Genomic DNA, 72,089 nt, shown 5'->3' on the forward strand with positions numbered 1-72,089 from the left:
TCCAAGCTCGCTACCTAGAGACTGAAAATGGCAACTTTTGACGAACATTTGGATTCTATGGAGATCTGGCAATGACAGACTTGCCTTAAATGAAGAAGAGGAGCAGAGAGGCTCGTAATCTCATATTTTTCTAACGTCACACCCACATTTTTAAACATGTTTCAGCTCCAACCAACAAAAATTCAAGTAGTAATATAGTAGAAACATTTCTCTGCAGCCACTAAAGGCTTTACACAACTTGTTTTCACATATGTTGTCCACCCAGAAACAAACTTGATGTATAAAATCACTTCTCCTTTAAAAAAGCAAAAACTTTAATTAAGACACAGTGATGGATTCTATGTAATTCTTGTTGATGTACATTTTTTAGTTTAGGCCTATAAATAAAAAAGCAGTCATCACTCTTATGCTGTACTGTAGTATAAGGTCACCCAATTAACCTCGATGAGCTGCTTCCTGAACGCCGGCCAGTAGATGTGACAAATAGATATTATGAGTGAATTGAATTGAACAGGTGGAGACTGACTGTGAAGGTTAACACATGATGTAGAACCAAGAGCAGGACATAAACCTGCTGGTCAGGGCAGCTGAGTGAAACATGTCAAGGTCGCGGAGCTGTCGCCGCAGGTTGTCATGAGACTGAGTCAAATAACTCACCACGCTGTGTGGGCTGATGTGTGAGCACATCACAATATCGCTGTGGTTGAAAAAGACTTTAATTCAGTGCCTGGGAGAAACAGTACAGCACATATTGTTATAAAAAAAATGGACATCCACAGGTTGTGTCTCTGGAGTTCAATGCAACGCAACTGCAGAGAAAACACAACTGCCCCTTTAACAAACTGGGTTTTTCCTGTTGGGTTTTCACTCCAGCAAAGATTAGCCTCAAACTAATCATCTCCAGCTTACTCACTGCTTCTCTGGTTTTTTTTAGAAAGTGGGGAAAGAATCATTTTTTTAGTTTATTCATTACAGTAGTGTTTGTGGAACAAGGTCATTTCAATTTGGGGAGCGATGTGAAAGCATCTGAAGATCACAGGGATATATTCGTAGAATAGTGTGTAGAAAGGAAGTGGTCGACGATATGAGTCCAGTCCCGGTTGTGTCTGATCAGAGGCTCTTCTGGAAAAAAGAAAGAGCTGCTCTGTGCTGTGTAGAATATAAATGTGGGTATTTAGCTTATTTTTTATATTTTTCCTAATCTTCTTACATAACTTCATTTAAAAATAAATATCTATTATCTTCTTTCAATTCAAAATAGTCCTTAAATGTTTGCTGTACCCCATCATAACCCACAATTCTAAAATGAAATAGTAAAAAAAAAAAAGTGGAAATGATCCATACCTAAAAAATAAAAACTGAATGGATATAGCATATTTTTTAAAAACAGTTCAAAAGTTAAAAACATTGATAACGTCAAAATAATAACATACAACAAACATGTAATATACAGAATTAAAAAAAAAAATGGATACAATTTGAGAATGTGTTAAGCTTCATCGCTGCTGTTCCACCCCTCAACGAAAAATATTTGCCAGTGCCCTGAAGATAAAAACGGACCAACGCCCCCCCGCCCCCCTCTGTTCGACCCATCTCTTTGGCGTTCATGGAGGGGGAGGAGCAGACAATGCAAAGCGTCTCTGCCAGGCAAAAAGGAGGCAGGGCCAGTTCACTGGACGCTGTGTGATCACAGGGAATGTGATCAGGGAATTAAACACATCGTCTGCTCGGACAGTAAAAACTGGGTTTAACTCGGGCGCGGAAACAAAAAAGAAGAAAAAAATGGACGGGATTTATTTTTTGGAGGGTGATACGAAGGCGTTCTCGATGCAGAGGACGATGTAGGAGCCGGAGCAGCTGCTGGAGGTTTGCTGCAGGAGGTGGCCGCTCTGTAATGATGAAGCCAGACCGGTGACGGCGTGGTCGCCCGCTCGCCATGTTTCACAGTAGTGGTCTGTTTGCCTGTGGCCTTTGTTGCTCGATCCATGCCAGACCATTTTCTCTGGCCTGTAGCAGAAGCAAAAACAAGAACAGCTTTAGAAAACCACACATCCATTATTTGTGTCCTACAAATTCAAAACTGACTGGAAATGAAAAAGAACTGTCCTTGCAGATGAAAAGGAGATTTGGGCTCACACTAGATTAAAAGCTACAGGATGCTGTACTGATCTTTTGACGGACTCACCATGCACTGTCCCTGATGATATCTCTACCGTCGAACGAGTAGATTGGTACATTATCCCTCATTTTGCTCGCGTTGTCTCCAAAGATCGACTCCCAACTGCTGAACAACACTTGGTCCTGAAAGGAGGAGAAGATAATGTTGAAAATGACATTTTCTTCTTTATTACTGTGATCTTCAGGAAGAGGCAAGATACAGAGAACACTGTTTATTTTAGAAAAACTGTGAAAACAGAGCAGTAACAAATAAATGACATGTACGCCAATGCCCTTCAGCCGTATCGCTGCGTCCTCAGCAGCAGTATCTCACCTTCAGGTTCATGATGGGGAGGCTCTCCCTGTCCGACCTGCGGACGATGGTGTGGAGGTCTTGAAGCTTGGAGGACAGGAACGCTCTGTAGGTTCCCTTCAGGCCCACAGCACGGGCCTGCTGGAAGCACAGGAAGTCTGCCCCGCGGATCCCTCGCATGTTACCAGTATGAGGGGCGTTCAAGGCGATGATGTGTAGCTGTTGAAGACGGGAAGAAGGTTTATGTTAGAATGGCAGCCTCTCTTCCACCTGCTCTTCTTACAGATCAATATAAGGCTAATTATTTTAATAAATTAAGTTTATGAAAGTACATCCAGGAGTCAATTTGTAGGGGGGTGAGGGGGATTCAGTCCTCTTTGATCCCTGGGAAATAGATCGACAGACTGATACCAGACAGAAATCACTGAGCCTTAAAGGTCACGTATCTGAGGCTGGGGGGTTTACACCAAACTATCCTGGATCTAAGTAACAAACTCCCTAATGAAGTGATTCATGTATGTACATGGTGAGTTCTCCTGGTCCAGATCTACTCACTCCTGTTCCAGATCCGTCCACATGGCCCCCAGGCTGTGGAAGAGCCGGGCTGGGTCGTCTCTGTGGAGTGACTGGGTATCTGTTGCCAGTGTTCTGGGCTAACCTTCCATCTGTCTGACCCGTTTGTCTGGGGTCTGGGAACCTGGGATCGTAGTGTGGGGGGTACACGGGTTCGACGGCTGGTTGAGGTGGAGGCTCAATGGGACGAATGGCAGAGCCGCCCTGGGAGTAATGGCCAGCTCCGTTGTTGTGGGACCGGTCCTGGGACTGAGGGTAGTGGATTACAGGCGGAGGCTGGACCTCTGCCACCTCGTTCTCCTAGTAATAAAAAAACAGATTCATCAAAAAGATGATCAAACAAACAGTAAGCAAAATCAGCTTTTTCTGTTTTGATCTTTTGTGGAGTTTAACTCACCAGATCTCTGAAGAATGGTCGGTAGTCTCCGAGCTGAGGGGGGGGGGGGGGGAACAAGTTATTAGGCAAGAAAACACTTTGTGACTCTTCTCAACAAATAGAGAAACATAGAATTGAATTGAAGTCAAATAAACACAAACAATCTTGAAAACAAGTTCCTGCTGAAAGTTAAGCTCTTAGTTTTAAAGCCTGTCATGAACAATATGATACGATTCAGAGCATTCATATTTCCAGAGGTGAAAAACAGATGTGGAGCTGTACCATGACTTGGCGCAGTCCATCTCGAACTCTTAGATACAGGTCTGATTTGTCGATGATGTAGATGAGGCTGCCCTCTGCCTGACGTCTGGCTGAAGAAATCATTGTGTCATACGACCTCAAAACTGTGATCTGTGGAAAACAGATAAGGACATAAGATTCAGTGTTTGTCTTTGATCAGATTCTGTATTTTCACTACAAATTAGATAAGAACTGGGCCAGTGGGCGGATCATGATGAAGTTATCTGTTGGCTTGAACGTACTGACAGTGTCTGCTGAGAACTCACAATTAATGACAGAATTATAAAAAATGCACTGATGGTACTTACACCAGAGGAGGAACCAGGATTTCCAGGTGGGCCAGGAGGACCAGGAGGTCCAGGGACACTGACGGCTTCAAATTAAAACAAAAAAGTTTGTGTAAGTTTTGACTTGTGAAAAGCTCCAGCGGTCAACAGAACAGTGCAGCAGCAGGAGGCAGTAGCTCAAGGTCTGACTCTATAGATGCTGTGTTCATCCCTGAAGGCTCTACAATGTCCTCATGAGTTTGAACTGTATAAACATCTTGAATATCTAAACTTACAGTGATTGGGCCTATATGGTCCAGGCTGCGAGCTTGTAGGCCCTGGAGGTCCAGGTGGTCCCGGATGACCTTGACGTCCATCGTAACCAATGCCTGGTGACCCCTGTGGTCCCTGGGGCCCAGAGGGGCCTATTATGGAATCTCCTTTGGGACCCTTAGATACAAAGAGGAAAATCTACATTACTGGAACATGACAGGCACTTTGTTCTTTGCTGCTGGAACACGGCAAATTTCCCAGTTGTGGGACTGATGAAGGATTAGTTGATTTTGGAGTTTATATATTTATAATAAATGTATAACAGGAGGCCTGAATGAATGAGGGTTCATTCCTGACGGACATTTCACTCTCAGAACTCACCGGTAGGCCTGGTTTGCCAGGAGACCCCGGTTGGCCCGGCACGCTTCCAAAACGTTGGTCATAGTAACCACCACCAGCAGGCTCTCCCTTTTCTCCCTTCACACCTGGATCTCCAGACTGTCCCTTCATTTCATTCTGTTGGGAACAGTTTTGACATTAGGATGAGTTCTCTTCCTACAGTACATCCATCATACTAATAAAACTGACTGTAGCAAGAAGGTGGTTTACCTTGAATGTGTAGATATCAAAATTAGACGCTGTTCCTAGAAAAAAAAGACACACAACAGACATTTTAGTACAAACAATTCCCTTTAAATCAATCCTGCAGTAGAGAGGATTTCAGCCATGATACTGTGTTTGTATTTTATACAAAGTTTAGGAGTCACCTGGGATTCCTTGAACTCCTCGGTCACCACGTTCTCCTTTTTCCCCTTTAACTACAACAACAACATGTAACACTGTTAGACGCAGTCTCCAACAGGTGTGTATGACATCGCCACTGCAACACTGTAGTAATCTGATATATCGATAGTGACGTCTTTGTTTTATCAGTTCATTCTCCACATCTGGTAAGACTTGACAGTATAATCTCTTAACAATACAGCATATATCCTCTTCAGGCTGAGGCAGCTGGATCCAACCTAAGTTAAGACAGAACTGTTTATCTCTCACAGACACTTCAAATCTTTTCTAAATCTCTCTTCCTTATGCCTTATTAATTCTCCACTGTGAACCCTCTCTGTCTTACAGCACTATGTGTTCGGTGTGTGTGTGTGTAGATGTGTGTGTTAGAAGGCCATACCTTGGTAATTCCTTGAAGTGTCATCATATCGCTGAGAACAAAAAAGAGAAAATTACTTGATGACACCAGCAGCAACAGAGGAAAAACATCTGTGCAGGTTTTAAGCTAAACTATGCAACAAGGCTTTAACAATAATACAGGCACTCAACCAATCAGGAGTCAGACTCAGCTGTCAGTCATGATGTTTCACCCTGTTTCTATAGCATCAAATAACTAATTCAAACTAATTTTACATCAGTGTGATAAGAAAAAGTGTAAAATGACATGAACCATCTTTGAAAAAACTATATTTAACATGTCCTTCTGACGTTTGGTTCATGTCCCATCTACCAACATGGAGGAGTGGGACCTATACTGCCGCCAGCCACCAGAGGGTGATCCAGATGATTTAAACAAATACTCAAATCCAATCAGGTCTGTAAATACAGGTCCTGTCTAACATCTCAGGAGTTTATTTCCTGTGTATTTCCCTATAAACTTGCTTGGATACAGCTAACATGGCACGTGAGGACTACAGCCATCTGTGTTGTGTGTCCTGAGTGGGAAACTATGATTGGTTGTTGTTGTTATGAGGATTGAGCCAACACCAAGCATCAGACAGTGTCAGAGCCGTGTGTGCATGTGCTGAGTAAGTGATTCAATATGATTTGGTTTAGCTCTGAGCCACCACACGATACACGAGAGACATGAGCTGTTGTTTGAACACTGACTGCTCCACAGAAATGTCTTCATGTATCGTTAATGTGTTTAGGAACGTGTGTACTCACGTTGAAGCGGTCCAGAGGAGTGGGTGGCCCTGGGGGTCCAGGTGGTCCGGGCGGTCCTGGAGGTCCAGAGACTCCCTGATGAAAACAAAGTAAATTCCCCCCTTTGTCACTATTTGATGCGTCGATACAGAGTGACTCTCATCAGAACTCTGCTGCGAGCCCATCAACAGATTTGACAGTATTTTATTATTGTTGGCAGCTGCTGTGACACAGTGATCGGTCACATTGATCTGAAACGTTTAACAGCTTTGACACTGACTCTGGACGAATCCACTCCCTGAGGAACTTCGAGCAGTTGAACACCACTTGAAAAAGAGATGAGGGGATTTCGTAACAACTTTGTCCTCTAGGTCTGGGGCCTGGACAAGATGATCAAGTGAACCTATATGAGGTGTTGTTGATTATATGAATACTCACAGGGTAACTATAGCCGGTACCAACTGTCACGTCTCCTTTCTCTCCCTTGTATCCATTTACACCAGGGCGACCCTGAAGGGAGAAACCAATTCATTAATTTGTTCCTGCACATTAGAAAAAAAACAAACCCATGAGGTTAAAATATAATGATACTGGTGAAACCATAAACACTACGTAATCAGGCTTCAGAAAGTATTCAAACCCCATGTACATTCTGCATTGGCCCAAAAGGTCACATATCTATTTAGAGTAAAATTGACAACAGAAGTGTGTGAAAAGTAAAGAGGTCTGAATAGTTTCTGAAGCCCCTGTTATAGAAACAAAGAGTACTTATTGATATTTATGAGTAAATATAGCAACATAAAACTCTAGGAACGAGCACTTACAGGTCTTCCAGGCATTCCAATTTCACCCTTTATTCCAGGAGGCCCGTACTGGCCCTGCAACAACACATCATGAAATACAAGACAATGAGATGAATGGATAAAAGTTTTTAATTAAAACTCTTTTGGTGCAATAGCTTGAATATCAGATAAACTTACAGGAGGTCCAACGGGACCAGAAGGTCCTCTGTCTCCCTGCAGGGGAAAAGAAGCTGATCAGTTTCAACAGTAAATGTAAGACCGTACTCTTACTTATACTGTAGTATGCTGTAGACTTAAGGTACATGCATGTATTTGCATGTACAGTATGTGTTTTTAATGAGGGAATTATAGCCGACAACACCAGAACAACACAACTCACCTTCAGGCCACTCAACCCGTCCAGATACAGGAGATTTCCATCAGGTCCGATCACCAAGCCGGGCTCACCTTTCTCTCCCTGAGCATAGAACAAGACAACACAGACTCAGTTACAGTTCTGTTGTGAGGAGGAGGAGGAGGAGGAGGAGGAGGAGGAGGAGGAGGAGGAGGAGGTAGAAGATGAGGACTTTACCTTCACCCCAAAGCCAGGAGGTCCTGGGTCACCTATGTCCCCCTTTGGTCCCATAGGACCCTGCAGAATGACAGTGTGACAGTCAGTGTTCATGCATTGCCAATATGGTACAACTGTACAAAGAAGTAGTAAATTCAGTGGATGTCACACTGTACATTTTCTGGAAGCATCATGGGTCATTGAAAGAAAAATGGGCTGATCTGAGTGTAACGATTAAATCAAAAGACCAAAAATACAAATGAATTGATCATTGTAATAAGTATTATCTGTAAAGCTTGAGCCTCATATAGATTTCTACTCTGTCCGAAACTATTTACTCCTTTAAGAGTAGGTCATACTTTATATCTTTGTAAAATTCTTAAATATTTAGGAGTTCAGCAGGGAAATAAAAAGTTAATGTTGAATGCAGCATAATGTTGGTTTGGTCTGTAATTTAATTTGTATCTGCTGAAAATTCCATGAACTTCTCATTTACTTATCTTAAGGATAAACTCACCAAAGATGCATATCAATAAACTTCACATCTGTGGTTATAACAGGGGAAAGGTGCATTGATTATGAAACACAGGGAGACTTACAGGGAATCCAGCGTGACCAGGTAAACCAGGTCCACCCTGCACAGGAAACATTACATGTTACATTTAGCTTCAGTTGAAAAGATGAAGCTTTTGAATGAATACTACATCTCTCTCTCTCTGTGTGTGTGTGTGTGTGTGTGTGTGTGTGTGTGTGTGTGTGTGTGTGTGTGTGTGTGTGTGTGTGTGTGTCCTTATTTATGCAGTCCTGCTTCAATGCAAACATTACACACACATATTGTTAAGCACAGCTACAAAGACTAAGCTGAATTTGCATGAGAAATGTCATGTTTCAGTATCACTGAGCAAATTTACCTTAGGCCCAGCACTGCCGACGCCTCCGTCAGACTGCAGAGACACAGACAGAAGAACACAGTGAATGAGAATCAGCTGCACACTGTCACGATGAAAGCTGCTCATGAAGCACGTCACTGTGTTTGTCCTCCGTCACTTACGTTTCCAGATGTAGAGTAGACGATTTGTCCTGGTGGTCCAGGTGGGCCTGGTGGACCCTGGAGTCCGGTTCCATCTCGACCCGTTTCTCCCTAAAACCACAAGACATCAAATACTCAATTCAACACATGTTACACACGTTAACACACATTTTGTGTTTCAGGATGACAATCAGACATGAATCAGCAACAAAATCTTAAAGTTTCTGCAGTGAGCATATAATAATGTATATTTCCTGTATATTTAAAGACTAAATTAACAGATATTCAGGTTTACAGATGATATTTACCCTGTCGCCTTTGTCACCGGCGTCTCCCTTTGGCCCCTGTAAGATTCAACAAGCATGAAACAGAAGAAAATAAAATTAAAAATTAATACATGACCAATCCCAAAAATTTCAAATCAAATCAAAACAAATAAAATGTTCTGAAAGATCAAGTGACCTTATTAGAACGTGTCATGTCCGTCACACGGGTTTCAAACATTAACATAATACTATGTGAGCTCCGAACAACCATGTGAGCTCTGGTATCACAGTTTGAGTCAGAAGACCAGGTCTAGAGGGAAATCCCGTGTTTACCTGAGGTCCCTGGAAGCCGTCCAGCCCAGATCGCCCCTCTCGTCCTGCAGCACCTTCACTGCCCTTCTGACCCGGCATCCCAGGCAACCCAGGTTTACCCTACATGTTTGAGTTATAGTGGTAAAACAGACAAACACCAATGAAACATGCACAAAGAACGATATTATAAAACCATGTACTGACAGTAAACAGCAGCAATAGAAGAAAAGAAGAAGAACAAGTGATTATTTACTCACAGGAATACCAGGGAAACCAGGAGAACCCTGAAAGCACACAGCAGATATATATTGAAACTTCCTACTCAAGAAATACCTGTTATTTATTACACACATGTAAAATATAGACATGTATTAAATAAATGCTAAGTTGCTTTAATAGAAAGTGACATTTTAACTGACAGACTTTATGAAAGCTTGGCCAAATAGCCTATAGGATTAAATTAGACTCATAACACAGTTTTTCACAATTATACAAGTTATTAAAAAATAATTCCGGCTACACCCATTCCATGTTCACCTGACTTTTTGGTTTTCAGGTAAATTGCATTATTTATGTTGTTGTTAGAATCTGTTGATTTATAAACCCTGTAATTGAATGAAGATATGCCATCAACAGCCAGCAGGATTGAACTAACCTAATAACACAGAAGGATCAGTCTGGTGAAGTTAAGTTACTGATCATTGTCAATGAAAACGACATTTAAATATAAAATGAAAGGTGGGTGCTATTCTTTTTGAATGTGAGGTTGTGGTGATGTCACAGATCACATAGTCCTGTAGTCTTATGTTATTTAATATGCAGCTCTAACCTGTCTTCCTTCAGGTCCTCTGACACCAGGAAGTCCATTGCTGAAACCTCCTCCTGAGCCTTCCATGTCATCCTGCAAACACCGACAGGGATGTTGTGACAAACAGACAAACTCTCTGAGACTAAACTTAATATTCTGAGTAATAATCTTTTATCATGAATTGTATTTGACAGTTGTTTCAAGCAAGATCTTCAGCCTGGAAGTGAACTTACAAATCCAACACGATAACTTGGTCCAGGAGGTCCGGGGGGCCCGGGTTGCCCCACCGGTCCGATGGGTCCAGGTAAACCAGCGAGTCCGGACTCTCCTGCACGTCCCGGTAAACCAGGGCTTCCCTGATCTCCCTGTGGGACGATAAGACAGAGATAAAACCAGTGTTCAGAGTGGATAAATAACTAAAGGCAAACACAAAGGTTTCATCTTTAATGACGTGCGTGTAAATAAGGTAAAGGAAGGATTGTTGTTTCGAATGTGTCGTCACAAAAAAACTACTAATGCCTGTGTCGTGCAGCATTTAGACACAGAACAGAACTAGTGAGTGTTTCAAAGTGCAACTATCACTCCACAAACACCATGCTCATTTCCCCGGGGATCAAAGATGTCACTAGATGTTAAATCAAACCATAGCCAGCACTCAGATTAAACTTGAAGTCAAGTCTGCAGCTGACGATATTTGACAAACATTTGCATATTGTTAGACGACACAAATCCCCTGTGACGTCTGACGTGTACCTGCAGATGGGACGGCTTAGGAGAGGAAGAGGAAGAGGAGGAGGAGGAGGAGGAGGAGGAGGAGGAGGAGGAGGAGGAGGAAGAGGAGGAGGAGGAGGATAAATAGTGAGGCAGCAGATTGGTGAGAAAAGAGAAGTAGGAGATTGGCTGGAGAAAGGAAAGGGACGGTAAAGGTTTAAGAAAGAGTCGACATCTCAATCTCGTTATCAAGTGGACACGGTTTCCTACGGTTCTGCCTCAGAGAAAACTTGAATCTAAGTCTCCTCTCAGGACTATAAAGAAGTCTTCTCTACTGGACTGTGGAACTTATTGCAAAGTGGCAGCAACTTTAGGGTAAAATTTAAAAAAAGCTAATTGAACATATGAAAGTCATGAATCTGCACCTTCTCTCCAGCGACTCCTGGAAGACCCAGCTCGGCTGAATCACCCTAGAGAAGGAAGACAAAGACAAAACATGTTATTTAACTGAACTTTGACTCAAACTGTGACATAAATCACAGCTGGTTAAAGACCTGTTTGTCAATTGGATTTGGTTTTCATCATTTAAGTCTCATGTTGACTGTATGTATAGTATCGAGCAGCTTTGTGGATTGAATTCCAAGGATGCTAAACATTAATTCTGGTTATTGTCTTCAGAGAAGAAAGAATCAGTTTCACAAGGAAAATACCTTTTCTCCCTTGGGACCAAGAGCTCCTGGGAGGCCGTCAGTACCCGGTAAGCCAGACAAACCCTGGAGGCCCAAAAGATTTGGTTCAGGTACACAGATGTTGTTGATTTGGTTAGAATGTGAGTTCTACTGTTGCATTTGGGGAGTTATTTGACCAGTGGTGGTTAGAGACACAAGTATTGACACTTACAGGTTGACCAGGCACGCCATCCTTTCCTGGTGGACCAAAGGCTCCAGAACTCAAGGCTGTGCCGGCTGTGGCAGGACCAGGAGCCCCGGGGGGACCAGGGACACCTGGTGGGCCAGGTAGTCCCTACAACAAAAAAACATGTAATCAATTTACACTGATCTGTGATGAGTCCGCAGGTAAGAAGCTGCTTTACAGAGAAATTAAACTAGAAACAGAAATGACTTTCATCAACAATTAATCTGCTGCATGCTTTGATTTTAACAATCAGGACACAAGCTTGTTACAGTCAAACTAAACTCACCCGAATGGATTCCAGGTCGGGGAAACCTGAACCCTCCATGTCCACAAAGGTCTGAAATACATCAGTTCAAATCAATTGTATTATTCAAAAAATGATTCACAAAGGCCGACAGTTCTCTGCTGATACAAACAGTGTCTGGATGTTGTCAAGTATGTGACTGAGGAGATTCACTCACAGATCTGACTCCTGATCCAGGGGGCCCGGGAAGTCCTGGGACCCCCCTAGGGCCCGGTTGACCCTCTCCACGGCCTCCCTGTATGAACAAGATCATTTAGACTCAGCTATTCATATAACTGGAATTTTAACTTAAGGGATTTCTTCTGTTATTAAATTGTACTTGTGCTCTAAAGATTTTTTGTGAATACACCTGAGGATCGTACCTTCTCTCCTTTGGTTCCAGTGTCACCTGGGGTTCCTGGGAAGCCCGGAGGTCCATCAGCACCCTGTGGTGAAGAAACCATAAAGTCAGGCCACTACTTTGTCTCAAACTAAACAACCAATCATCACACAACCTTTTGATTATTAATAACATGTAAAGCCACTGATCAGTGTTTCTATTTAGACAATAAAAAAACTTACAGTTTTTCCATCCTCACCAGGATCACCCTGCAAGATTGAAATAAAGAATCATTCTTCTACAACACAATTGGGATCTGAGAATATACAATACAGTATAAATAAAATCAACATGGCCTCAACAAGTTCCAGTTGAGTATAAGATTTAAAAGTCTGTGCTTTAAGAAGAAATGTATCTGCGGTCTACTAACAGGCTCTCCATCAGCTCCTGGTGGTCCCCCGGGGCCTGCGACACCTTGTGGTCCGGCTGGTCCTCGGGGTCCAGGCGCTGCCGAAAGAACTGAGCCATCACTGCTAACTGAAACCTCAGTTGGAGTTCCTGGAGGGCCGGGGGGGCCGGGGGGCCCAGCGGGGCCGGAATCCCCCTTCTTTCCTTGGTAGCCAAATCCTGCGCTGCCCTGGAGATGAAGAAACAAATTAAAATAATCTTTTCCATATCTGTCAATTTAATTATTTTTAACAGTTTTCTGAGCCGTGACTTTCAAAGAACTTTTCCAATAACCAACACGCTGACATGAGGAAGCAGATAAAAATGTTAAGTGAAGCCGAGGGAAGTATTAATGTGTGATGAGCTCAGTCTGACTTAAATGTTAAGTATTTAACAGTGAGTCGACATCAAACGTTCTAGTTGTTATTTCTCATCATGTCGTTCTGATCTCTAATGATGATACAACAGTAAAAGCATTAAGGTGTTAAGAATCTTTGTAGAATTCAAATGAAGCTATAATAACATCTGTGATGTGTAAATACATTGTGATTAACTCCTCCTCCGTTTATTTGAGGCTCTGTTTTAAAACCAGAACGGACGAATGAAAAGTCTGACACAGCAAAACGATTCCTCTCATCTACAAGGAAATCTGCTGACATTTATTATCTCTCACTTTGCTGTAAACTCTGCTCTGGAGCAGGTTGGTGTTTCAGCATTAGTTACCATGGTGATTTACCCCGGTAAGAAATGAACCAGCTGTGAAGGACTGAAAACTCTGAGTTAAACCTGAAGTTAGCTTGATAACTGCAAATCCTGCTTCTTAGCACAGGACCCTGTTTTACTCAGGGATGGGGATCAAGACCAACAGAGAAAAAAAGATAATCTGTAACTCACCTTCAATCCCTTTTCTCCAGGTTCTCCCTGACAATTAAAAAGAAAAGTGAATTCAGTGACAACAGTGACGTACAGATCCACAGACACATACACTTCATGGAGAATTTCCCCAATTGGGTGAACACACATATATATACAAAAATCTAGAATCAAATCCTATTTCAAACACCGACCCCTGAAATTATTTCTAACCATATCCTGATTACTCTTATTATCACCATTACATCATCATCATCATCATCATCATCATCATCATCATCATCATCTTCATCATAACTCAGAATGTAACTTTTGTCGATCAGTGGAAATAGTTAAATTTGTGTATTTGTCCTGTGGCATGTTTCAATTGTATCACCTTGATTTGTGTGTGTTTTTATGTCTGTATCCTGTTTGTCCTTGTCTCTGGTTTGTGTCTTTATGTTGTTTTATGTCAGAAGACATTGAATGAGAATGACCTCACTTCAGAGGAATCTCCTCACAAAGACAACAGAGCAATTACACATAAACACACATCTGCACACATCTTACTCCTATCAAACATAACATATGTAAAGAATGAAAATAAAATACATGAAATGCAAAATCTAAAACAAGTCTTAATCCATTGCATATGCTTTCATCAAATCAGGACTAGCAGCGCCCTCTAGTGTTTGTCTTTGAGACTTTTCATTAAAGCTCACATTCTCACAACTGATCACCAAAAAAAATAAATAAAGAAGATCCAAACCTTCTCTCCACGGGCTCCCCCCCGAGAGCTGGAGCCGGAGCCTGATTCTCCCTTCGAGCCGATTGGTCCCCTGTCTCCTTTCTCTCCTCTGTCCCCGCGGTCACCTCTCTCTCCTTTAGTCCCAGCTGCTCCTGGAACACAATGACAAAGGTCAGAGCCTTTAACGCCCTCATGAAAAGACTTCTCACAAATGATAAACGATCGTTTCCCACGAGCCCAACAACAAACAGGACGTTTCCTGCTCCCAAGAGAAGAAGAGGAAGGAAAATGACTATTTGCTCGATGTAGCAGGAATCCCAGTGTGCACGGCTGCGATTTATAGGCCGTGTCAATGTTCGAGGTGGTAATTGAGTACACCTCCCAACCATCGCATGCTCCACCATCCATATATTTATTTTCTGGTGTAAGTCGATTTGACTCTACACTCCTCCAGCTGAACGTGTCGCTTTCCCAGTGTATGAAATGCAGCCCACTCCTGTGCAGAAATCACCAAACTCCATCACTGCTGACATGCACAGCAAAATGATGTCCACTGCGGGGAAGCCTTCCGCAATATTTCACCCCAGCGGTTACAGTTCAGGAGCAGAAACATGGAATGCATGCCTCTGAATGAATAAATAAGCAAAGAACATGAATCCAAAACCATATTTATACAGTTTTTAAACCCGAACATCCAGATTAAGCAACAAAACCATTAGATCCACCAGCAAAACAAAACCTGATACAACTGAAAACTCTTAAAGCCTGAACCTCCCACAGTTAAATTCCTCTGACCGATACACAAACATGTCCACCACCGTATGAAGCAGATTAATTCATGCATCCTCGTGCTTGTGTGCTTTTCAAATCCATGTGAGGTCACGACTTGCACACAGGACAGGAAGGAGTTCTGTTTTCAACTCCCTTCGACCCACCTGCCGACCCCGGGAGTCCTGAAAGGAGCTGGGAGTCACTGGCTGAAGGCAGAAGACAGTGTGATACATTAAGGCTCCAGATTAACAGTATAATACTTTCTTGTATTACAAGACGACCTAAACTTAGAATCATTACCTTCTCTGTTCATGTTTAAATGTATGTTCTGTGATTTTATATCTGTTAGTCGTGTCTAAGTATGTTTATTTCTGTGTTATTTGTCCCTTATTGTATCTATATTTGATGATTTGTTTTCATTTGCTCCCCATCTTGACCAGGACTCCCACAGAAGAGATGTTGTATCTTACTGGGAACTTCCTGATAGAATAAAGGATAAATAAAAGTTCACTAATGTAGCTTAGGGCTCTCACTTTTTATTTAAACTTTGAACCTTCATTCGACTGTGAGGGGAAAGTTCGACCTGTTCGACCTGGAAAGTTCGACCTGTAAGTTCGACACAGTCTACAAGCACATCAGACGTCTGAAGTAGTTTCTCTCCTGATCCAGCAGAGGGCGCTCACTGTCAGCTTGACCTATTGCCTGCCCTCTTGACCTCTCAGGGAAGCAAGTCGGTAAGGTTTTGTAGTTTTGCTATAAATGAAGAGCTATTCCAATATATTGGATGATCTGATTTTTAGAAAAAGTGACAGCCCTACCGCGGATTCTAAAAACATTCAGTATCCACAGAATACTTCTTGATACACTGTCATTTTCTTCCTTATTCATGTAAACATACACTCTTCTACAACCTTGAGAGTTAAATATAAATATATAAATGCAGCACATTCGTGAATATAACTTAATAACAGTTACAAGTAATAATTTATCCAATTTGATATTGATTAGTTATATCTTTAATATCTTGATTTAGTATTATTGTTGATGCTTTATTAAAGGTAGGCTCACAAAACATAACATGTGTATTCTTGTGTACTTTATGTGGGAGACTGTGATCACACCAGGTCCAAACAAATACACAAAGGTACTGAAGGTGAAGAAATGAAACCCATGTCATTTTTTTAACATACATGCCTAATGTGTCATTCCTGTTGCCACCACCAAACGGCGATAGAGATCAATTGCATTCAATGTACACAGTAAGCGATGAGTGTCCACATACTGCGTTAGCCTGGATGTCCACTAGATGGAGACGTGTGGCAGTGAATGTGTTTCTCAGGTGAACTCTACAGCACCATGAGCTGTTAGCCCCCCCCTCCCTCTACCCAGCAGGTAAGTCACATGTCAGCATGTGGACGAACAGCAGCTTCCATACATCTATAGAATATATTCATATTCTCCAGCTGCTGTGTGCACAATGGGCTAACTTGATAAAGATGGTCTATAAATAACAAACAAACGTCTTTTCAGGAGGTGTTGACTGTTTCCAGTTGAACTCACCCGTCTCTCTTGCAACAGACGTCTCCTCTTTCCTGCTGAGCGGCGGCATCGGAATGGGCCCAGAGGACGGGGGAGCGGTCTGCAGGAAAATGAATCATGCAACAGAGACGGACACATGTTTAAAAAGGGCAATCGATGACATTTAGTGAACTGAACACACACACACACACACACACACACACACACACAGACACACACTGCATATCCCTTCATGGGAAAATGTTGTTCTTGTTCATATTAGTCCCAAACAAACGCAACAAAAATGACTCATGCTTCCGCCCTGTGCTACCATTCAACCGCACTGATGTTTATAGCTGGAGCAGCCAAAGCTCTATTTCTAACTGGTGAGAGACAGTTTCCCAGCTCGGCACCGAGACTTTTTTTAAACACGATTGCGTCAACATAACAAAAAAGACTGATTACAACTCGTGTCTCTTTGTGTGAACTTCATTAAGACTGTCAGGAAACGCCGGCCCCGACCGAGTCCACACACTGATCTCTCCTGCAGCTGCAACATGTCCGGACCAAGAGTTACAGCGACACCTGGAGGACAACAACTGACACACCAGCCTCAGTTAGTATTTGAATATAGGGAAGGATAGAGTGTGTGAGGGGCTTGAGTAGAGAATGCAATATAAAAAGTGTCCTCACTAAGATAGAATTACAAAACTTGTGTGCCCCCCCTCTTTCTGCCTAGTCCTTGTCTTCTCCTTGTCTGTGTGTAAGTTCTGTGGACAATAGAAAGACAGGCCTGCTGTGTGCTGTGGACTGAAGAGAAGCAACAGGAGCAATTGAATATTTGCTCAAGTGGGGGGGGGACGGGGGGACGAGAGGGAGGAGACATTTCCCCCCCCCCGTAGCTCATTCTTCACCGGTGACACATCTCGAATTGTCACCTGAGGAATTCAAGAGAGGAGTGGGAAAGAGGAGGTGGGCGGGGGGGTCTTGTTAATCAACCATTAACCAGTTTCCTCCCTTGGAAACTCTCCCCCCCACCCCCCCGGTGAGTTTCACAGCACTGACTATGCTAAGAATTCAGACCAGACCGTTCCTGACAGTTCTAAGTTGATGTATGTATTAATGTGATGAAGAATACTGGGCTTGTTCGGGGATGATCGGTGGGAGGCCCCCCCCCCCCCTTTAGGACATAGTGTTGACAGACCTGACCCACACAAACCCGCTGACTTTAAGAGCAGGTATGCAGCTCCGTTGGAAATCATATTCCACCTCTGCAGGAGGGGAGCTTTCTTTTCCCAGTGCAGGTCTGATGAGGCGCACAGAGGAAACGTATTAGTGTTTTTCGCCGGAGGATAAAGAAATAACAGTCCAGCTGTTTATGAAATGAAGCAGCTCTGACTCTTATCTGACTCTTGTGCAACACAGAGAAAGAAGAAATGTAGAGAAAACAAATGATGTGAGGAGAAACTTGACCCCACACACACAAACACACAAGAGAAATATTACTACGCATCAACATTAACTCGTTTAATAACCTTGACCAAGGCTGGAAGATATGACTTCAAATCAATGTCACGGTTAATGGGTTGTACTCTGCTTTCATTATGGTCACAACTACACACCTAGTTGTGTGACTGTATCTTGTATATTTGGTATAAAAACATCCCAAAGTACTCACAACTTGCTCTTTGGTAGTTCTCACTACAGGTTTTTTCTCCAGGGCCACACACACATACACACACAGGGTTAAACAACACCAGCTCTGCTGTCAAAGCTGGGAACACAGTTTTCCTGTCAGATGAAACTTTGCTTCTTGGTATTTTAATTTAAAGAAGTAAAAAGCAAGGCTCTTGAGGATGTTTGCCTTTCCTATCGTATAACATCTCAGTAAACAGAGCATGATGTAGCTGCAACAGCATTTTCCACAAGCTGTTATTATAAAGATGAAGAAGAAGATTAGATTTGATCCTTTCCATTTTATCTAAAAAGTACTTAGTAAATCAATTTTAAATCTATGTTTTATTCTTTACTGAGCATCTGTTGATTTAAACAGTTTTGGGTATATTTTTTTATTTGAGATATGTGTCATATGTTACTGTATTAGCAAAAGCTGTGATTCGTGACTGAATTCAATTGAGCTGCTTCACGGTCTAGTATTTTGAATGCTGGCTCACTGTCACACGGTCACGTCTTACTGGGAAACTCCACTGGGACCTGAACAGAACCATTGTTAATGTCATCAATCAGACGTGTGACCTGTGCAGACACTCGGACAGTCAACATGTCTGCAGTGAAAAAGGACTTCAAATGCAAACTTCGAACAATCTGTAAATATGTTCACATTTATAAATCTGAGAAGATTCCATGTGGTTGAATGTCATTCGTGAACATTATGGATATTAGACTAGGAACTAACTAACTGTATCAGAAACAATAAAACACACAGCGTTAAGTTACTGTTGTTCTACAGACAAGTTTCCTCTTTAGGTTCCACGCTGACTTTAGAGCAGTGACACTTTTCAGGATGACTGACGAGCTCTGCCATCCATCACCATCAACTCCAGGATGACAAAATGGAAAGTTTCCCTTATACAACTCTTCCTGTCTCACTTGTCTCTGCCCAGACTTGCCATAATTGCAGCGGTTGGACCATTGTGCAGAGTGCGGGTTATACTTTCTGTGAACACACATCAAGTGGAAAGCAAAATAAAAACCTCAGCAGGTAGGAATTAGACGGCAGCTGTTGTCTTCTGCATTACACTGCGTATTACACCATGCAGAACAGATGGAAAAGCCCCTTGTAAAACCTACAGAGCATCGAGATGAAGAGGCTTCCGACTCCGAGTACCTGACCCTGCCCCCCCCCCCCCCCCTGTCTGCTTCTCTAACTCTGTTTCCATCTCTGTCACTTCCTGTGTGCAGCTGATTGAGAAACCAGTCAGAATAACAAAACCTTGAAGCGGGATTCAGAGGGGGTGGTGGGGGTTCTTCCTTGGATCAGATCGAGTCCAAATTAACATCTGGTTTTTCCTCCTCTCCACTATAATTGTGAGTGGGAGTGCACGCACGCACGGCGGCGGTGGTGGCGGCGGTGGCGGCAGCGGTGGCGGCGGCGGGGGGGAGCTCGTGCTGCGGTGTGTTTCAACTTGCGTGGCTATCTCTGAGGGTGGGAAGACGTGAGTGGGTGTCTGTGGAATTCGATCGTGTGTGTGTGTGTGAGAGACAGAAAGCAGACAGAGGAAGAATGGAGGAGCAGAGAGATAGACAGAGTGACAGATGGAGCGATGAAGGAAGAGACACAAAGACACAAATAGACGCAGTGATTCAGAGTCACCCGTGTCAGTGTCTGCAGAAGGAAGCGTTATCTGCTGCTCTCTGTTCGTTCCAGGTCTTCATACAGGTGAGAAGTCTCCAGCTACTTGAACCCGGAGCAAACACGCCTCACACAACACCAGGAAAATCTCTTTTATTCTGAATCGCTGTCCTCAAACTTGCAATAAAAACGTCTCCAGCTGACCTGACTTGCTGTGGTTTGCTATCAGCAAATGAAATGTGATTTAAATTCAAAAGGATTCATTCTGTGTGGGCAACTTTCAAACACACCAGTGTTTTTTTTTGTATACTCAACAGGCAACTCTCTATGTAAAAAGGTCTTTGTCTCTAAATGTATAAGACAGAGGCAGCTCCGTTTCCAGGCGTCCACTCAGCAGTTTTTAATCTCTCTTGAGGGACCAGCGTTCGCTCGCTTACACTCGCGCAGTAACTCGAGACGTGAGTGGTACGTCCAGCACTGGGATGAGAGAGGCACAGTCTGCTGTTTGGGATCTTTGATCATCTTTAGGGAGAAAAGCATTTCTCATCCATTCGTTCTCATTTTTACTCTCTGGTGCACTCTTGATTTTACAGTTTAAGTTCCTGAGCAATATCCTGGAAGGAAATCAATCAACAACGTTTCAATGTAAAAACATTATAACTGTTTTCAGACATGAACTCTGACATTTCTGGAAAATTATGTTTGACATATTGTGGAATTTCCCTTTCCCATATGAAAATGCAACAGGATATTGTCAGTTCAGACACGTTTTTACAGCAACAGGAACATTTGTGGAAAGTTCAGGTGAGGGCCGGCACATGGGGAGAGCGTGCACATGGGCCGGACCCGACGTTTAGATAATAACAGAATTCTGTTTCCTGCACGTCGTCACCTGCGTCAGTCCTTATCGCCAAAAGCTCTCGTATCTCGAGTGTCCTATGGCTCCTCTTTCCCATCCTCAGATATTTGTATCCCTCCAGTTTCGTGTCTGGTGCATGTTAGAAACGTCATCAACACACCCGCTCGTTCGCTGGGAACCTTCTGGATGTTCTCCTGGTATCACTCAGACATTTTTGGGACATTTTACCAGGGGGCTGGCCGGAACATTTGCATTCTCACATACAGACCTTCAGGAAAATCCCACGTCTTTCTCAATATATTGTGTGTTTCTGTCTCTGCGGCTTAATGAAGTTCATCCAGTTCTATTCTATACAGAACCATTTAGTCGAATTTAAATAACGAGGAAGGTAAGTAGTAGTAACCAAGTAGAAGTAAAGCGAGAAGAGGTTGTTCCATACCGTCCATCTGCGATTCTCCACAGCCGGTCTGGTGGGTCTCGGTGCCTCGTCGCCACTTCCGTCACCTGAAGCCTGAGGAGACCAAACATACGGTGAACATTTAATATTAAAAAGTTAGCTTTGAGCTTTTTAACCTACTACATTTTACAGTGCCCCTTGTCTTTCTACCATAAGTATTGTTTCAATGTTGTTCTTGAATATCTGGACAAATATCTTTTCTGATGTGGATGAGTCGTCTTTACCGGCAGACACCTGCGTCTTTCTAGATAAAAGACACATCCACTGGGAATGCAATCCCCCCCCATTTAATCCAAACAACATTTTACGATTTGATGACAACAAGCAGTGGAGTCTTGAACTTTATTCTCTCGGTTGGTTTGTGGTGGTCTCGGCGAGGGGGAACAGCTGTGACGGCAACGTTTGACTAAATAACAGTTAAGGCTGCTGGTGGGCTGCAGAGAGGCACCTGTGTCTGTGTGTGGGTGGTCAGGGTCAGCGGCTCCTCGCTGACTCTTATCTGCTGCAGATTTACTGTTGGTTATAAGTGAGGCAACACACTGGAATACATCGGTATCATTTCATCAGTCGTGTTACTTCAGGACAATATTCTTTAACGTTTGAAAGAAGCAACGGGACGCTGCTTTCAAACAGGGTAAACAAAAGCAGACTTGTCATTTGAGATTTTGATGTTATTACCGGTGCAGAGAATATTTGACGAGTAGAAAACCTTTATCTTTTGCCAATGAGATCACAATATAGTAGTCGTCTACATAGAAGTAATTTTATAGTGAAGTAAGGGTTCATTAAAAGAACAGAATCCTTTTAAAATAAAAGGTTAGTCATGTTAGGTTAACACAACGGTTTTGGGTAACTGTCATGTGATATTGTTGCCGTGGGACAGAACAGAGACGCTAATAAAAGCCTAAACTCTATTAGTATCCACTGTCTTCCTAGCTAGTTGGAAGAAGAAAAAAAAATGAGTCATAATGATTACAAAATATAAAAACAGCAGTTTTCATCTGCCTTTCGATTTTCTTTGTCCTCACATGATTCCTGAGGTGATAAAAACAGACAGACCACAGGGGACATGAGCACTTAAGTGATTTATTAATTTTTATTTATAAAACTAGCTTGAATCAAGATCCTTTGTGTGCTTCAACCACCTCCAGGTATGACGCCCGTTTCAATTCCGTGCCACCATTGCTTTGACGACCAGGGGCTGAAAAGTTTGGGAACTTCCGCAGAACTTCAGTCACATGGAGTCAGAAGGTTCTGTTTTTCAACATTTGAAATGATATGAACCAAATGACCCTTTGCATCATCTAAGTATCTACATTTCTTGAAGAACAAAATGTACGTTGTGCTGAACAACCCCTGCACTCTCTGTTAATAGAGGGGGGGGGGGGGGGGGGCAGGTTGACATTTTGGTAATTTGGATAACGGGTGGGACATACCCCTCATATCCCCTCAAATCAACTACTGCATGTAGGCTATTATCTTCTAAATGTGATGAGCTCACCATGTCGGAGTCGTCCCCGCCCTCGTCCTCGTCACAGTATCTCTCAGCAGCTCGGGGGTCTCCCACCAGCCTCAGCTCCTCGATCTCCCCCTGTTGGAAGACAAGGACGTGGCGTTTTGATGTTTGATGATAACGTCAGAGCAGCACACACACACACACACACACACACACACACACACACACACACACACACACACACACACACACACACATCACATGTCTCACTTTCAACTTATAACTATGGATATTCATCTGTGCAGTTCCTGCTCAGGGTTTTGGCAGCAGCTCTCAGGGAATTCCCCGTTTCCACAAAATCAGAGGAGCTCTTGATGTCTACAGTTTTGGCCTCGACCTGTGAAGGGCCTCTATCTCTGCCCCACACACACACACACACACACACACACACACAGTCATAATCTGATGTTCCCACACCGGATGCTCACAGATAGTATGAATACTATCTTCCTATCAAAGGGCCACTAGCTCTGTATGTGTCGGTGGTTTCTCCGCTGATGAGTTACTTGATGTTGAGTCTTTATGTCCTGAGAAAAGAAGTCTAATGCATTTTTCTAAAGAACTTTGATGTCAAATAGCTAAAGCTCTTTGACATTGTACTTCAAACTGTCCTTTAATGATCGTACTGATGTAGCTGACATGTTATGGTCTTTTTCAAACAAACGGCTTCAGATCTTTACATTTAATTACATCCTCTTCACTGAACTGTCCCTGCAGCAGGATTTTGCCGGCGATGCATGATAAGAAATAAGGACAAATCATATTTCGGAGTGGAATGTACATTTTATAAATCCAATATGTAAATATTTAGAAGCGTAAGAAGCCAAGTCTTAATGTGATTAGGTTAATTAAATCCACAAGACCTCAGGGGCCGACAGTGCTAAGGTCAACTAACAGCACATGGTCAGCGGGACCCGAGAGAAGATGTTTTTAAGTAAGAACTTTATAAAACAGCTTTTTGAAAACACACCCATTCCAAAGGAAAAAACGTAGATGAACTCTTCAAACGCAGCTATTAAAAAGATCAAAACATTACATCTGAGAGAGGAAGTAAGAAATGATCTAGACAAATACTATAAACTTTAATTCAATTTTTTTATAGCCAGAAGGAAAGTATTCATTTGGAATTTGAAAGTTAAAGTGTTTATAGTGTTTTCCTTTATGTCATATTCCTTTAATGTGACACAAGATACTTTTCAAATAAGAAACGCCCTTTATCTGCTCTTAATGGTTTCAGTTGTGTCCTGTTAACATAAGAAGCTCATTTACGTCCATGTAACCAGCAGGACTCTATATTTAGAAATGCTGAGACGTATAGGCTGCAAGTTAGAGGACGACCATCACGTTAAAGTTTAACTCAATGTGAGAAGGACACCGAGGCCAGAAGGTCATGTTAGCACCTAATTTCAAATCTGACTTCAAAAGCAAGGAGGTGATGAGCTATCTTTTGTATCGGGGATTAAACTTGTGAAACTCTTTCTAAAGAGTCCAAGTGTCTTTTCCCCAAAGTAAGAGAAGTTTCCCTCAACACCAAGGAGTACACAGAGTTCTGTGGTTTTCCCTTTTGTGCCCATGGTTTATTAGCCGCCTGAACAGAAACAGAATGAACAGCCATCACAAGTTACATATTTCTGCTGGCACGCCTGGTCTGAGCAGGGAGCCACGGCTGAACTACTCTCACCCTTTTACAGCTGAGGTCAACATTTGCTGCAGTCAACTGCCGAGCTTTACTGCAGTCAAACGACTCCGGCTAATTACGTCCCAGCTGTGAGCTTTTCCAATTATGTGCAGACAGCTCTGAGCAGGACGGAGCCGTGGACATTTATGTTATGCTTTTGGAGTCGGCCAATTTGGGCAATCAAGTCATATGAGGGTTATTCAGGCAAGAGGTTTCACATGCCTGACTATGGGAAATCAAAACATGACACGGCACCTTTCCAGAGATTCCTGCAGCAGGACTCACCATCACGTTGCTGTCAGTGTCATAGTTACTCAGAGCCAAGTATTTATTTATCTGAATTAAGGCTTTTAAAATACATTAGTTATAACTTATTGGGTTATATATCCCTCAAATGAAAAACAGACAAAGCATTTGTATATACGCACCAGGAACTTGTCGGGATCCGCCCCCCCAGCTTGCCCGACGAACACCCCAGCACCGGTGTCCAGCTCCATGTCGTCCGGGGACCTCTCAATGCGCTTCACCAAAGGCTCCGTGGCACAGTTGTGGTACAGCATCACCTTGTCGTCCCTCACAGCGATAGCGAACCGGGTCCAGATGTTCCTCATGGAGGGCACGGGGAACAAGGCTGCTTCATACGACCGCTGCGAGCCAGGTTCTGTGTAGTACAGGCTGATGGTCTGGTCTCTGCCCTGTACGGGCGACAGTTTAACACCCACGTACATGATCTTCTGCGAGGCATCTGTGACGGAGAAGACGACCCCCCCCTTGTCAGAGGTGGGCTTCAGGTTGAAGATGAGGGAGAAGTCTCTGTGGAACGGGCTCGGCAGGTGGGCGCGTGCCAGCTGGCCGGTGTTGGCTTCGGGGCCAAAGACATATCTGGAGCTGTTGTCGGGCCCAAAGACTCGGGTGATCTCTTCGGGAGGAGGATCCCCGATCAGCTGCATCAGGGAGACTCCAGTGTCTTCTAGAGGGGGGGGGGGAGAAAATAGATGTTAGGCCCCAATAGGCATAAAATACAGTGTGGGTTAGAAGGGAGGGCAGCAGGACAGGGTGTAAAGTTAGACAAGGCTCTGTTGGTGGTTGATTTAAGGTGAATGTGTGATCAATGTCACTATGACAGATGTCTTTGTTCTACTAAAACAAAATTTAAATCAACATCTTAACTGGTGATAAAGTTCTGACAGTTCTTCTCAGGGGAGGAAAAACAAGCAAACACAACATGGAAGGGTTGACGCTCCTCAAATAGGGCCAAAGGATGCAAGGGTTATAAGAGACCCTTAAAAAAAAGGTAAATCACTTCAGGAGACATTTTAAGTTCTCTAATCCAAATACAAAACCAGCTGAACCCTAAACTCCTACTTCCTAAACTGTAGGATGATCCACACAGGCAGCGACCTGGTGATACTGTGCGTGACTTGAGAGTTGATTGATTTAGCTCTCACAGTAAATCTGCCACAGGCGCTAAAGCCAAGACGAAAATGTGCAGAGTTGTTAGGATCTAAATTCATATCTCTTCAAATGTCTATAGCAGAAAATCACATATTTTGAACCTTCATCAATCTCCTGTTATATTTAGATGGATATCTATGCATCAATTTCCTAAAGGTACAACAACAAAAAAAAGAAAACTCTTCCGACTTGTGTGACATCTGCTGAATGTCAGGGCCCCGGGGCGCAGGGCCCAACAGCTGGGGCCTCCCGCATATCCGTGCTCAGTCTTCCATCACCCTGGGTGACTCGGGCGAGGTCAGCACATAATTATCGGAGGCGTTTAGGAAATGCAAGGAAACACAAAGAGCGGTGTGTGTTCGTTCACACCCACGTCAGAGGCGGTATTACGTCAACCTTTTGTCTAGATCTCTCTGCTTTTCCCAAAACAATATTACCTCATGTTAAAAGGCAAATGACCAAAAACCACTGTTTTGGGAAAACCACTTGATGCAGTTTGTGGAGCTTTGAAGAAACGCTTTGGTTCACCACCTGGTGACTAACGTGCTCGGTTCAAAGGCTCCCCTCTGCCCGACTGCTACAGATCAGTGGGGTCTGCAGTCGGCTTTGTTGAGAGCATAAACATGCAAAGTGTTCCGCCGGACCCGAGGCGCTGCTTTCTGCCTTATAACCACGAACAGCAGTCTGAATATTCTGAATTCTGTCTAAAGAATATGATGCTTTCATTTGGGTCTAAGCTATAACAGACAACCCAGTCAGGCTGTAACAGGACAGCAATAAAAATACCTTACAGTATTACCTCGGAAGTTCACCTGGTGCCAATCTGACATATATTTAAAAGTGACGCTCATCACTGGCTGTAAATTTCAATATGTACAAATGTCAAAATATGGATGAAAATAAAGCATGAAGATGTGTCCAAAGTAACAAAAAAATGGAACAGCCCATTTTATAATAGCTACAAATGTCTTTTTTGCATCATTCTCTATATAAATTAACTGTAAAACAATCCTCCTCAGTTCAGATTTAAATAGGATCTTGGTAGAAATTCCAATAACATAAGAAAAATAGCATTGTTTAGGATATTCGGCGCCTCATTCAAAGAGGATCTTTCCCATATCCATCTAAAGTGCCATTGGGTAAAAACCTAATAAATCTGTCTGTGGATAAAACAGATGTTCTCAGTGGAACTCCGGTTGAGAACAGCAGGTAGACCGAGGGTCCTCGACTCCTGCATGGATGGCAGTAAACAAATTAACTGTCATTTGCACCGGGGCCGACCAGATGTTTACTCTGATAGAGTCAGAATGAGAAAGCTCGAGGGTCTCTGCAAGTGGGCCTGTGCTCACATGTCTGAACCTGGCACCCTCCTAGACACCGTCTCTGCCAGGGTGGGACTGAAGAAGGCAAAACCACTGTGTAGTAAATCAGTGGTGAAATCCATCACGATGGAAAGCACACCACTTTAATTTGTGAGATCCTCCTGCTACAGGTGCTGCAGCCGACATGTGAGCTACCTCTGATACAGAAACACTTCATCACTGAGCTTGCATGATAACTCTTCTTCCACTTGAGAAGAAAAAGCTCTGAATGATGTTGATTGTGTATAAAAATACTTCACTTCCTTGTTTATGTGCAAGAAAAATGTGTTTTGTCAATATGCAGGTAGTCGTAAAAATAAAAAAAAAACGATGTGATTTGTGTGTAGATTAAACTTCAAGGTCTGTAATAAATTGGAATGTGAGGCACATCTCTAAAACAGAGCCCGGTTGCAGCATGCAGCATTCCTCTAGAGTTCAAACTGAGGCTTCACAGTCACGGTAATATCATCATCATCTTTCTCAAAACATCTGATTCTCTAATGCGTTTGCCAAAAGAACCAGCAAACATCCTTTTGAAACGCGCGTGCACGAGCTTTCCAAAACTCCCATCAGGGAAACATCTACCCGTTGGTCAAGATATGCACCAGCCAGATTTGGAATATGTTCAGAATTTACCAAAAAGAAAGAAACATCCGCGTGAACCAGATTATCATTGAACAGTGAATGTAAAAAAGTAACTCAGATCTTAAAAAGGTGACTTTAATGTTATTAGGCCCGATGTCAAAAGCTTGGGGACTGTGAATTTCATTACCGGATGTAAAAGCGGATGAAAAGGTTTGATCTGCCTTCAGACTTCCGTAGGAATGCGTTTCCAATGTGCCTGCAGTGTCAGCAAAGGGCCAGCGGGTCACTCCTTCTCACAGATCAAAAAAATCCACTGGGTGTACAAAGGCCGCCACCATTAGCATTTTAAGTGCAATCTCAATTCAGGTCTCCAAACAGCTTTTGTTGTCCGGTGACAGCTTCAAGGCCAATTGGCTGCAGAAAGGAGCTGTTGATGAATGGCGCGCTGCTGGATTTACGGTGCTAGTTTGTCTTGTCAGGACGACCACTCACTGACCAGGACCCAGCGGCTCTCCTTCGTTTCCTCACATTCCAGGAACCCAGTTTGTGATACCCTGTTGATAAAGCTGTATATATACACAGCGTGAAACTGTATATACAGCTTTGGGGAAGTACGGGATCCTGTGTGATCCACGGGAAAACATTCGAACATCTGGACAGTGCCAGAAAACTTTACTGTTTCACTGACTTCACTCCATCACTGTTTAAAACCTCCACTCGAGTCCTGCTGACAGGGGCAGGGATCTCTGCCTCGCTCCGCACAGAGCTGGTCAGTGCTCTCACCCTGTGTTTGGAGTGTCAGGGCACATCGTAGCCCCGTGATTGGAAAAACAAATACCTACAATCGTGATGCATTCGCAGCATAATCCGTGTTATGGCTTCTCAGCCAATTGATTTTAAAGGGAAATTAAATTTTGGCCACATGATACAGTGGTTGTCTTGTTCTCTGCTTCTTTAATCCCTGTTTGATCTTTTAGTTTCAAAGTACTGCAACATTAAATCACTGTGAAGTACTTGCTGAATACTGATTCGTCATGGGTTTAATATGACAAATGCATTCACCTTTAAAAGCCTGTTTTGTTTCTTAAGGCTTTTTTCTCTAGAGATATAATAATGTGATGGAGTTATGGAACCTGACATGAACTTTTGTAACATTAAACCTAAAGCAGCATGTGGAAATATCCTCTAATCGCTCCAAAACCAAGCTCCAGGATAAGGTGTCTAATCTAATTTGTCAATAAACTGACGGTAATAAGAAGACAGCGTGTTTTAAATATAAGTTATCCACAACATGAATATTATATCTTTCTCTCTGGAAAGTTTATTCCCTGAAGTATCATTAACCCGATGAAGCAGAATGCTCGGAAAAAGATTTGAAACCCAAACAAACCACATCACAGGCCAGGAAGGAGAACTTTATGTTGGCTCCCACTAAGCTGTAATCCTGAAACCACTAAAGAGAAGACAGGTCGACCACAACCTGTGCACTTTGCTCTTTGCGGAAGGAGTAATGTGAGACTCTTCATGTTTTCTACCTGTACGTATAGAGCTTTGAAGAAACACACGAGGTGTAAACAAACCCCCGTCTGCACATACCACAAATATGTCCTCTGAGATTTCGGGAGGAAAAATATCACTTTATGAATATTCTCACATGGAATGGAAATACGTTTGAATAGGTTCACATCCAAGACGGCCCTGCTCTCCTTCAGAAACACATGTCAGAAACTCTTACTCTGAGAGTGTCACAAAGGGGCAATTATCCATCTCATCCCTGCGCTTCTGAGCCGTGTTTAGCAACACTGCCTCATCAGTGCTGGTTTTTCTACTGATGCAACACAAACCAGAGGGGGCAACGAGTTTCTGGCAGCAGAGAAGTCGGACGAGACTGTGCCCATAATTGGAACCCTCCTGAGCGCAGAGTCAAAAATGATTCCCTGGCAGGAGCCGGAGCCAGCGTCAGGCCCCTCCTGTCATGAGATGCAATATCAATCTCGGCTCAATGGAACCATGGTGCTACAAAATCAGCGTCAGACCACCAGAAAGGTGAACAAGCCCCAAAACACAGTGTACACGGACACGGAGACACCATTAAAAAGAGCAGTTTGTATCTTCACAGAAGATGAAACACCAGTGAGGTGGCCAGGCACAGGATTCTGTCAGTTTCAATCAAACAGTATATTTCTGACACATCCTAATGGAGTTTCTCTCATAGGATGTAGCTTTACCATCGAGAACCGGCCCGAAATAAATTGCTGTTGACCTTTTAGACCCTGATATGAATGACTGCTCATCTTTCAGGCAGGGGGCCGGTAACCATGGAAAAACATCATTAAAAGACCTATTGTGCGCCGACAATCCCGTCTCTCCCACCCGGGTAGTGAGGGACCACATCTGACAGATTTTTCTAAAAGTTTTCATGCACTGAAATCTCTGCAAATTTCCCCTCAGTAATCACCCACATATATATGCACAACTATAGGGTACGATATTTCAGTGAATGCAGTGCTCTCTCTGTGTCGGTGGCCCCGTCTTTAAAAAGAATATACCAACTTAAAAAGCTGTAAATATATCATGAGGCATTCTTTCATGACAGGTCATCGTTCAAGCGATGCGGGAGTTGGGCTGGTATTAAGGCCCGGAGCGATGAAGAGCGTACGAGTGCCCTCCTCCCACACACATCCAGCCCCGGAGCTGCAAAGTGTCTGAACCTTCCCAGACGCTGCCCAGTGTGGGTTCTGATTAGTGAGTCCTAGAGGTCAAAGCAACCAACAGAGCTTTGTGACACATTATCAGCGACGTCAGTCAGCCAATTCTTTTATGGATTTATCGGATCACACACCGGCACATAAGCAGGAGGAGATCGTAAAGTCATAGTTTGACTGAATCTGAAGTTTACAAGTAATCCTCAGGATCTGGCAGCAGAGAAACCTCACAGGAACAGTACTAAGATATACATCAAGTTTAATGAAAGTCAAAAATAGTGAGCACTGTCCATTGCAATGCATTTGAATGATTGATAATAGATGTTATTGATTACGGTGTTTTTTTGTCTATCTCTCCAGTTTCAGGCTTCTTTTACATGCAATACACAACATCACTGCCTTGGCTGTGAACTAAGGCTGAACGATTGACTGCAAATGATTGAATTCATAATATTCAGAATATGCCTGTTTGGTACAGACTGCAGCAAAGATCACAACAATCCATTTTCTATATTCTTTTTCATTGAAAATGAATTCCCACTAAAATCGTGACTCAAAATAATCGCAATATGATTTTATTTTGAATTTCGTTCAGCCCTGTCATGAGCCTACACTGATCAACCCCAACATTTAATCATGTTACCTGATCTATGCTGTGTCAATGCTGCTGGGTCCAGCCCCTATAATATCTCAATCTATTTTTTAGCTTTATGGGCCAGAAAATTAAACCATTATCCCCGTTACTAACCTTCCTCCTGTAGAGAAACCACACCAGCAAACACAAAGTTAAAACAATTCACATATACAAATCAGTTTGGACCCAGATGTGTCTCTTGAGCCAGAAACTCATGTCCACTCATGTCTGTCCACGGAGCCGGCTGTCGGATAGATAGCAAAGCTGTAAAAGGACACAGTTTTGAACTCAGTGATATGAAGAGGAGGGCAGCAGAGTGACAAGGGGTTTGGTTTGTTTGAGACAGGACTGAGGACACAGGATGTTCTCACATGAATCAGATGCAGCAGTAAATACAGAGTCATGTTCTCCATCAATTTAAGTCACCAGGGGCAGGGGCTGTGTTTATTACTTTAAATCCTACAGAGGATGCTAAAACACACATGTCCTGTTAAATGTATCCATAAACTACCACATTACTATTAGTTCACTGCAACAAATGAACTACTCTGGTATTTGATTTGCCATGTTCATTGGATCTGAATGTATTTTTGGCACTTACAAGCACATGAGATCAAAACTGCAGCAATCTAGAACATACACATCACTCAAGATCAGACAGAAACACATGCTTTGAATGCTGATTCATTTCTTTTACGTTAAAACATTCACCGATTAAAAATGTGTTACCTGTGTGCAGTCACCCTCCAGCTGTCAGAGGTGTTTTTGACATCCCACTGAAAACCACTGATGCAAACATGACTGTTTCCCATGCACGACAACCTACAGTAATCTGTCCGTTTAGACAAATGCAAATCAAGCCGCCTGCAAGTCACTCACTGTCAAAAGAGACATGCGATTCTACATGCCAAAGTATCTACAGTACTTCATGCACAACTTGTTCACAGAAGAAGGCTTCTGTCTTGCGATTGAGAGAGAAAAGCCAACAGATCCATTTTACCTAGTAACCCTGAAAATGTGACGATGGCAAAATGGTATTTTACTTTGTTTCTAAATAAGAAAGACAAGAATTGCCTTGGAAAGAAAAGATTTTGAATTTTCAGTTATTTAAAACCAGCATTTAGAAACTGCAGTTTAACTGGAAGATAGAAGATCTTTCAATTCACATTTAATGAGTCATGTCAGCTTGACACTATTTAACACTATGGACTGTCTGTCTGTCGATGTTATGGCTGAACTGCAGGACAGGAAACAAAATGTATACAAAACCAGGCGCTGTCCCTCTGAGCAAACATGACCCGTTAAATCAATAAGCTGCAGAGGGCACGTACATCATCTGGTTTGCTAATGAACCACAACCCCACTGAAGTGTGTGTGTGTGTGTGTGCGTGTGTGTGCGTGTGTGTGAGTGAGGAGTAAGTTTCATGCAATCCAAAGGACAAGGGAAACACATACAACAGGTTAAACACTGCAAAGCATTCTGGCATCATGCTTGTTAGACTGTGACCAGATTAATGTGCCGGATCTTTCACCAAGGAAGTTTTTTAACAGGGATACATGTCAATTAATTGGGTGGGTTCTGGGTATTGGGTGGAAACACCAGACAAACTGGGGCAGTGGGGATTTTGAAAACTGGTTCAAAATGAATCGATTCATTTTGAACCAGTGATTACCTTTCTGGTTACTAACTGATAAGCACTGATACCCATCCTCCTCCTCATCTGGTAGAGTGTGGCACTCCACAGGGAGGTGTCCCTCATCCAGGAGCGTCCAGCAACTGTCCCGCAAGACCTCGCAGAAGCTGCGGCAAGGCAACACCGGCGGCGCACCCAGGGAGCCACACTTTGGTACCAGGAGAAGGCAGAAAAACCACTCCACACTATGGTGGCAACGTGAACTCAACAGCCATGCCCACTTGTTCAGGAGTGCCTGGACTTCCTCCACACTGCTCTGGTTAAGGTAATTGGGCACAAGAAATCGTTTCCCAAGCATGAAGGAGCAGAACGGAAGTGGTCTATCCAGCAACAAGCATCGTGGGGATTCTACTAACAGCGCTGATGTTGCTACTTCTGTGTGGCTTTCAGCTGTCTGGCTGAATAAAGTTGCTTTGCTCGGCTCTTGTTCACTCACTGAAGTTTGTGAAGCACCTGAAATGAGATTGATTTGACTGGTTGTCACAGTTTGACTAGTTGCTACTGCAGCAGTAAGTTCTTGATGTTGGGCGGCTATGGCAGCAATGTAAGTAGTATCTGGTCTCTTGCTCTGTGTTTGTTGTTGGTAAATTAACCTGTTTGGTGTATTAGTTGGTGTTGGACTTGTAGAAAATGTCTGGCTAACAAATGAAGCTTGGCTAGTCTGTAAAACTTGGTCGGCAAAAACTTCCTGAGCAGCTGTTGACTCACCAGCCGGTAAATGAGTAACTTCCACCATTTGGTTGCCCTTAGATACTGTGGTAATCTCCACGGAGCTGTTGTCTTCAACTGGAGTTTGTAGATCCCCTGGGGTGAAGTTTGCATGAGAGGGCTTAGTCAAACTAAAGCTACTACTGTTAAGACTTCTAATTCTGCTCGTGTTATTGGGAATTTCAACAAACAAATCAAGACTTTGCTCTGACTTCCTGACACCAGGATAAAGGGCCTCGTCTGTTCTGTTCTGAATGATTAAGGTCAGATTTAGATCATTTTCCTGGGATGCCACACTGCCATCTATCCTCTTGTGATCTGTAGGTACGACTGCTTCTTTTTCAGTTTCCTTAAAAATCCTGTGAGTTTCAAATTCAGATCCCCTGCTAGTTTGAGCCACTGTTGCAAACCCAGATTCAAACCTGTCTCCAGAGCCAGACCAAAGACCTGACCCTGGGTCTGCTGCCAATTCAGACTCCAGACCAGATTCGAGTCCTGATACCTTTCCTGTAAGACTTTCACGATCAAATCCTTCAGACCCCATACCCTTTAATGAAGATGTGCCATTACCAGGTTTGAGTACGGGTGACGAAATCCCCATTGGGCCCTTTTCTGTTGACTGCTCATTCTCCAGTGGTGTAGTAGGTATTAAAGTGGTCAGTGCTGCAGAGTCAGTGGTGTCAACCCACGGCTGCCCAGTCACTTGGATTCCATGTGCCTCATCAATGATCTGTGTTCCACCCCGGGCCTCTGTTGGTTGTTCTCCACTACCTGCCGGACTGCCAGAGCCCTCATCCATTGTTGGGGCCAGAGTTGTGGTACCAGTCCAGGACCAGAACCAAGCATCAGAGCAGACCACCCAGTGGGCCAACAAAAACAAAACTCCAGCCTGGGTCCTCATCTTGGGCACAATGTCAAGTCTTGTCCAGCTGCTTGATTAGGGTCCCAGAGATGACTGTGACATGTCCACAGAGCCACTACCCTCCTTGCAGACACTTTCCTCCAGCTCTGTCCCCCCGCACACTCCACTAAGCAGAGAGGAAAAGTGAGGGGGAGTGCCCCATTCAAAAGAGTGAAGGGGGGGAGCAGAAGGAGATGTTCTCTGCATTGGCTGCTCTGCCAATATTTCCTCTCCCAACTCCTCCTTCCTTCTCCTCCTCCCTTTGTCACAGCAGTGAAAAGCGATCTCTCCTGCTGACTGATACCTTAGAATTACAGCTGCCTTGCCTTTCAGTGTACAATACTGATGCTTCCAGTGTTTCAGTGCGGAGAGGGGCAATTTGTTCCCCATGACTTCTTCTCTTTGTTCAAACACGATAATAAGAACCACTACAGATATCGCCTCGAGGAAATAGCAAATTGGATGAAAATGCAGCGGCAGCCAAAGTTATGTTTAATTTTCACAATTAGATTCAAATTAGTCCCATTCAACTGCAAAAGTGCAACAAATTACTGAGCAAAGTTTTTCTGTGATATAAAGAAATGGTATTATGAGTTTTTTACCATTTTAAATCCACATTTAGATGAAACCAGTGGAATTTTATCCATTCCACTGCAAAAACTCAAGACTTATATCCCTGCTTACATCGTCTCGACTCTATAAAATGCAGTTTACTACCCAGTCCAGTTTAGACCAGTCTCCCCCGGTGGTTACACAGTAATCCAGGCCTCACTTTCTTGTCCAGACGGGTTTTCTCATACTGCCGACGGGATCAGTTGACAGAGACCCTCCACATCTGCTAATCGCAGATTAGTGATTAAAGGAACAGGAGGTTTGTGCAAGTGTCTCTCTAATAGTGCCGGGGTTTTAAAATGAAGACAGATATTTTGCACATATAACCTGGGCTGCTGATAGAATAGGAACTCAGGTAATTTGTGCACCATCCACATGTTCATCCTTTAGGTCACTGAGGATCCAACTGACCCCCGTCTGCAAGTCTGTCTGCTAAAAGACAGACGGTGAACAACAGAAGAACTAAAGAAATGTGAAGCCTTCAATATTTGTACGTATACAGCTAATAAAAACAAAGATCTTGACTAAACTAGGACATCTTAAAGAAAATAAGGGAGCTCAGTTATTTATCACAAGACTAGATTATTTCTGGACTTTCTGCCCCAATGAAAGGAAAATGCTGTGTTTGTGTTGTGTCATATGAAAAGCAGCTTCCTTTTGGGCAAACATGAGTATAGGGGACTCGTGATTGTCTTTGGCTGGAGCCCATCTCAGCTTATTTGTTTTTATTAATAAGAACATTTATTCTTCAAGGAACAGAAGAGAAAAGAATAACTTGGGTGAAGCCAGTTTGAGGAGGGTGTGTGTAACATGATTTCAGTGTTTGGGTTAAACCTCTGGGAGAGAAGGAGTTAACATTCTTGACTGTTCCCATGTAATCGCTCACTCTAAAAGCCGTCAAAAGATAGACAATTTAATTATGGCCATGAGAAAAACATGACGAATGAAAACTTTCTGTGGGGAAAATAAGTTATTTTCAAGGTGACTTCCAAGACAGTGCGATGCAGCAAAGGGACGATCACCAAATGTTTGAGGAAACCAGCATTTCTGTGGTCAGACGAGCTCAGTGATCAAAGCAATTGTCAGTTTCAATTTGTCAGTGTGTAAAAACCAAAATAAACACTGTTTATAGTGGGAACTCTGTTAAACAAACCCTGAGGTAATAAAGTCCTTCTTGTGACAGGTAATGATTAGCCTCAAACATCAAAACCCCCTCTCATGGAGTCTAGTGGCTCATTGTATTGTTGTGCAGGTTCGGATTATAGAACATCATTAAAGCATTGAGCCTTTTTTTTTTAGATAATGTCTAAATATTTATACCAGGGCTGTTCAGAACCAGATCAATGTGGCAGAGGTTACAATACTGAAATGCAAAAATCCAGACAAAGAGAAACTGTCAGAAGCAGAACGCCTCATCTGGAGATTCCAGTTAGAGCGGGGTTCTTCCAAAGATGACACCCAAAGAGCCGCAGGTTGTTTTTATACCATTTGATTCAAAGTTGAAAAGTGGAAAACTTGCCAAAACAGACTTGGGTGGCCGAGCATACCCGCTGACGCACTGTCAAACGTCTCTTCAGATTTAGGAAAAGCTTCACTGACAAGGAAAAGGCAAAATTACACCGGATGATGTCACTGGCATTCAGGCTTTTGGAGTGACAGCTTTTACAGCAAAGGTCTGATCTGACGTGTTCTGCAGGAAAAGAACATGTTCCTCTTGTCAACATCCTTTTTATGTAAAGAACAACCTCAGTCTGTGGGAGATATCAAGAGGAATCCTGTTTTCATTTGTAATGAGGTCATTACAGTAAGAATGGCTGAAAGGTTTACACTGTATTTCTACCTGCATTATTTCAGAAAGTGCAGAAATGTATCTCCACACAGGATGCGTTCAGGCAGTGTTGAGCACAGATCACCCACGTTTAGCTCCGAACGCAGCAAACTGCATAAAGAAACGCTTCGGGACACGTTAACATGTGTTTGATGTGAGCGAAACTTGAGCTACCGTGCAGACACCTGCGCTGATTAACATGCAGGTTTGTGTTCGGCTGAAAAAACGCTGCGGTGGATCTTTTTGTGCAGTTGACAGCTGGATGTTTTGGTTTGTTAATACGTGGGTGATATTTGTAATGAATGTTAATATTTGACATGCAAAGGTTTACTTAACCATCTGTTATGAGTCAGAGCTAAACTAAAAGGAAACAGCAGCTAAATGTTGTCGTTCTCATATTTTTCTTTGATTGCAAATTCAGTGATTCTCACTTTAAAGCTTTTCAAGGGTCAAAGAGATTCTTGTTTCCCACTTGACATTCTGGGGACTTGTTGTCAAACACAGGACAATAATGTCCCATTTTAATTAGGAGTTTGCAGAACATCTTCACAGCAGATAAAACCAATAATGAAACCAAAACTAATTCCATGGCTGGGTACCAAAGCTGCTTTCAGACATGCACTGAACTCCAGGTAATCTCCTGAGATTATCCGTGAGAAACACAAATGTTCGAGTTAGTTGCTTTGGACATTCTCCAGAGTTTTTCCTGCCAACGCCACAGAGAAAATGTCAGACTGAGCTGAAAGTGAGAAAAGAGCTGGAGATGATCTGCAGGATTCACCACCAGCGAGAGGCTCCCTGGATGTTTCTAACAGGTGACTGACGCAAAAGAATAGAAATATCTTGTGATTTTAGTTAATATGTTTAATATTTTCAAGAAGAAAACTCAGCATGTAATGTGTTAAACTTTAAATAAATAAATAAATAACCCATTGTATTATTATACTGAAAATAATTCATCTTTGACTATAAAAGTGTTGAACTCATGCATTTACAGTCACATTTTGTTTACGCCATTCCTTCCGGACAAACAAAGACTGCCTTTATTACACCAGTGTAGATGTTGCACGGTGGTATTCCCTTATAAACTTCTGCAGCGTCTGTGACCTGTGAAACCCTGAGACGTTTGAGCCGCGGCTGAGCTGAAATTCCAGGCCTCCCCAGTGTCTGTCCTCACAATGCACGGACAAAAGCATGAAACCTAAGACCAGGAGTGAGTCTGAGGCCCCGAGACCATCAGCGGGAGGATAAATGATCGACTAATTACAACGCCAACAAAACCCGCTGAACATAATCCACGAGTGGGGCCGAGGGCGTCCAATTATGTGTCACTGCCTGGTGGTATTTTGTGCCACGCCGACTGTCATTCAGGTATCACGTTTCATCTTCATAGTGCCAGTTTTCATTGGTGCTAAATATAGCTTTGGTGAATAATTGAAGAATACGAGGTCATACACATGCAACGCAATGTCCTGGTCCTGCAAAGAGTGGGGAGGAGGAGGAGGCATTTAAAGTCAAACTTCCCTGCAACTTAAACATTAACCCAACACTCCAGCTGCTTCTCAACTTCTCCCAACATCCACTGTGCGTTTAGAAGTCATGTGTTGTTGTGCAAAAGGCTTAGTGAGGATTCTGCTGCATGGCAACCGTCCACAGTGCGTCCCTCTGGCCTGAGGTAGAACCGCTGCACAAACACAGGTTGACAATTCAGAAAAGGGTCTATTTTCTCTGCAGCCTTAAGAACAGCTAGAGGGCCTTTTGGCTAAACCCCCCCCCCCCAAAAAAAACCCTGCACCTTCACTGGTGTTATTTCAGCAAGTGGGGGTCGTTGACCTCTTGCTGTGAGTCGTAGTGCGGCTGCTGTCTCAGTGGTTACACAAGCATTTAGCTCCGAGACACTGAGCGCTGGGGGTTTTAAATGACACAACACAACTTAGGGTCGTCCAGACACTGGTGGACGAGCCCACATTTGGACACACACACACACACACACACAGAGACACACACAAACAAACTTTGGGATGCAGTTGCACAGCACGACACAGCTGAGCAGCATTGTAAACAGCAAGATAAACATATACAAACCACCCCAGTGAACATATGTCTGTAACACACACACAAACTTGTGTACATCTATCTTAGTGAGGACATTCATTTGCATAATGCATTCCCTAGACCCCACCCTAACCATCACGACTAAATGCCTAAGCCTAACCTAATTCTAACCCTCATAACTATAGATAGACGTGCACGCACACACACACACACACACACACACACACAGTGGTGAATCAGGCTACATAAAGGGACTATTCATTGGCCTTTGAGTAAATATAAAGCCTGTTGTGAAGTCAGGTCTTAAATCAGCAGTTTGTGGTAATGTCCTGTTGTCTCCTGTCCCGGTCCCGTGGGAAGTGTGGTGTAATATACAGTTTGTCCCAGAACCTAAACTTGACTTTCTTGAGAGTAAAGGTTAGATTGATGGCAAGGACAGTGGCACCAGAGAGTAAAGGATGTTTTCCACTGGTCAAAAACTTACACCCACTAACATCCGGCCTTTGTCTGCAATGTGAAACGATACAGAATTCACTCCCGGGTCAAATTACTCTACAGTCGATATGGATTTTAATCGGCTCCGATCGGCAGTGATGGAAACGTGATACAAAAGTGAACGTGGTAATTTGGCAAGACATCGAGGTGAGAGAGCAATTTCAGTTTTCGGTGCATTCCTGACGTCGAGCATGACGCTTTGGGGGAAAAACACACAAAGGCAAACTCGCAATGGGAAAGAAGTTAATCACCTTCTTTACAAGGTTTGAGTGTCGCCCACTGATTCAATGCTGGGATTTGGAGAATGAGCCGCTTTAGCTTGAGCCCTTTTGTATCAGCAGTGTCAATGTATGTTAGAGGGTTCATTTAAAATGGCAGCAGGAGACATGCAGCACATGGCCACACCACAGTGTTCAAACATCTTCTTTAACATCTCTGAGCTCTTCAGCCGGTGAATGTGTGTCACTGTGTGTGTGTCTGTGTGTGTGTGTGTGTGTGTGTGTGTGTGTGTGTGTGTGTGAGGCAGAGAATGGAAGGTGGGGGGTTGCCTGACAGAAGAGAGGTCAGAAGGTCACAGCTATCAGATTAGGAGGGAAAGGGGTCCTGCCTCCCACAAATAGAGACTTATCACAGTGCTGCAGGAGAGAGGCTGAGAGTGAGTGGCCCTGCCTGGTGCCTGTAGAACACTCTCAGTCAGACATGTTGTTTGTGACTTTAACACAGTCACTGTGTTGCAGAGCTGCAGAGTTTAAAAATGAGTTTTCACATGTTGACGATTCGATAGAGTCGACAGTTGGTGTGTGTGTTGGACAGATGAACAATGAGTTTCATAGTTACACTGCATGCTACAGAGGTCAAAGTTCATCAAATGATCAATTGCTTTGTTGCTATATTAAGATATTTACTTTATTTTACCTCAATGTCATTGTCAGACTATTAATCAGATGTTTCATGGACAAAAAATAAAATAAACCAATTGAGGCACATGTCTGTGAATGTTGGAAATGTGAAGCTAAATTTAGCAGCAAACTTGTAATTAGACTAATTAGACTGCTCAAGCGTAGAGAAAACCTGTATATATCTGCTACTGTTGTTGCCTTTGGCTCATGTTCACTGCAGAAAGCAGAAGTGGGCATGAGCAAAGTACACTGTGATGTCATTGTTTCCCAAACGCTTCATTTTACATGGACACAAATGGACCGACAGAAAGTGGAGTTATTTGAAAATCTTCCCTTTGGAAGGCGTTTGTAATAAAAAAGGGTGTAAAGCTGAAAGTGTGTTTCTCTTTTAAAGGGTTTTTTAACAACCGTTCTCATTTTACTATCAGTCGTTAGTAGTAAATACAACATTGTCTCAGGCGAGTCTCCAGCACTGACTCTAAATCCAAAGAGTGCGAGATTCAACAAAGAACTATTACCTCTATATATCTGCTTCTATATAACTGTAACTACTCCTTGTGCTGAAAGGCGGCAAAGATCCCTTATTGGCCCTTCGGAGCTAAGCTGCATCCTTCCACTGAAGGATCCAGTGTCCTGTGGAAAGAGACAGAGCGTCAGACAGAGCCCTGCGGGGCTCCTCACAGTCCTGCTCAGGCAAGCAGAAACAGCTCGGCTGTCACTCTGAATAAGACACATTCCATAACAACAGGAGACGACGTAGCCCGTGGTGCCTAAACAACGGTTACAGTATAGCAGAGAGGGGGGGGGGGGGGGGGTGCACCGTACTGTATATAGCACAGAACAAAGGGCTCCCATGTTTTTCCACATTTGGTGCATTAAAGAAATGTTGTTTCCTCTGCTAACGCCATCACATCAAAGCTCAATTGATTTTCTAAACATGGAGGGAACCCTGGGAAGACGGCAGCCACACGTTCCACTCAATTTGAAAAGACCACGAAATGCCCCTGCTGAGAAAATGGGCTGATTGGCTCCTTTGACATTTAATCAAAACCAATGAAACATGTTTGTTTTGGGAAACGCACCAGTGGAACAGAGGACGTCAAATTCTTTACATGTTTTATACAAATAAACAGAGTCGACTTTTATAACTCAGTCGCACGGCCATCAAGAGGGACACATTTCTTTATTCTATAAGCTTGTTGCCGAAAAGTTCCAGTTTGACTCCGGGAAACTGCTGCTTGATTATTACACTATTAATAATAAATATCTCATCGGGCATTATAACTTGAAATGTATTGAAAATCACCTTTAAAAAAGCTCTAATGGAGGAAATTACACAAGACCTGAAAGCCGGCTTCCTTTCCAGTGAACCTTCAAACTCATCAAGGACGTCTTGAAGAGTTCTTGTACCTGGAGCGACTCCACTAATTAGTACACTGTCAAGTCAGAGCATCCTGGAAATGTACTGTAATTGGCCCAAAATGCCCGTGAGGTGTGATCTCGGCTAATGACAGACGCCGTGTTGATTCTTCTGCCTGAAACAAAAAAAGCTCCCTGATTTGAGTCTGAGACTGGAGCTGACACTTCACAGTGCATTACTCTAATAGCTGTTTACCATTAAAGTGCATATTGGCCACGACAGAGTACTTGTTACACTTTGACATTTAAGAGTTGTGTGGCTGGTTCCTAGCTGTTTTTATTGCCACCTATTACAGGCTATTAGCGGCAGGTGTTTTCTAGTAAGGAAGACTGTTTCCATTGTTCTGAAGAACCCTGGGGATACACAGTCCTCACTGCAGACTTACGCACTAAGCACAAAGATACACATGCATGACAGATTTCCAGCAGCAGCAGCAGCGGCAGCTTCAGAGAGTCGGATTGTGCAACAGAATATTTCTACCAGAGGCATCACATCACCACCCAGAGAGGAGAGGTGCAACTGTGGGGAAACAGCTCCCTCTAACGTCCACATGTAGTATAACACATATAGACAAACTGCTTTGCCTCAACTCTCTATTATAAATACTTTTTAAAATGCAACCACGCTGTAATGAAACCTGCTCTTTCCTCCCAACATGGATTTACAGTCGCATGAGGGTGAAGACATCCTGTTTGACTGCTGCTGCCGACTCCAGCACATGACACTGGACAGGTGGTGCTCTCCCAGCAAAACCACACCTGTGGGAAATCAAACACAAACCGTCTATGAGGCCTGTCAGCAACGGACAGTACGTCATGGCAGGTGAAGCCCACGGTCAAGACACTGAGGGGGGGGGGGGGTTGCTGATTGGTTTGTAGACGGGCGTGCACCTGTTGCAATTCAGCTTTTATATTCACTAACTTTTTTGGGATTAAGTATTAAGTTTACAGTTTGAATGGAGAAAAGGAATTAACAGATTTTGTTGACACTGTAATATCATTATAGTCGGTGGTGAAGATTAAAGCAATCCAGCGAACTGCCGCTGCTTCTTCTTCTACTGTTTAATGTAATGCATAATATAATGCAATTTATCCTAGAGTCCAAAAGATCCCAAAAAGTGTGACAGTTACATGATTAACTTGATCATTAATATTTATTATTTTAAATATTTATCAATTTACAATGTTTGTTATTGTTATTGTTTAGTGTGATTTTGGTGTTGTATGATTGTGTGTATTGTTCTTGTCTCCTCTCTATTGAGTTCTCTATTATTAAAATGTATAATTAAAAGGGCAAACAGTCCTAAATATGGTTTATTCGATCAGGACCAAGTCTACCTCTTGTTCTGACTGGACTCTGGTCTGTTGTTCCGCACCGTGCTCTGAGCCTCCACCTGTTACTTGATATCAAACTAAACTGATAAGGCAGAAGGTCCAGACCAAACAAGGTAAGTCTGAAAGCTCCCTGAGATAATAGAGTCATTAGAACGGGTTTGTTTTGGTCAGCTACACCGGTGCAGAGGCCGGGACTTCGGCAAAATCTCTCACCACACCTGCACTGATGTCACGGCACAAAGAAAAAACCACAAACACGTGTTCACAATTATTCTGTTTCCTGATGAGGGGACTGAGCCATCAAGCCCCTCAAGGTGCCGTCTGCTTGACATTTAATAGCCCGTGAGATGACTCGCACAGAAACATATGGAAAGATTATAGAATCACACTCGCTGCCAGAGGAAACCTCTGCTCCAGTCCAGTGAATAATTCAACACAGATCTTTAGGAGAAAAGCAACATGATCTCCAGATACTTATGGAAGATATAGAGAAGAACGTGTTAACGCAGCCTCGCTCACTTGTGCTATTCTCTGTTTTCAACAGTAGAGGGCGACCAAATCACTGTGTGGTCTGCTGCGGGTTTCTACGGGACACTGACCTCATTACAGGCCAAGGCGCTAAGGTCACAGGGCTGTCATTAACACACACACACACACACACACAGACACACAGACACACACACACACACCAACTGAGAGACAGGTGGGGCCGACAAACAGGATGACAAAATCCATCAAGGTCAAATCTAAATATTTAAGGTCACCACAGGAAACAGACCTTAAATATTTAGTTTCACTAACTTGCAATAAAGTGCCATGTTGGACGAGCAGGTTCCTCCAACTTTCAACAGCAGCTACAGAGAATTCCACTTTAACTTCATTTATAATTCATGTTTTCATTCTTTAGTTACCGTTTGTCCTTTTTTGATACGATAAAGTATACACTTAACTTCTCTTCTGATTTTCTCATGATCACTAGTTTCAAAATAAGACAACTAACAACATGCTGAAGATGTAACTTGTTTAAAATCCATCAAAAAATCCATTTGCAAAGAGACAGAAAGCTCAGCGTGCAGCTTGGTGAGTCTGTGGGTGAACTTGAAGCGAAGAGTCGTCTTACTCTGACAAATCATTTACCTGCTTTCTGGACCTGAAAAGAAAGAAGAGGGACACTCCCACACCTGGAATCCAGACCCTGCTTGTCTACCAGGGGCAGGGCCGGAGGGTCACGGAGTTGAAAATGTCCCATTCAAGGTTAGTTACATATTTACTACAGATTATCTGGGTCTGGGACAGGAGAGCATATATGATACACGCTATTATTAATGGCTGGTGAATAATCCAACAGAGACTGCAGGAATTGTGCTTTCTCTTTCTCTTTCTCTTTCTCTTTCGGAGCAGCGTCCTTCTCGGGCACCAGGTGGCTGCAGGTCACACGATTGGGCCTTTTGGCTGCAGGGTCACTAGTTTAACTCCAGGGAGCATCTGTGAAATCCTGGGCTGGGGGGCCTGAAGGAGTCATCTGCTTTGATGAAGTGGCACAAAGATGTCCTGGAGCAAGACACTTCACCTTCCACTGCTGGTGGCGGCCTGATGATAAATGACTTGAGGGTTGTTACCAGGTTGAGAGCATAGTTCCACCACTTCACCCAAGTTTAACCTTTGTTTTCAGCTTGGATTTGATTTGTTCATGTACTGAATGGTTGTCCACCCACCAGTAAATTACAGTTGTTTTCCATACACCCAAATCAACTGGTGCTATATTAATGCAACCAATTTTCTGACTGATTTCTGCCCAATGTGTGTTCTCCTGCAGGAAAGAGAAAGGAGACGGGTTCATTTCTCTTTTCTAAACCCATTTTGAGGTGAGTGTGAGAAGGTGCAGAGGTTAGTGGAGGAATTGCTCCCACCAGCTGTTTCCCTGCCTAACAGGACAGTCCATGCACAGCAAGTCTGAACTCTTCCTTCCACCAGACATCTGACACACATGAAAGACGCCAAGGGGTCCAATTTGGGGCCAAATACCGGGGCCATATTTTGTCACCTCATAAAAAACGTCAAGATTCCACGCAAAAGCCAATGTTTAAGAAAATCCACTCAAACTGCAAAAAACACTGAGCAGCGTTTATCACCACTGCTTGAGAAAGAGAGAGATGAAACCACTGGCTGAAGATCAGAAGGTAAAATAATTGGGGGTTTTGCAGATACGGCTCATCGGCGATCAAAGAGGAATCCTGGCGCTCGCCACCTGATCAGCTGCCGCGTTCTGTTTGGGGAATGTTTGTCCGGACGGTGACGACAACGCTGTCATTCTCACGTCCCACAGGGATGAAACAACGTGGAGATCGGAAGTCCGGAGTTAGCAGTGTTGACTTTGGGGATTAGGATCCATAACCGGATGGGTAGAAAAAGAACAAATTATCCAGATACATCTTTGAGAGACGTGTGTGTGTGTGTGTGTGTGTGTGTGTCTGCAGGGACATGGAAAACAGAACTGGCATCCTTTAAAGAGAACCCTTGACCTTTTTGTTTTCTCTCAGACAGGCTGTTGCGTCTCTTACTCTGTGACATGTCTGTGCACATTCATACACTGCGTCTGTCTCCCGGGGATTCGTTCCAAGTCCATATTTATTTTTGCGAGCGTGATTGTTGTTTTTACTATTATCCTTTCCCACATGAGCGGGGCGAGATGAATGTGGGTTATGAGAATTTCTGTTGATAGAGTTGTGTCAGGGACGTGGTGGGAGAAAAAACCCTGATCCTCGAGCAGCAACACCGACACAAACCAAAACACAAACTAACGTCAACATTCAGATTGTGTAAACTAGGAAACAGCAAAATCAATCAAATGCTCACAAATTCTTTTCAAAACTACCTCAGGACGAGAAAAGCTGTTCCTGCTTTGCATCTTTACATCTTTTTAAGGGTTTCTGCCTTTAATCAGCAGGAAACTTGATGTTTGAAGTAAAAACAGCTGTTTCAAGTCCCAGATTCCTTAAAGTTGAATTAAGCAAGATGAAAAAACTAAAGGCAAAGTGTAAAGAATGAAAACTTCTGTGAATAGGAGGAAAAAACGGCGTGTTTGTTTGGTCTAGCTACGTTTAATACACCGTGAAAGACGCCATTAACATGATAACCCCACGATATAAAAAGAAAAAGCCTCATTGTTGTGGCCAGGTTCTCTTTTATGTGGGATTGGACTCGATCATTAGCTTTTGTAACAAGTCTTCACTCACGTTCTTTGGAAAAATGTCCTGCAACACACACTGAAAGTTGATTTTTAGTGGTGGTGACCTCAGACATGGTCGACAGGCTGGTAACCTCCGTCACTCTGCCAGGAACTGACTGAGACGGGGATGAGCTGAGACACGAAGTCAGACACGTGATTCTTCTTTTTCATTAAAGATCTGAAGCATTCTTTTTGGTTATTTATCCTCATTTCACACCGTGAGCTGTTCTCTTGTGTAATTCATAAATATTACAAACTGTAGGAGACTGTGAAAGTCGTATATATATATCAACTACTGTCCATGTTTGTCTGAGGAGCTCGGGTTGTGAAGGGAAAAGTGATTTCATGTGGTTGCTGGAGAACAATCAAAGTGAAGCATCGTGGACTCGGCGTATGAGATTGAGATTATACCTCCGTCTCAGACAGTCTGTGTTTCCGCTCGCTGACTCACGCCAAGATGAGTTCTGTGTTCTGTGTTTAAACAGCGTGAGTCAGAATAAGCAGAGGGAAACTTCTCCCACACATACAGATGGAGGGGAAATACCTTTTCTAAGAGCAGACAGAGACTGGTCTTTGCATGCAAACATTTAAACCTGCACAAATATTTACGCCACGGTTACAGAGAGGCCTGCACAAGACAACACATTATCTGTGCAACACATTGAACGAACTCTGTGCATGATGATGGGCTTTGTACGTGCAACCTCATCCAATATGTCTAATATCTCTCATGTCTGTTCACATCAGATTCATTCAATATGGATAATATCATTCAGTTGCTTGCATCCTTGTCTGTTTGAACCATATTTATCTATTATTTATTCAATAAGATCATTTTTTCTGTCTGTTTACACTATACAAACAAATAAACACTATTTTTTTTGTTTTCAACCATAGCATACGTTCATGAGCTGGATGCTACATTATTTTATTCTACTGTGTACTTGTCTTATGTAAATCTATCCATCTATGAACACATTTGAATTTCCTTGAGACTTGTTGAGCAGCAAGACTTGAAGACAGTCACTTTAACTCAGTCTATCCTCAGTTCGACTCTCAATCTCTAAATCGAACGTTATTTTGTGGGTCTGGTTTTGACACGTTAAGGTTCACTGTGTCTCTGAGCTCGCATCAAACTAAACAACCCAGTTAAAGGAGCTGAAGGAGCAGGAATTAAGCCTCAGACTTCACAATTCATTGGGCAATTCCAGCAATATCAAGCAGGCCATTCCCTCAGCCTGTTAATCCCAAAATGAATGAAGCATGTGTTTGAACATCAAAAGGTCCTTGGACTGTGGCCGTTAGAGGAGCATTCTTCTGTGACCAGGCCAATGAAAGGCAGACGTTTCCAGAAACCTCGCTCAACCGACCGAGCTTCAAGTCCCCCGAAAGTAATCTATTACAAAACAATAAAATGACATGAAAAAATTCCAATACCATTACGGTGGTAATCTAACTACTTGCACATCTTTGTGGCATTTACAAGCAGAGAAAATGATAAAAAATACAACTAAATCTTAACTACAACATATAACACCTATTTTATTGCATTTTTCCATGTCATTTATTTGGTCCACTCATGATCGAGTGATCGCATCTGCAGTAAAAGTTTAATTCGCTCAAGATGGAAAATAAGCCGGAGATCTCAGACCCCCTGGACGCACTGAAGTCAGCGGTGTGGGAACATTTTGCCTATTTCAAAGGGGATTGTTCTCCCAGTTCAGCAGATCTGTTCCGATACAACCACTTGTGGAGGAAAGGCCGGGATAAAAAAGAGGAAATTATGTGGCTTTGTATGCTCAGTGGAACTTTATCTCCGTAATCCACTGCAAGCAAAGAAGCTGTTTGCAGATCAAAGCCTTCATGCGAGACACGACAATACAAGGATGCAGAGGCAGCCAAGAAAAGTGCTGACTCATCATCACAATACAGCGGAATATCACAAGTCATAAAATACAGGATGAGGACGACACTGTGTTTAAAGTGTCTGTTCACACCAGGTATGATATCAGGTAACTGTGTAACTAACATTTTGATTCAAATTCAAAACAGAGTTCCTTTTATTGGGGACATTTGGGAACACGCATGGAAAACCGTGATTAACTGATGTTCCCTACTTGTTCATCTGGTTCGTGTTTTATTCTTCTGCTAATACAGCAGTTTACTGTCACTTCAATTTATATTAGGACACACATCTTCCATTAATCATGCAGCAGACAAAACAGAGACACCAACCAGACACATTGGGAACTTCCTGATCTCTGAGGAAAACAACACAATTTTAACGGTTGATCATTTACATCCTCCACTTTAGACTAACTTTCAAGATATGACCAAGACTATAGGGGAAAATGAAATTTAAATCTTTGAAGCTGAGACATCCTGACTAATCGTGATAAAATACCAATAAATAAAATTAATAACCTATTTTTACACAATGTGATCATTTTTCAAACTCCATTTCCATAGTCTTTACACCGGCTTTCGGTCATAAATCTCAAGTCAGGATTTCAGGGGTTAATGAGTAATAACCGTAACTACGAGAACTGACATTTCTGTGTAAAAGTGATGAAGTGGATGCAACATTCACTACCACTAGGTGTCGCACTAGCACCAGCATCGCAGGCCACACCTTCAGCCACGACTCCACCCTTTCTTTCTGTTCTCAGAAGTCCAGCGGAAGTGACGCTAAACTTACACAGGAACTCGTCTGTGTGGGACGCTATTGTTGGTACACGTGAGTTTTTAAAATACCTATTTCAAGGCTATGCTCACTCTTGTCTAAGTACAACACAATGTCAGCGGGCCTTCATAGTGGCTAGCAGCTAATTAGCATAGCTAGCATCGTTAGCAGAGCTGTACTGTGCTGTTAATAGGAAATGGTCTGTTTTTAACAGGTGTGTTTACAGTGTGTGTGCCCTGAAAGACGTCTCGGTGCGGAACAGGGGCGAACAAATTAGCTTTTCCACCTGAGGGCGAGGTCACACACACACACATGTAGCAGTGGCAACCCTTTGTCTCCCAGTGACTTCAAATCTGTGGGAGCAAGGAAGCGAATAAAACACTGGTTTCCTGTGGCGAAGCAAATCCGCAGTGTGGCTTCAAGAGAAGTTTGACCCCACGACATTCGGCTGCATTCGAATATGCGAAGAGAAGTTTGCATCACAACACACAGATTAAGTTTGACTCAGGAAGCCATTACCCTAATTACTCTTAACATAGAAAAAAAGATGTTGGCTGCTACTGTATATTAATATTAATGTTTATATCCTTGTGTTTATAATCTGTTAAGCGTGTTTATGGCCACTGAGTCTAAACTCATGTTACATTGGAAGGGTTTGATACCAAGAAAGTGTTGTTTGGATGCCGCGTCAAAGCAACACATAAACATTCATGAATAATGGCCTTTAATGAAGGATATTGAGTCTGAGAAACTGAGAAACCCCAGAACCTCTAAGCTCCTTCTGCAGCGTCCACCTTTTCAATCTTCACCCTAAACAGCCCCCCACCTCCAACTCAAAGGCCCAAAGTGAAAACATTCCTACTTAAATTATCCCATTAGAACAAAAGAGCCTCTCTCCCAAAAAGGGGACAAAAGAGGGAAAAAAAATGCATTCCAATCATGTTGGTTCAGGCTTTTGCAACAACAAAATACTGCATGTGAAAGGGGAACGGCAGGCGGGCGAACCAGAAGCACGGCCCCGGGGCTCTGGTTTTGTGTGGTCAGCGACGGAGGGCGGGGTCTTCTTCTACCTACAGCCCCCTGGAAACAGGCTGATCAGTTCAGTCGTCGGTCAGAAAGACTTTCGGACATAAATGGCATCTAGGAAGTCGCAATCAGTCTTTTATACAACATCACATGCAGGAAACTCCAACGCATTTGGTTGGCAAAAGTCGATTTCAAAAACTATGGCCCCTCAGGTGTAAAACGAGAATATCAAACCACCTACGATTTCCTTTAAAAATGGTAAGGGGGAAAAAGCGGGGGAAGTCTCAGAATCCAGTACCGGTGATTGGTAAAGCATGACTGAACCGAATCTCGGAGGGATTCAGGAGAAGGAAAAGATTGGAGGTGTTTTTCAAACCGCGATGTGATTTATTTCCCATCTGCAGCGCATTCATGAAGCATCAGGAACAAAATACAGCTGACAGTGTAGGAGGGAGAGAGGGAGACAGAAAGGGAGAGGCTGTGGCAGAACGGGTAATCTTCCAGACACATAACACAGCAACTGGATTATACTGTGGGGCCTCAATCATTTAAACAGACGTGCACGGTTTAACTTCATCATTGCTCCGCATTAGTCATGTTGTTGCTCAGCGGTGAAGGGATTCTAAACTTCCTGGAATGTGACTTAAAGTGATCGTATACATTATAAATACGGCAGTAACAACAGCATCGCTTATTTTCAATACAGGATATTTTAAGTGTTGACTTTTGTGGGTGTTTCAGGTTGATCAAATTGATATGGGGTGAATATTGTTGGACAAGTAGTTCTTAAACATAGTCCTTTTAGTTTTGGGATCAACAATCCTAAAAATAAATACAAGGAAAGTATTTTGTTTATAATAACTGAGCACGGAAATATCCCCCGAAACAATTTTGAGAAGAAGTGAAGCTGGCTGCATTCCAGACCTGTGAGGACATCACTAGAGAACCTGGGTTGTACTTCTGATGGTCTGCTACTGGATGTGCTGACTTCATTTGAGCTACTTTTCACCTGTTAATGTATGTTATTGGGGGTTAGATGGTTAGATGATGATGATAAGGCAGTGGAGCCCTGCATGTAGAAGGTCTGTGTGAGTCTGTGTGTGAATGGGTGTATGTGACTTGTGCTGTAAATTCATTCACAGCTTCCATCTCTCAGATTTATTATAACTAAATAAATCAAACTTCTCAGATGCATTGTTTTAAGTTAATTATTGGGGGAAAAAAGAAAACTTTAAACTGATAATATCTCATCCATGAATAAAGAAATGATTCCAACTTCTCCCTTTTAGATACTTGGTGCTTGAGACACAGTTTGTACAAAAAAAACTTATATGTTGGACATTTTTAACCTTAAACAACTGCTTCAAGGACACTAAACACACATTGACTCTTGTAAAAACGGAAACAAAACACATCAAACCTCATCAAAAACTTACAAGGCCACAGTGAAAAAAACAGGAAGCGCCCTGAAGGATTGTGTCATCCAGACACAATGCTGCCACACACCTTTTAAAGTCTGGGTGGGGCATCTGATGTCTGGCCATCCTGAATACCTGCTCTCTTTACTTGTCCCTCTCTCTGTCCCTTTTTATGACTAGAAAATGCAAGGTTCCTCCAGGGGTGTGGAGGACACTTAAACATACACAGGCCGTCCCCTGTAGACGAAAGACGCAACGGGAAGCCCACATCCTTTCATCCCAGGACATCAAAGATTTTGACAGAGCGAACCCAGACCCACAAGTAGACGGCGGAGGGACGAAAACACTCTGTCGCTCTCTCACACTAACACACACACATCAGTGTATCACTCGGACCACCGCGGCGAGAACGCCGCCACCGCTGCTTCACAAAAAGATGAATCACGATGCTCGACCTTTGGCTGGTTGACATCATGAAATAGAACTTCATGATCCCGTGTTATTGTTCTATTTCAACATCCGTTTCTTTTTTTTCCTCCCAGAGGACGAACATCTGCAACATCAGCATGAGGTTCACATGTTTTTTTACTGAAATGACTCAACAACAACAGGGAGGACGTTCATGTCGCCCTCAGGATCGGACTTTTTCCTGACGCATCAGTTCAACAGTTTAATTTCTCTAGTACTTCGGTTTCTGACCAAACACACGTTGCATTTTGTGCCAAGTAAAAACTGTTGTCAGTCTAAAGCAACTGTGACAGAGTTTACATGAACACCAATAGTCTGACTAATGACCTTATTCTAATAAAATACATTATTTATATCGTTTACATTAGTTATTAATAGAATATTTCATTCATATTTACATTTACATGTGACAGAGCATAGTCTGATTATGACTCATGTCATTATGACCACTACACTTTTACATTATACATTACATTATTATATTATACATTATACCGAAGTTAAGACACATGTCTATATAATGTGACTATTCCATATTATTCCAAGTGTGACCTTATTTGGGTTGAGATGATGCTGTTTACATGGCTTCTGTCACTTATTCAGACTATTTTCCTGATCAGTTTAATGTTGAAGTATTGACATGTATGCATATTCATTATAAACACCAGGGACCATTAGAATTTAGCTCAAAGCACCACTGTTCAAAACACATGAGTCATTATGATGAGAGGAGTCATCCACCCAGCCCTGTTGTCTTTTTCTCTGTTTGTACTTAGTGTTCTTCTTTTGCCTCGATTTATTCAGACCACATTTTGGTCTTGGGCCCAACTGGCCCGAGTGCCAAGGTCGGTACTGGCGTGACTGGCATTTTTTAGATTTCAAGACTACTTTACTTTGGGCGCCAAGTATCCAGGCAATGAGGCAACATTTACATCTGCATGGTTAAAAACTCAGCGATGTACTTAGTCCCTTTAGATTTGTGTGTGTGTGTCACAGGAGGAGAAGAAGTCACTTTGAACCGAGGGGGAACAGACGAGCTCTCCGAGGACCGTGGAGTTCCAGATGACCGGTGGGAGATGGTAAGTAAGGATACATGGCTATTGTCTGCTCTGAGGCATTCCCCACAAGCAGTGACTATTCACCAAGGAGACTTCAGTGTGTGTGTGTGTGTGTGTGTGTGTGTGTGTGTGTGTGTGTGTGTGTGTGTGTGTGTGTGTGTGTGTGTGTGTGTGTGTGTGTGTGTGTGTGTGTGTGTGTGTGTGTGTGTGTGTGTGTGTGTGTGTGTGTGTGTGTGTGTGTGTGTGTGTGTGTGTGTGTCTGTCTGTGTGTGTGTGTCGGACAGAGACAGATAAAATGGACTTAAGACTTAAGAGTTAGGGTGAAGGGAGGGGGGGGGTGGCTACGGGACCATTTCAATGTGGGTGACAGAAATCCTTAACCCGACACACGCACACGCACACACACACGCACACGCACACGCACACACACACACAGACTAACACCATTGCATTTCTGGCAGTGCAGGAAGGTGAACTCCAGTTGGGAAGAGGAGGAGCTGGTGTGTGTGTGTGTGTGTGTGTCTGTGTGCGTGTGTGCGTGTGTGTGTGTGTGTGTGTGTGTGTGTGTGTGCGTGTGCGTGTGGGTGCGTCTGTGTGTGTGTGCGTGTGTGTGGCCTCGTTCTCTTCTTTCTACACAGACAATGCACCATTCACATGGCGGAATAAATACAACAAAAACTACAAAAGTTTGCCGCGGCAGCTACAAATTGTTGCAGGAAGGAACGATGAAAAGGCCGAACTAATCGTGGATGACTGAACAGATTCTCTCAACTTTATATTTCATCTGTTTCAAGCTAAACATTTATGGAGGAGAGTAAACGACCCGAGCTACTATCTACTTCAACATGAGTGAAAAAACACATCTCTGACCTCCTACTTCATAATAAAAGTCCAGGAAACTATCAGTCATGGCTTGTTAGTAGGTGATGAGTGTTCATAAGCATTTAATAACCTCTAGGGAGGACTGTGGGCTTCTGCTCTGATGTATGATGTCTGGCAGCGTCAGGGGATCAACTTTCATCTCTCGGGGTTTTCGTTTGGAAGGAAATTATACGGCTCTGTGGTTTCAGTGGAAAAACAATTTGAGCACTTAATTTGAAGGTACAGTAGGTGTGAGGTTTGGGCTGTGCCGTCGTAACCTGCAGGAGGAAAAGACTCCTCCGCCTCCGATAACCGAGCCAATCCTGCAACTATGCTGCTTTTGAGCCCAGATCAAAACTAAGTAACCCAATAACGGTGCGCGGCCGTACGGGCTGAGCGGCGGTATGCGTGGCCGGAATGTGTCCAAAATGCCTGGGCGTCGGCAGGAGGAAGGTAAGGCGCAGGGAAGAGGAGGCAAACAACACAGTGAACCTGTTGAACAGATCCACCTGATCCACCTGACCCTCTCTCCTGTTTGAAAAACCATCCACCGTCAGCTCCGCTCTCCACCGGGTTTATCAAGGAGTAATTGGTTGCCGGTGTACTTTTCACCCCTTTGTGGATTTCCAATGAGACTTGGAAAGAGGCCAGCCTCTTAAAACAAGACCCACCCCCACCCACTACTTACACAGACACACCTCACTAGCCCACCTTCTCTGTCCTGGCCTGAGTCACAGTCAGAGGCTTCAGGCAAGACTTGGGCTCTATGGGGCGGGGAAGTGAGAGGCTTGACTCGCCCTCAGGGGAAGCATACTGTGGTGGTGTTGAGGGTAAAAAGAAAATCATCCATCAATGCAGCGTTACAGCAGGACACTCCCCCCCCCCACCACATTCTGTAACTTTACAGTGGACTCGCTGGTGAGAAAACAAGTCTGTCGCGGTTTATTGCTCAATATATCAACTCCAAACGGTCTGAAACACAAATTAAATGTTCAGCTGGATGCGGTAAAAAGACATTTACACACATTAACTGTTGTGACTGTGAGAAAAAAACATAAATCACAATAGTGGGAAACTATAAACGGCCACTCATCGAGTGATCACATGGCTGGAGGGAGATTTCCAGCAGGGTATCACTGCTCCCTCTCCTTCATCATATAAACTGATCTTTATGATCGCATATTTTAATACGTTTTCTCATCCGACTGTTAACGTGTAGTTAATTATTGTGTAGGAGATATTAGGCTTCTTGTGTGTCTCAGCCCACACAGTGTGTAAACACCGAACATCATTTAAAACAAGAACAACTCCTGACTTTGTAGAATCATGAGGACTATGGGTTATTTAACTCTGGGTCCAATGTATGAGAAATAACATATATTACTGCAGGAAGTTCTGTTTTATTGTTAAAACATGATTTGGGTCATCTGCCAATGCTTTTGTAGAAAAAAACTACAAAAGCATTTTAAACAGAAACATCACAATGTGAGGCTGAGAGACTTGTCCTCACACGACAGAGGCCTGTTACTGTGACAACACTGCTTGTTTTGGTGTTTGCAAATCGTCTAAGAGAGTTCTACTGTAAAAAAATATAAAGATAATTCATTCTTTTGTCTGTTCATTAAGCATTTAAACTTCTATGTGGCGTGTGTGGAAGTAGCAGCTTTCAGTGGACTTTAATTATTAACGCAGAGTCGTCAAGCTGCTCTCAAAGAAGCCCATGGGAAGATAGTGTCCCCTGCAGTCAATGTAATTCTCCATGTGTTGTGTCATCAGTTAATCCGCTAATAATTGTCAGACACTGACGACAGCTCTGAACTCTGAAGGACAAAGCCTCTCAGCTGACCGTGCACACACACACATGCACACAGGGGAGAGGACGGACAGAGACAGAAGTTTCTCTATCATCGTGCTGCAGGAGAAATTGTTAAGAAATGGAGGCTACTGCTCCTAAAATGTTCACACGTGGTGCAATTCAAACCTATTTCATTAGAATTTAAAATAAGTGTAACAAAGTAACAGGCTGGACTCAAATGAGTAGTCGGCTGTCGGTGCTAATGGAAACCTCTGCTTTTAGAGGCTTTTCGTGAACAAGTTGAAGCCTGTGAAACGTCTGCGGAAGGATGTGTGTCTCTGAACTGACACTGCACCGATTCCTGTTGTTCTTCACTGCTAGACCCAAAACCTACAGTCCATCCTACATCAGGTCTCAGATATAAATCAGCCCAGTGGCATTTTATCACAATCTTGTTCTGACGTTACCATTTGGTTTATTTACGAAAAGATTTAATCTAAATTGACGGGAGTTCTAACAACAAACATGTTACATGGTTTTAAGGTAAAATCCACACCAAATCACAATTTTCAAACTTGAGTGAACAAGTTTCTGAAAGTTAAAAATAACACAAGTAGCTTCATCTTGGCTTTTGTGCTGTGAAGTTAGTGGATTAAGTGGATCAAACTATGCATTTAATAATCCAGAGTTTAAACTAAAAACATTTCCGCCTAAAGCTTTTCACCTTAAGCAACACGTTGCTTCCATTACTCAGTGTCAGGCTGCATTCAGTGAGATAAAACACACAGATTCTTCTCTGACTGCATATTCCTCAACGTGTGGAGGATCTGACAGAGAACTCGTAAGGGCACGCCAGATCTCAGCAACTCAAAACAACAACCTTGGAAACGAAGAACTCGTTTACGAGACCGGCCTGAAATGGAGAAAAAAGGATGAGGAAACCATATGATTGTTTCTACACAAGAGGAAGGAACAGTGTACACAGGCTAAGCAGGAACTGCTGCTATAAAATAAACCACTACACAAAATGGGTCTGAACCACAGACCATTGGGTTCACACACTGTGAGCTTGAGCTCTCTAATCTGCCCACTTGACCCATTTTCACTGCAGCTCCGTGGCTCAAACAGAAAACCACCAACAACAGAGCAGGGAGGGAGTTTCTGTTCAAGTAGCCTTATGTCTTTGTGGCAATAATACAGTGTATGTGTGTAACCACTATAAGAGGGAGGTTTCTTTTTAAACATTTCACCTTTATTGACAGTATAGTAAGCGTGAAGTGGGGATAGAGGGTGTGGGAAGACACACAACAAAGGATCAGGTCAGAACCAAACCACTGCAGGAAGTGCCAAGCTTCCTATAGCAGGGATGCTGATAAACAATTAGCATCATAATACATTTAAAATAAAGTTAACACCACTTGAATACAGGTTACAGAGCCAGTGTAAGTCTTATAATCAACTTTATGACACAACAGAATCAACAGTTTGTCACAACAGTGGCTGGTGGCGTCTTTCCAAGAACAGAGAAAGGTCAAAAGTGTGTTTGTTGATGTGTTGACAGAAGTGGGAGCAGCTCGTAGACATTTTCCAGTTGGTTTAATTAGCTGCAGGTTTTTTTTTTCAACGAATTATGATAAATCTCTGCAGCTGGAGGTCATTAGTCAACAGGATTATTCAGCAAGAGCGATTAAAAAAAAAAAATCATGACTCAGAGGTTACTCAGATGCTTTTATTGTGAAGCAGCTGCAGAATGCGCTGAGTGTGCATCATAGGATCAGTGAATGCACCTGCTGCGTGACAACAGATATCTGCTGTTGTTTGCATCCAGCTGAGGCTCAAGCTCTCGTTGGGAGAGTGTAGCAAAAGGTGGTGGGGACCCAAAATAAAAAAAAAGGAGGTTAGAGATCGTTATCTTTGACAGGATATAACTTCCTTTGAGAATCCGACACCATAACAAGAATCTTTGAAGCAAAAATATGAGAAAGCAAATTGGTATTTTTGACAAAAACTGTCTCGAGGCTACAGAACTCAAAGGACTAAAGACCTCTGCAACTCTCTGACGCTTGTTAGCCCCGCGAGTCAAAAGGTACATTATGGTCACATTCCAAAGACATGCTCATATCTAATAAAATAGAGGCCCACCTCTGAGGAGTGTGGGCCGTCCGCTGACAAATTTCCCAGGCTATCAGCATTCTTAAGATTCTCCTGCCAGTCACACAGGACAATTTATTGACTGACCATCTGACAACCTAGATGCGTTGAAAAAACAGCTCTTACTGTTTGCATCAATAAGATGTGAAGCACAGTAACAGTTAAAGCTGCTCAGCAACACTGACACTTGTGGGATTTCTCGGCTGGAATGGGGTTTAGTTTTTTTTCTTCGCCGCCCGAGGGAATTAAGACAATGACTCAAACATCGTACCTCTTAGAAAGCAGCGTTGATCATTAGCCACAGATTGTAAAGCCCGTGTCTGGGCTTGTGCCTGCACTGATCTGCGGCCAAAAGAAAAGAAAACCAGACAGTGCTAACACACCGGATTTGATCTTGTTTTATCAAGATGACAGAGATGGATTCGCCTGATAGAATAAGTGTTAGTTCAATAACTACATGTAGGTAACAAGTGTAGTTTCGTGCTTTCAAGGCCCCATTCTACAATGACTGATGCTGACATTTCTCAGGTGTTTATTGGCGATATAGCTGCTTTCAGATATGCACTAGACTCCCCAGTTGCTACGTAATTTCTCCGGAGGAAGTGCACGTGTGCCTCCGAGTATAAGGTCTGTAGAAATCCAGCCGATGAAGATGTCTAGAGAGTTTATGTTTAACTGTATGATGTCTTAATAGAGTTGAGATTAAAAGTGAAACGAGGAGTAATTTCTGTGCAAGGTGTCTGTAATTTAAACCTCCTCTAATTTTCCCCTGTTTTTGTGTTCTCAGATTAGAACCTTTTTTGTGCGACAAACTCCGCTCTCCTCTACTTACAGTGTGTTAAAAACAGTGTTCTGTCAGTCCTGGTATATTATAAAGACACCTTTCCTGCAGCTTCAAAGATTTGATCCTATCTGGAAGTACACAGTGGATGTAAAGAAGCTGCTTTGATAAAGTGACAGATATAACTACTGCATATTATGACATTTCAACAACGCCCTCACTCATCTGTTTTCTTTTTTCATGGTCTGTAATATCATCGCATTCACCACGAATGCACAAATTCTACCTGCCCACACAGGTCTGTGATTTACGAAGCAGCTAAAAATGCTGGCAGAGGTGAAAATGCACGAGCACCAGAACGAATCTCCATCCACTCCTGCTGTTGTTCCTGACTGCATAAGTAAATGACATCCTCCACAGAAGACGTGGGCTTCATGTGGAAAGAATGTGCAGGCAGATCTCTCGTTTCTGCACGCGCTGCATTGTGCAAGCAGCAGATTGTCAGATCGGGTCTGCTGGCCGGTGCCGTCTCTTTGTCCTTCCGCTGGTTCTTTGAACCCACTATAGGCCTCGCTCGAGTGTTGAGTTTCAGGTTTGCAAAGCACTTCAAGAACATGTCAATGCAGATCAACACTTTGACAGTAAATCCAACCATGAAAGGGGGGGGGGGCCGGGGGCGAAACACTTCTCTTTATGTTGCAAAGCTTCCTCTGTGCATTGAAGGAAACCATAGGTGAAAACCCTTGACATAAGCCGACTGATAGAAATTTCACACTCGGGGGAAAACATCTGAAACAAATGACATGAAAGTAAGGTATGTGTGCGATCTCCCACTTATCTGCCCGGGACCGGACAATCACATATGTAAATGTGGTTCAAGTGGACAAATCTTTTGAGTTGATTGGTGCTCAAACCTGTCACCTCGTTTAAAAGAAACTCACAGCTGAGAGCCACCACCCGCTTTCCAGCCCTGATCCTTGTTGCTTGGCTACTAAGCATCAATCACACACAGATTAATAAGAAACATAGACTTTGACCCTCATTCCCTCCAGTTATGTTTTAACCCTAACTTTAAATGGACTCCGAATTTAAGATGTGATATAGTGTTGATTTTGAAATGCAAAATGAGTTTTGTTACATCAGAAGCGTAACAAGAGCTCAACAGCAGTGGCAGTGGGTTTGGGTGTCGCACTTTCATTGTCCCGTAACACAATACAACTCTGTGGACATTAATATCATGGTTTCAGTCTTGGTTTCAGAATCGATACACCCCCCAAAGGCAAAGTCTCATCCCACGGCAAGGGGTGTTGAAGGGGGCACAAACTTTGAGCTTATGCGGCAAAACACTTTCCACCTCCCCTCAGTGAGATCGGGCATCATATGCTTCACCTTCATCTGACACTTTAATCCCCTCTAATGAACGGTGACAATGGCCGGAGGGGAATGACGTTATGCCCAGGGCTATATCAGAGGCCTGGGAGATACTGTAGATGAAGATCAGTAAGTGGGACAAAGAGGGCTTTCATTGACGAGACAATATCAGGGCCCTCAATTAGTACAGGCCAGACTAGGGTCCAGGGTGCCAGCATTCATTGTTCCCCCCTGATGGGTTCTTTAGCACAAAAAGCCCACAGGTCATGGTCTTCCTCTGTTTCAGCTTAAGCCAAGCAAAGGCATGTTACAATCCACGTGATGGGGCTTTGGTAAGCTGGTGCACCAACCTGATATGAAACAAATGAACTTCGTGAACCAACTGGGAAATATATTTGGGCTCCACGGAACGAGATGTGTGACTTCGAAATTAAGTGTGTTGAGTTAAAGTACAGTATTTCAAACATGATACCCAACATGGGCGGTGAGACTTGTTGTTATTATACCTGTATCGATGTCATGTGCAGTGCAGACACACAAGCGATGCAGAAAAAGATTAAATATACACGGAGGGTCGGGGATTTCTTCTCAAATACAACTTCCTCGTCTGATCTGATCTATGAATGTATGGTATGCTCATACATGCGTAGATACATATGTTATTCTAAGCCTAAGGCATTTATAGTGAAAACAAGCACAGAAACCCACTATAAGACCCAAGGTGAGCACGCCCTGACACACCAGGCTGACAGTGGACCACCAGGTATGGCCTGGTCATGAGGAAACGTGAGGCGATGGCGTGAGTCCACCTCGCCGTTTCATTCTATTCTCACTATTTCTTTGAACTTTGGCCTAGAGATTATTCTCGCTGCTCGGTAAAGCACAAACACACTTTGGGTTGTGGTGATGTGTGTAGAAATGGAGCGAAATGCAAGCATTTGCACGGTGTGTGTGTAGACAGCTGTGTTGATTCAGATAGAGGCATATCTAATCCTGCATACATTTAGCCGTGAAGTATTCTCTTGCATTCTTACCGTCTATCCAGATTTTCACTCAACCCAGGAAACTCAAGGTTACGAAGACTTTAATTCAGACATTAACGAGTCCAAATAATAAGGTCATAAACTGCCCTTGTGAAACCACGGGGTTCTGCTGAACACGGCAGTAACTGCGTTTCAAGGGACGTCTCAGCCAGTTAGGTGACCAACGAGGTAGGGAATTCGACTGCGGACCTTCCAGCTTGTCTCCCCGACTGAAAATGCCACCGTCTCAGTAGATGAACAGCCTTGCAAATCTTTCACTGGCCCTCTAAATATTTAACATCCCCTTGGTTGGCCTATGTTCCTGCTCTCTAAACCTCTCAATGGATGGCACCGTGCCACCTGGCCCATAACATCCACAGAGTGAATAGAGGGCACCCTTTATTGTCTGGAAGCTCATGATTCACACAACAATTAGCAGCTTCCAAGTTATGAGCAGCCGAGGCTTTTGCTCTGCACAAATCCAGGCTCAGCACATGATCCAACAAGACCCAGGGTCCTCCGTCTCGCTGCGCCGTCAAGCAAGGACGTTTACACAAAAGCAGATAATGGCACGTCTTTAAAAAGATTTTCTCCAGTGCATGAAAGTTGGTGACGTGAGGCACTTAACTTCAGAGTCAAAACACCGGGAGGCTCAGCGAACAACAACACAAACTGTTGTTCTTCCTTTTTCTGTGTTTTATTACCCAACTTTACACCAATAGCGACGAGATCTGACAAGTCCCCCTCTCCGTTTTCTGACAGGTACAGTGAAGACAGGTCATGTCATCGAATTCCATACCTCGCCTCGAATCCCCTTCGAGTCCCACTTCCAGCAAGACCATACAAAAGTGGAGGACAGAGGTACAGGACTCGGCAAATCCCTCTTTTGTCACAGGAGCTCTACACTTGATGGTAATCTCCCCGTCCCATGGGATTCTCCTCAGTTCACACCCCCATGGTGTGAGATTTGCGAGAGGGTTAAAAAGAGTGTTGCCTACAGACATGGCAGCTCTTGAGGGACGGGTGAATGAGTGGAATTCAAGGATGCCTTGAAAAGCGGCCCGCGCGTCACGAGAGTCAATCGAAAGATAAGAAGACATGGAGAGCAAAAAAAAAAGAGGAATATAACGGCAAGTGAGGTTTGAAACACACAATGACATTCCCAAGAGGGGCCTCATGAAATGCTGAATGGTCTATTCATTCATTAAAAAGAAAAAAAACGCATTGGGTGGTAGGTTGGGCTTGTGTCAACAGTGTTCACGTCTGACAGCTAAAAAACATGCTTATTTCAAGTTTGAATCTGCAGGGTTACCTGAAAATAACATCTGGGGGGGGGGGGGGGGGATCACATCCCAGCTGCAGACATGAGGCAGCCTCGGTCACTCTGAACCTCGTCCCAGTTCATGGAGAGTGAAAAGCTGATGGTATAGATTTCTTTAGGACAAGAGAACGTAACTGGGTGGAGAAGGGGGCTGGGTGGGGGGGTGGGGTGGGGGGGGGGGTCTCTAGTTTCATGTCTCCCTGCGTTCGGCAGACTGTCAGTATAAGAACGAGCGATCACTCCCTAAAGCTGGTGACTGAGACAAAGTGCCAGGTAGATGGATCCGGTTTCCTTTGCTGCGGCCAAATACAGCTTTGTGGTGGAAAAATCTGCACCTGGTGGCCATGGAAACCAGTGTTCCCCCTGAAAGCAGCGTACAGTGCTGACACACTGACCACACAGTAGTAGATGTAAGCCTGCCCTCGACTCTAATGCTCTCTAAAGCAGCTGAATGCCCCTTTTCCAGGGTAGTTTGAGAGGTCATCAGGTTTATAACACAGCAGTTTTTACATAATAGCAGCAAACTGTTGTTACTGTGTGTCGACCCATGGCAGATGTAATCTTGGGGGGGTTTTGTTGCAGCATGAAAAAGTCACACCATCAATCCTCATAAATGCAATTTGTGGAAAAGCTGAGGAAAACTGAAGCAAATACATTTCCATTTTCTTCAAATAATCAAATCTAGAGTTGGTAATGTATGTGCTTTTTCCATTTTGCTTGATGCTCAGTTGTTTAAAACAAAAACCTGCTCGTACTGTAAAGTCCTGTTATTTGCAGAGTACGGCTTCACACCTTCAAGAGACCTGGGAAAGACCAGCAAATAAGTGAGGGTTTCACCACAAACAGGAAAGAGGTGCTGAGCGCTAAGAGGCCACTCAGTGTGCCATTAGCAGTGGAGATAGTCGGGTGTGCAGAGCAAGTGGCCCTACAAGTCCTCTCCTCTTGGAACACAAGTAGCAATTACGGTGTCCCTCTGTATTTTGCCTCTGTCGAACCCGGCATTTTGACATCGGGGCCGGCATGAGAGAGCAGCCGCGCGCACCTGAAACGCTGAGCGGCGGGAGCACATAAAAATACTGATAACAGCTGTCAGCAGCGATCAAGAGGAGGCCGGAAAACATGATGGGGATACAGAGCAAATACAGAACGAAGCCCTTGACATATGGCAATGCTGACAAATCTGTATTTTATTAATAATAAATATCAGATTTCTATATCAGGGAACTCTTTTGCCTGTGGAAGGATGTTTATCTGTTCACTCCACAGGTTTGACCTCAGCTGCCATCCAGTTACTTCCATCTGCCTTTAGTCAGAAAAACATTCTTTCAGTTTAACTTGGTATCGGGAATTTGGCCTGATGCTCTTCGACCCTATTTTTCACCACATAATGATGCAACCATGAACTCAGTAGCTGTGGAACACATTATTAATAGATTTTTGGTGCGGCTCGAGATCAGATGGAGGAACATCGGGTACTTTTTGGACATTTTCACTGATTTCCGAGGGAATAATTCATGGATCTCGATGAAACTTTAGACGACTGATACTATGAGCGTGTTGAAATTTGGTGCAGCTTGATTCAATTTAAAGGGGGACTTGCATTCTAGTTGGTATGTATGTCTGTGGGTGGGCGGGGGGGGGCTCTTAAAAAGACGTTATAATAAATATGAGAGAGTGATATTAAGAATAAAGGTAATACACAAAAATAAATTGTCTAAATGCCTTAAAACGTTGACGAAATACAACATGTTTTACTGACAGTGAGAAATTTTGAAAGATAATGTGAAAAACAAAGCATCCGCCACATTTAGCATCACGTCTCTGATGTGCGCATGCAGACTAATTCAAACAGGGCGCCTGGTTCTTCTACATCCAGCACAGATATACAACTGTCTAGATTCACTACCGGCTCCAGATGGGTCAGCTTAAGTAAATCAAAGCAGGATGTGACCACTGTGGGTTTCTTACAAAAACACATCTACATTGAAGTAAACTATACCAAATCTGCATTTCCTTTTTTCAGCCTCCCCCCTCGTGTGTCTCACTTGTCTCTGTCCCGGTCTTTGACAGCTGTGCCGTGTTAAGAGATAGGTCCAGTTACGCTGGATGAGTTTTAAGAGACACACAAGTCCCCTCTGCTTGAAATGAGCTTGTAAACATTGTTTTGATTGTTCTTTATGAAACTAAAGAAACAACCACATGTGGACTCTCAGATGTTTTTAAAGCTAAGCATCGCATGCAACTTTAAAAGGCCCATCCAGTCCATTACTGAGACTTCTGACCGATATGATCAGTGACCTGGTCCCTGACGTGTGACTCGATGACTGACGGTTCACAAAGTGGCTCATGTAAGAGCATAAAGAAACAAAAGGAAGCATCGGCTGCTTGAGTGGAGTTTTTTTTGAAAATGCAGAAACAACAGGGAGCCAGACACGGACATCCAGACGTCCACTTGACATTTTGGATGACCCCCACCCACAACCTCACACACACCCGTAAGCTTACACTGAAAGTCGCAAAAGCAGAGCCCGTCTCGCACAGTCCAAGACATAAACATCTCCCCGGCGGAGAGGTTAAATGGTCTGTGTAAATGCTGGTGGCTGACACAACATGACAAAGCTAACGCTGGATGGAACTTACAGACCTAATGGGAAAGCAGCAGAAATGTCGATCATGAATAAGTCGGTTTACTGACTAGAAAATCCAGGGATTAGACATCACAAGGTTCACTGAGTCAACAGAATCTCGGCACAGTCGCTCCATTTATTTCACTTAAGAGCCACTATGATCCCAACTGAGGCCCCGATGCAGTGGCAGCAGGGAAAACTTTTATTCTTGAGGTGAGAAACTTTTAAATGAATGAGTGGACATCAATCAGAAATCCTCCGTGGAGTCTCTATTACTTATGAAGTAACACAACATGCAGAATCACATTTGATGATTTTTATTTAACTGACCTCACATGTAATTTGTATATGCTTTAAAAAATATGATGTATGAGGGGGTGTCAGCGCATATACAAGATGCATAAGATATTTAGCATTTATTATCATTTGCAAAAGCCACTTAATAAGAAATGTGTGTCTATTTTTTGGGGATCTATGTAAGTCTATCAATCTAAGTTCAACATCTAACAAGACATTTTAATAAAAGCCACTAAATGCTTTGTACATATTGTAAGTTTAGTACATTTATTTTGGCCAGAAGAAACTTTAAAAGAGTTTTATTTTATTTTACTTCCAGCTAAATATATAAATATATATATATATATATATATATATATATTTATATATATATATAAATTGAAACAGCTGTAGAAAGAAAACTAGAAGACAAAATGAAAATCTGTCACACTTTAAAGATTTCTTATGAGCTAAACATATTTTTGCAACAACAGGAAATAAAGATCATCATCTATGTATAGAAGCAGATGTTACAGCCATACAGTGAAACGTTGACAGATGTTTGTCAAAGGCTTCTCTGCTGTAGTCAAACTGCTCCATCACACGTTACTACACCAACAGTTTCACCAATCAGAGCTCACTACTATCAGATGGGAGCTACAGAATAACTTTTAACAGGCCATTTAATAAAATATATTTAAAATGACAAAATATAAATGTTATAATTTTGTTAACACTTCCCAGCACAGCCAGTTCCATTCATCCCTTATGTGTAATGTTTCAAATGGCTTTCATGTCCCTCTGGCCGACTCTGAAAAGGAGAAACCCTCAAACCAGCTGTGATTTTTAATGTGGCATCTAATTCAGCCATTAAATAGCACGGCGGGGTGTCCCCTTACAGCCACTCCCCTCCCCCCACCTCGCCCCTGCTCCCTTCAGGCAAAAACCACGCTGGGTGCATGTCAAAGATCACATGACAATAGGGATTCCTGACCCAGTCAGGGACTGGGGAATGAATCAGACCTAATTCAACCATGTCGCGGGCGACCAAAGGCAGAACTCCTGAGACTGAGCGACAGGCCCTTTCAGCCTGGACACACACAGACAGCACAGCATTCCTGTGAAAATGTCACACTGTTGGAGAGTTCACTTGAAAACGGTTTACCCTAAAAACAATGTGTCCCATCAAACCTGTTTCACTACAAGATAAATAAGATATACGAGTCAATTTAACACGCAAAGTTCATCGAAGCCCCCAAATGCTGCCTCCCTCCATTTGCGATCAAATATTAATGGACATCCTCTCAGTTTCCTCTCCCTATCACCTGACAGCTACACGTCTCTCCAGCTGTACGGTGACTAAATGAAACGTGGGACGTCTGTGAGCTTCAGAGATAAATTATTCAGGACCACAAGAGAGGTTTTTTTCATTCAGTGGCTCCTATCGCCCCCCCGACACTGTTACAGATGGGCCACTGCCTCCTGCTCAGATGCACTGACTTGATAACATCTGGATAGGAGACAAGTTAGCAATTCTGCTTGTGCCGTTTGGGTTAACAGGTCATTACATGGGGGGGGGGACTTTACACTGTGGACTTTGGACTTGAGGAAAAACCTGTAAACGGTCTCAACTTTGACCTTCTGAGACCAACAACCTGCTGAAGCTGGATCCTGACTACACGGGTCATCACGGCTTTGCAGCAGCAGCCGTGAGACTTCAGTCAACAAGTGGTTCGATAAGAAGGTTGAAGCTGCAGAGTCCTCGATGTGAAGCCGGGAGCAGGCGTCAACCCACAGCAGCAACTCAGCATCATGACAGAGATGTGCCAACTTTCTGCAGTTTGTAAAACTTCTTGGTACTTTTTAAGTAAATGAGGGGACATAAATAAAAAGTCACAACTACCCTCACAGACCACATAGGATGATAAACTCCAGCCAGATCCAAAAAGGATATTAAACCAGTAAAAACCAGTGAAAACCAGCATTGTAATATTTCCATCCACCACAGGCAGTGCGGGATAGAGACAGAGTTATGAATGTTTTGGGTTATGAACGTGTCACCAGAGCCCTGACATCCCTGCTCCTGTGTTTCTCTCACCTGGCCACTGCGATGCCGCTGGACTGACGAGGAGCAGGACGCAGCAGACGAGGCGGTGCAGCCACGGACAACACCTGCAGAGGAACCAGAGCAAACAACTCTCACATCCACGACTCGGCTCAGTGCAACAGGCCAACAGGGGGGGGGGGGGGGGGAGAAAAGTTCCGTTACAAGTACCTCATGTTGATTTCTTATTCTGCTTCTTCTTTCCCTGGTATCGAGGCGGAAGAGTGTCCAGCACCGCTGCAGCACGATGCCAGAACAGCTGATGGAGACACGGCAGCTCCACTGGAGACAGAGAGGAGGAGTGAGAGAGAGAGAGGGAGCGAGAGAGAGAGCGAGAGAGAGAGAGAGAGAGCGAGCGAGAGAGAGAGAGAGGGAGAGAGAGAGGTGAGACCAGGGGCGCACAGCGGGGACTTCCGCCAGGTCCTAGAAGGGAACCACCTCCAACGTCTGTCAACCTGCAATTAGAGTTCAGGGACACGTGTCAGCCCCCAGCACCCCCCCACCCAAATAAGTAAATAAATAAATACAACAATATACTGTGATGAAGATACTACTAATTATAAAACAACAAAAATACACAATAATATTAATAATCATGGCAATAATAATATGATTCCTACTTCTATTACTGATGATAATAATCTATTACCAATATGAACATTGTTTATCCAACACAAACTAAATACTAAATACATACATGACATGTAAAAGTAAGTGTGGGATGTGGTAGAAACCACTAATGGCTGAAAACCACACCCGTAAAGTAAAGGCAGCAACACATAACAAAACAAAATCCCTGATACATTATATAAAGAGAACATTTTATATAGGTAAAACGTAAGGGGAGGAATAAAGTATGAATAACAGATTCTATGAGAGCTCATTATTAGAAGCATGGGTTTTGATAAGTATTTCTAATTCTCTTTTAGTATGTGGGCAATGAGAGGAATCCATTAAATGCATATTTTCATTCCACAAGATAAAAGAAAACTGACCGAGGGATGTTTCAAACAAAGGAAGATGATACCACCTGATAATACCACTACTACTAATACCACTAATAATAAAGTATTAGTGTTATTAATATTATTATTGTAATTATTATTATCCTGTGTCCTCTCTGACAAACCCTGTGTGGACTTTGCCTGGAGTGGACGTGAAAAGATGAAAAACTGCAGCTTGAGCTGTGCAAACTGAGGTTTTTTCCACCGGAGGAGCTGCAGCCATTCATGCTGTGTTTACACTGTCAGCCTCTCCAGCTGCAGCGGCCTCACATCTCACAGGACTCAGCGGGACAATGAGCCCATGAAGTCTCAGCGAGAGGCTTGTTTGCTTTGGTTTGTGTTGCTCAGAGGTAAGAGGAAGGTGAGCCCTACCTGAGGAATATCCAGGTTTGATCATTTCATTCCTCAAATGTAACTTCTGTATTGTTACACATTCTGAAGATGGATCTTAAAACTTGAGAAGATGCTTTGGAACATGAACTTAATTAACAAAGTAATATTATTTGACGAGTGTTATGAATATGAGCTGCACCTTCACCCTCAGCTTTGATTATGATGAAACTGGAGATGAATAAATCAGATTAATGTTCAGATTAATCCCACAGTTAGTATTTGATTTGGCTGTGAGCTAAATTGGGGCACGCTGCACTTTCACAGGATGGCCACCAGAGGGTACAGTTGGTTTTCTTTCCAAGCCTTGCAGAGGGAACACTTGATTGGGGTCCTGTACTATTAATTAATGCCCTGCTGTCTACCTGATGTAAATACTGTGGGTAGAGTTTGGTTTTTATTGTGTGACATGGTGGGTTGTTCTCCTTTTACATTTTATTTTCTTTGTCTGATTTGTTGAGATGTGAAAAGTTTGTTACATTCCTGGCAACTCTCGTCTGCTTGTTGTTTCAGATACAGAAATGTGTCAGATACATAAAGAAATATGAAATATACATGTATATTAAATCACTCAGAGAAGGTGTTTCTCTGAGTGTTTTACACAAACAAGTCAAAACCTATTGATGCATATGGCTGCAGCAGCATGTCTTCATCTCTCCAGGGATACGACAACGTTACCAGATCATGAATTCATCAGTTTGGTTGAACAGTTTTTTTTTTAAACTCGCTCCAGGTACTGCTGCCATCTGCTTTAATGTTGTTTGAGCATGTTTGTCATCGCTGGTAAAAAAGCGCTGGGTGCAGTCTCCTCCAGCATTACAAGACTGTGCTGTAGTAGTGGCTCTATCTGTCGGGCCTGCAGGCTACTGTCTGAACACGTCCACGGCTCCGTGAACGACTGCTTAGCTCACATTCCAGTGTCGGGGAACAGAAAGACAAAACTGTCTGTTAGATGTGTGGCTGTGGAACCTCACAGAGAGCAAAGTGGGACTGTCCACAAAGAGGCTGTGTATCCTGCAGCTCTGCGATGAAAAGTAAACTTCACTCATTATCATTCGTCATAAGCAAAGTGCCAGAGGAGTAGCTTCCGTCCTTTTGCAGGATTGTTTGACATAATCACATGGAAGAGAAAAATGTGGCATGTGTCTATTTCTGTTCATCACTTAAAATGATTTCTCACTTAATTTGATGTCCGTTCTAAGTCGAAATAAGTAAACAAACACCTTTTGAGCTGGTTTCCTTAAAGAACTAACAGCTACTGGATGAAAACTAAACTTAAATATCAGATAGTTTCAGATAAATAGGCAAACAGGTTCAGTTTTAGCTTTAGTTAAATCATAGCTTGAGGTTTTATCTCATCATACCCGAGTTTCCCTGGCTTATGGATTATTTGATAATTCATTTGACCTCAGTGGTTTCCCAATATCTCAAAGGGTTAAGCACCGAGGTTTTTTGGCACTTTTATTATTTCAAGTACCTTGTTAGCATTTTTTTTAATCCTCTAATTTTGACAATGATAATATCCAGAGTGAATGTTTGGATGTCAACTCAATACAGATTCAATACAGACAATTTATGACCAATGTAGTTTTCAAAAATCTCTGACAATTACCCAGGAAGGCATTACAAATGAGCAAGATATAAACTGTAGAAAATAAATCCACATTTTATAGAAAACATGTTTATTTGTTTGATTTTAGTTTTTATTTGATACAATTTTCTGCTTTCTTAAATTACACAAACAAATCATGTAAAATGACTGTAAATAATTTGTAATTAAATATGTAGCTCATTATATAAAAGTTTATGTCCATACACACACTGTTTTTTGGTTTTACATTCAACTCTTTCTTATTTAAACTTTCATTTCATCAGTCATAATGTGTAATGTATACTTGGCTACACATTATCACGGATGTCACACACACATACACGCCAATGAATCTAAAAGCTAAAAGGCAAACTCAGTCCAGGCCATTGTTCATTATAAGAAATGACAAAAGGCCCAATCAACACGTTGCTGGGCCCAAAGCCACCGGGAACAATAAATACAGAGGAGAGGAAATAGCTTTGCCGTGGAATGACTCATTCTGTGCAGTTAAATAAAAGCCTGAAGATAAATGTCGTCACTTTTTGGCGATGTTGGCAAATGAGTGCTGCTGTGGGCAAAGGCTTAACCTTCTACTAACAGGTCGTGTAGCACCGCAGCACAGTCAAGAGAAACACGTCACTGTCATGTGTGCACAGCTGGAATTCACATTCAGAGCGGTTCTGAAGACAGGATGAGGATTTAACTGAAATCCAACAGGGTTTGGGCCACAGTGATGTAATGATGTCACCCCAAAGTCAATCCAGTGTCTCCTATAGGTTTACATAGAGGATGTCACGGGCTAAGTTATGTTAAAGGGAAGTGATCTGGAATAGGAGATGAAATCTACAGACAGGTTTGTTGAGCATTTACCTCAACTCACATCTCTGGAATAAATAAATGAACCTTTGATGACATTTCACATGAGTCGTTTTAACAAGTTTAGAGTCTCACAAGTCACTGATTTAGGATTAATAATTTATTTTTATTTTATTTATTTTCTTGACCATGTTCCAAAATACTTTACAAAAAGAATACAGATGACAATGAAAGATTTAAATAAAATAAATACAATATACATGGAGTTAGACAACACCACTACAATAAAATGTGTTCCTGATGAATTCAATATTTGAAACATTTGTATTTTATCATACTTTGTAATGTTCTATAAAAATAAAATAAAATACTCACCGGTTGCTGTTGCTTCTTAAATGTAAGGTGAATGACAGAGGACAATAAAACCTCAATATGTCGTTAAGCTTAATTTTAAAACTCTGTATATGTGCTTTATCGTGTCTGGGTATGAAAGCTGTGTGTCTTTGAGTTTGTACAGACTTATTTTCAGCTTTGGTTGGAACCAAATGAATTCTAGGTGATCGCAGCCTAAAACTCTCCACTGACACTGATGAAATTCTAAATTATGACATTTTCAGAAGTCGTCTGCGGCAGCTTGAATAATCGTCTCCCTCTGGGAAACCACAGAAATGTGGTCCACCAGCTTCAGGACCTTTGCCGTGTCCTCTTCCAGTGGATCATAGTTGTCCACTGTGAAGTTCAACTGGTCTCTCATTGACAACTAGCAGGAGTCGTTGTTCTGGTCAGAATTACTGGTTCAGATCAAATCAGTCGAATAACAACACAGATGCAGATTTGCCCTCAGACTCAGACTCTCACCATGAGCAGCAGATATGTCCGTATTTAAAACCTGAGGGAAAAGAATATACAACATGATTGTGTGTTAGAGTGAAAGTGGCTGTGTATGTGGACACAGTGACGTCTGTAAACAAGAAACCTGTTTATTAAGCTGAAGCTTTTTGTGAACTTGTGAATTCTGTGAACCAGTCAACAACGTTTACTCCAGAT

General features: G+C 42.9%; 1 protein-coding gene across 1 annotated transcript; it reads right to left on the minus strand.

Annotated features, from left to right (window-relative positions):
• Window positions 1–698: 698 nt before the first annotated feature.
• On the minus strand, window positions 699–34,517 carry col18a1a (collagen type XVIII alpha 1 chain a). Its single transcript, XM_034573650.1, is given in 40 exon segments — window positions 699–2,007; window positions 2,186–2,301; window positions 2,492–2,689; window positions 3,026–3,343; window positions 3,441–3,473; window positions 3,702–3,830; window positions 4,028–4,092; window positions 4,282–4,435; window positions 4,640–4,774; window positions 4,868–4,902; window positions 5,026–5,076; window positions 5,442–5,472; window positions 6,209–6,283; window positions 6,626–6,697; window positions 7,012–7,065; window positions 7,168–7,203; window positions 7,370–7,447; window positions 7,562–7,621; window positions 8,140–8,175; window positions 8,562–8,681; window positions 8,879–8,914; window positions 9,170–9,268; window positions 9,406–9,432; window positions 9,978–10,049; window positions 10,190–10,321; window positions 11,093–11,137; window positions 11,378–11,440; window positions 11,568–11,690; window positions 11,869–11,919; window positions 12,044–12,121; window positions 12,249–12,311; window positions 12,448–12,474; window positions 12,636–12,842; window positions 13,547–13,573; window positions 14,274–14,404; window positions 16,584–16,662; window positions 21,153–21,224; window positions 22,672–22,761; window positions 24,793–25,334; window positions 34,077–34,517. Coding segments are annotated over 40 exon segments (4,305 nt in total). The 5' UTR covers window positions 34,408–34,517; the 3' UTR covers window positions 699–1,793.
• Window positions 34,518–72,089: the final 37,572 nt, after the last annotated feature.

The sequence above is a fragment of the Hippoglossus hippoglossus genome, chromosome 21 (assembly GCF_009819705.1).
Source record: "Hippoglossus hippoglossus isolate fHipHip1 chromosome 21, fHipHip1.pri, whole genome shotgun sequence".
In the NCBI taxonomy this organism is placed as follows: Eukaryota; Metazoa; Chordata; class Actinopteri; order Pleuronectiformes; family Pleuronectidae; genus Hippoglossus; species Hippoglossus hippoglossus.